General features: G+C 37.7%; 1 long non-coding RNA gene across 1 annotated transcript; it reads right to left on the bottom strand.

Moving 5' to 3' along the window:
* Nucleotides 1–45,592: 45,592 nt before the first annotated feature.
* Nucleotides 45,593–71,065, bottom strand: LOC134759012 (uncharacterized). The gene is made up of 2 exons (XR_010134853.1): nt 70,966–71,065; nt 45,593–45,719 (listed from the first exon to the last, which is right to left on the bottom strand). It is a non-coding gene; the product is annotated as an uncharacterized lncRNA (long non-coding RNA).
* Between the last annotated feature and the right edge of the window lie 1,024 nt (nt 71,066–72,089).

Here is a 72,089-nt window from a genome sequence, read left to right as displayed (position 1 = left end):
TAAACCAGAAAAGGTGGAATTTGAGGGCATTTCTCAATCCTGCCCTCAGGACTTTTTGTCTTTGTATTGCTCCTCCATTCCCCCCAGCTTCTTCAAATTCTAGCTCACAAGAGTTTAAAAAACTGACAACTTTTTCTGTGAAAGGTAGGAAACGATAGGAAATAGGACCAGACAAAGCCATAACTCTTTGAGCAGGCAGAATGAGGAGGAAGCCCGGAACTGTGTGATTATCTTAATAATTTCTGTACCTGATTTGTTGTATTCTTCTTATTTAAGCTTTGTTGGGGCTCAGAAAATAATATTCCAAAATATGACACTTTGGCATTCTTCTTGCTTTGAATTAAAGGAAGTAGAAAGGCCTCAAAAATAAGTCTCAGAACTAAGGTCTCTCTCTAACCTTCTCCTGCACTCCTGCCCCTCTGATCCTTTCTTTCATGAGCACTAAGAGGAAATTTCCTTATCTAATGAAGGAAAGTTCCAACATTAGAAATGCAATTGTCTTAATAGTCCCTTCTTAGGAACTTCATCTAATAACCAGAAAAGACTAATGACTAAAAATCGTCAGTACACCCAGACAGCCTTTCATTTATTATCCTGAGTGTAGCTCCTAGAGATGACTTGGAAGATTATCGGCATTATAAGACAACCTTGGCTCACGGTGAAGTTCCGCCCCACACCTTCTTACAATTTGCCACCGTCTCCCCCAGAGCTCAGAGGAAACTTGTCCCAAGCGAATTGTCTGTTCTTTGGGCTATTTAAGTTCCCCTAAAATTATTTACAATCCTTCAAATTGGCTATATTTCTCTCATCTTCCTCTCCCTCATGAAGAGGGCATATAAGCCTCAACCATCTAGCTTTGCTCTGAGTCTCATATTTTATATAGTTTCTATGCTTATGAATGTTAATAAATTTGTATACCCTTTCTCCTCTTAATCTGTCAATTGTCATTCATTTCAGTGAAACTTCAGAGAGGGTAGATGAGAGGCTTTCCCTCCATCTCTATAGTTCTGTGATTTCTTGTACATTTTACCAGTGTGCAAATGAAAGTAAAATGCTATAGTGTTTTACACAGCAAGCTAAGCGTTATTGGTAAATGTTACTAATCACGGGGTATAGAACTTAAATAGTTCCTAGATTTATTGCCTAGGCACTATACACAATCCCCTGCTCCATCCCTTTTTAATATAATCTATCAAGTTGAATGAAATAAATCATATTAACCAAGCAGAAGGAGTTGTACATAAAACCAATGGTTTCATCATAAAAACACACATACATAAGAAAAATTTCTTGTTGTTATTTGTGAGTGGGAGTTTATTATAAAATATAGCCTGGAGGGCCTGGGTAAACTCAATATGCTCAATGTTAGCTCTCTAAAATATACATTGACCTCCTATTTGTTGTAAAATGCTGTTTATCATTTAGGGGTCTACCAGAGAGTCTTAATTATCACTTTCTTAACCTCTACAATGGAGAGGATTTTAATAATTTTGACTATAGGCTACTGAGAGCTTTTTTAACATAATAACTCAAAAGATGATATGTGAAGAGAATTTTAGCAGCAATGTGCTTCATTACGGCTTTTTGAAACCCTGCAGCACAAAGTACTAAAAAGCATTCATACGCAGGTTGTTTTATTCAGGTACAAGATAAAGTAAGAAATGAAAGAACTAAAGAACTCCCCAAAACCATTTGCAACAGCCAGGTCAGGAATTTAAGAAACAATAGCTTTATATACAAATAACTAGTTCAACTCACTTCAATTAGCCCACCTTCTCTAGGATAGACAATCTCTTCTAACAATCTTTATGAATACGGGAAACTGGATTATTGGGCTGGATCGTGTTTCCATTCACTGATTGCTTTGTGTGATTTCACCAACCTCATTGCCTGTCAAGGAACTCTGTACCTTTATCCCTCTGTTGGATGCTTTGTCTAAGAAAATGAATTTCCCAGAAAGATGAGGACAGCTTCTCTTTTCAGCCACATAACATAGATAATTGTGTTTTTTTAGCCATAATCTTCAAACACTCCAAAGTGACCAACAAACAGTGCCTTGCTGTGCAATGAGATTTAAACATTGGAAGAGCAATTGCCAGAGCATGCACCTCAGAATTAAATAATATGAAAATAGGATGCTTTGTGTAACAAGAGGGAAAGATATGTTGAAATAGTCTGATTTAGGTTGATTTAAATTGTTCTTCAGAGGAGAAAGGAAGAGAAGAACCTGTTCAAATCCACAGCCAGGTGCCACATATGTGGACATGAACACAGTATGACAAAGGTTCTACCCTCAAGAAAACACCTTTTGCTAAGCTTTTCACAGAAACTGAAATGAGCCTGCCTATCTCTGTTCATACTCATCCAGAGCATCGTGTATCCACAGACAATATCACACTGTTTTGATTGATGCTTCCATTAAGATGGCTAGGCTATCGTTTTGTGTTCCCATTCTTACCTAGATAAACAATTTTTTTTGGATACAGAATAAGAAAGAGAATCTAGTATGTAAATGAAACAAAAATCACATATCTTTTATACTTTTGCAGATGCACTGGATACTTTTGCAAAGATCTCCGTGTTCCAGTATGCATAGGGTTGAGAGAGAGGGGAACCAGTCAAAGCCTAACAGCATTTGAGAATTGTGTAGCAGGCACTGTGCCTTACAGACATGTGAAAGAGTCTGCTGTTTGTTTCTCTGGAGAATTTGCCTCACTTATGCTCTGCCTTGAAAACACTTTTCCTAGGAATATGCATGATCTTTTCCTTCTCTTTCTTGAAGGCTTTGCTAAAACTTCACTCCTCCACACAGGTGGTCTGTGATCATCCTATTTTAATACTACGCCACTTCATGCTGTTCCCCATTCCTTCCATTGTTATTCTTCATAGCCCTTCTCATCATCGGGCTATTGTACATTTATTTGTTTTGTTTTTTATCTGTCCTTTCGAACTACCTCCTCTAACACACACACACACTACAACACAAGTTTGATGAGCTTAGAGATTTTCTTATTGCCTGCTATTTCTCCAATACCTAGTACAGAGCCTGGCACACATGTGTTGAACAAATGAATAAATTCTTTATCCTCCCTTAAGTCTTACTAAATCAAATTTCCTTACTTGGAGTATTTGCTAAACTTTCTGATTTACTGATTAAATGCTTCGTTATCCAAAACTTAAATCCCACAGTTTACTGAGCACTTACTTTGTTGTCACCACCACATCTATTTAGAAGTCAGAGGCAGGAGACTGGCGTGAACCCGGGAGGCGGAGCTTGCGGTGAGCCGAGACCGCGCCACTGCACTCCAGCCTGGGCGACAGAGCGAGACTCCGTCTCAAAAAGAAAAAAAAAAAGTCAGAGGAGAAGGGAGGAAACAAATTTGTAATAAACTGTGCAACACACAAACTGTAATATCCCACATGGACTATGACTTGGGATTCTTCATACAATACAGATGTTTGTTCATTTCTTCTTTAATAAATCCATCATTATTTTTGATGCTTTAATGGGCGTCCCAGTGGAGATATTGAGAAGGCAATAGGACTTAAAACCTTGAGTTCAAGAGAGAGGCCCAGAGTGAAGACAGAATTAGGAATCATCAGCATTTTAATGTTATTTAAAACCATAATACTGCATGAGATCACTAAGGAAGCATGTGTAGGTAGAAACAAGAAAAGGACCCAGGACTGAGACCTGGGCTTTCCAACATTTAGAGGCTAGGTGTTGAGAAAGTAGCAGCAGAGATTGAATAGGAGTTTCAGAGAAGCAAGAGAAAAACCAGGTAAGGGTGGGGTCTGAAATTCAACTGAAGATAGTCTGTCAAGTAGAGGAGAGAGGGAGGAGTGGGGACCATCTGAATTAAATGCTGCTGATAGTTAAGAAAGATAGGGATTTGAGTGAGTTTCTTAATCCTGAGTTCTAGTTTGATTGCACTGTGGTCTGAGAGACAGTTTTTTATCATTTCTGTTCTTTTACATTTGCTGAGGAGAGCTTTACTTCCAACTATGTGGTCAATTTTGGAATAGGTGTGGTGTGGTGCTGAAAAGAATGTATATTCTGTTGATTTGGGGTGGAGAGTTCTGTAGATGTCTTTTAGGTCCGCTTGGTGCAGAGCTGAGTTCAATTCCTGGATACCTTGTTAACTTTCTGTCTCGTTGATCTGTGTAATGTTGACAGTGGGGTGTTAAAGTCTCCCATTATTATTGTGTGGGAGTCTAAGTCTCTTTGTAGGTCACTAAGGACTTGCTTTATGAATCTGGGTGCTCCCGTATTGGGTGCATATATATTTAGAATAGTTAGTTCTTCTTGTTGAATTGATCCCTTTACCATTATGTAATGGCCTTCTTTGTCTCTTTTGATCTTTGTTGGTTTAAAGTCTGTTTTATCAGAGACTAGGATTGCAACCCCTACCTTTTTTGTTTTCCACTTGCTTGGTAGATCTTCCTCCATCACTTTGTTTTGTGCCTATGTGTGTCTCTGCACGTGAGATGGATTTCCTGAATACCGCACACTGATGGGTCTTGACTCTATCCAATTTGCCAGTCTGTGCCTTTTAATTGGAGCATTTAGCCCATTTACATTTAAGGTTAGTATTGTTATGTGTGAATTTGATCCTGTCATTATGATGTTAGCTGGTTATTTTGCTCATTAGTTGATGCAGTTTCTTCCTAGCCTTGATGGTCTTTACAGTTTGGCATGTTTTTGCAGCAGGTGGTACCGGTTGTTCCTTTCCATGTTTAGTGCTTCCTTCAGGAGCTCTTCTAGGGCAGGCCTGGTGCTGACAAAATCTCTCAGCATTTGCTTGTCTGTAAAGTATTTTATTTCTCCTTCACTTATGAAGCTTAGTTTGGCTGGATATGAAATTCTGGGTTGAAAATTCTTGTCTTTAAGAATGTTGAATATTGGCCCCCACTCTCTTCTGGCTTGTAGAGTTTCTGCTGAGAGATCTGCTGTTAGTCTGATGGGCTTCCCTTTGTGGGTAACCTGACCTTTCTCTCTGGCTGCCCTTAACACTTTTTCCTTCATTTCAACTTTGTTGAATCTGACAATTATGTTTCTTGGAGTTGCTCTTCTCAAGGAGTATCTTTGTGTCATTCTCTGTATTTCCTGAATTTGAATGTTGGCCTGCCTTGCCAGATTGGGGAAGTTCTCCTGGATAATATCTGCAGAGTGTTTTCCAACTTGGTTCCATTCTCCCCATCACTTTCAGGTACACCAGTTAGACGAAGATTTGGTCTGTTCGCATAGTCCCATATTTATTGGAGGCTTTGTTCATTTCTTTTTATTCTTTTTTCTCTAAATTTCTCTTCATGCTTCATTTCATTCATTTTGTCTTCCATCGCTGATACCCTTTCTTCCAGTTGATTGCATTGGTTACTGAGGCTTCTGCATTTGACACGTAGTCCTCATGCCATGGTTTTCAGCTCCATCAGGTCCTTTAAGGACTTCTCTGCATTGGTTATTCTAGTTATCCATTCATCTACTTTTTTTTCAAAGTTTTTAGTTTCTTTGCCATCAGTTCGAACTTCCTCCTTTAGCTCAGAGTAGTTTGATCTTCTGAAGCCTTCCTCTCTCAACTCGTCAAAGTCATTCTCCGTCCAGCTTTGTTCTGTTGCTGGTGAGGAGCTGTGTTCCTTTGGAGGAGGAGAGGCACTCTGATTTTTAGAGTTTCTGGTTTTTCTGCTCTGTTTATTCCCCATCTTTGTAGTTTTATCTACCTTTGGTCTTTGATGATGGTGACGTACAGATGGGTTATTGGTGTGGATGTCCTTTCTGTTTGTGAGTTTTCCTTCTAACATTCAGGACCCTCAGCTGCAGGTCTGTTGGAGTTTACTGGAGGTCCACTCCAGACCCTGTTTGCCTGGCTATCAGCAGCAGTGGCTGCAGAACAGCGGATATTGGTGAACCACAAATGCTGCTGCCTGATCATTCCTCTGGAAGTTTTGTCTCAGAGGAGTACCCGGCCGTGTGAGGTGTCAGTCCGTCTCTACTGGGGGGTGCCTCCCAGTTAGGCTACTCGGGGGTCAGGGACCCACTTGAGGAGGCAGCCTGTCCATTCTCAGATCTCAAGCTGCGTGCTGGGAGAACCACTACTCTCTTCAAAGCTGTCAGACAAGGACATTTAAGTCTGCAGAGGTTATTGCTGTCTTTTGTTTGTCTGTGCCCTGCCCACAGAGGTGGAGCCTACAGAGGCAGGCAGGGCTTCTTTCGCTGTGGTGGGCTCCACCGAGTTCGAGCTTCCCGGGGGCTTTGTTTACCTACTCAAGCCTGAGCAATGGTGGGCGCCCCACCCCCAGCCTCACTGCCGCCTTGCAGTTTGATCTCAGACTGCTGTGCTAGCAATGAGCAAGGCTCCGTGGGCGTAGGACCCTCTTAGCCATGTGTGGGATATAATCTCCTGGTGTGCCGTTTGTTAAGCCCATTGGAAAAGCACAGTATTAGGGTGGGAGTGACCTGATTTTCCAGGTGCTGTCTGTCACCCCTTTCTTTGACTAGGAAAGGGAATTCCCTGACCCCTTGCACTTCCTGGGTGAGGTGATGCCTCGCCCTGCTTTGGCTCAGGCACAGTGTGCTGCACCCACTGTCCTGCACCCACTGTCTGGCACTCCCCAGTGAGATGAACCCGGTACCTCAGTTGGAAATGCAGAAATCACCCGTCTTCTGCGTCGCTCATGCTGGGAACTGTAGACTGGAGCTGTTCCTATTCGGCCATCTTGGCTCCTGAATGACTACTGGGTGCATAACGAAATGAAGGCAGAAATAAAGATGTTCTTTGAAACCAATGAGAACAAAGACACAGCATACCAGAATCTCTGGGACACATTCAAAGCAGTGTGTAGAGGGAAATTTACAGCACTAAATGCCCACAAAAGAAAGCAGGAAAGATCTAAAATTAACACCCTAACATCACAATTAAAAGAACTAGAGAAGGAAGACCAAACACATTCAAAAGCTAGCAGAAGGCAAGAAATAGCTAAGATCAGAGCAGAACTGAAGGAAATAGAAACACAAAAAACCCTTCAAAAAATCAATGAATCCAGGAGCTGGTTTTTTGAAAAGATCAACAAAATTGATAGACCACTAGCAAGACTAATAAAGAAAAAAAGAGAGAAGAATCAAATAGACACAATACCAAATTACAAAGGGGATATCACCACCGATCCCACAGAAATACAAACTACCATCAGAGAATACTATAAACACCTCTATGCAAATCAACTAGAAAATCTAGAGAAAATGGATAAATTCCTTGACACATACACCCTCCAAGAATAAACCAGGAAGAAGTTGAATCTCTGAATAGACCAATAACAGGATCTGAAATTGAGGCAATAATTAATAGCTTACCAACCAAAAAAAGTCCAGGACCAGATGGATTCACAGCCGAATTCTACCAGAGGTACAAGGAGGAGCTGGTCCCATTCCTTCTGAAACTATTCCAATCAATAGAAAAAGAGGGAATCCTCCCTAACTCATTTTATGAGGCCAGCATCATCCTGATACCAAAGCCTGGCAGAGACACAACAAAAAAAGAGAATTTTAGACCAATATTCTTGATGAACATCGATGCAAAAATCCTCAATAAAATACTGGCAAACCAAATCCAGCAACACATCAAAAAGCTTATCCACCATGATCAAGCAGGCTTCATCCCTGGGAAGCAAGGCTGGTTCAACATACAAAAATCAATAAACGTAATCCAGCATATAAACAGAACCAAAGACAAAAACCATATGATTATCTCAATAGATGCAGCAAAGGCCTTTGACAAAATTCAACAGCCCTTCATGCTAAAAACTCTCAATAAATTAGGTATTGATGGGACATATTTCAAAATAATAAGAGCTATCTATGACAAACCCACAGCCAATATCATACTGAATGGACAAAAACTGGAAGCATTCCCATTGAAAAGTGGCACAAGACAGGGATGCCCTCTCTCACCACTCCTATTCAACGTAGTGTTGGAAGTTCTGGCCAGGGCAATCAGGCAGGAGAAGGAAATAAAGGGCATTCAATTAGGAAAAGAGGAAGTCAAATTGTCCCCGTTTGCAGATGACATTATTGTATATCTAGAAAACCCCATCTTCTCTGCCCAAAATCTCCTTAAGCTGATAAGCAACTTCAGCAAAGTCCCAGGATACAAAATCAATGTGCAAAAGTCACAAGCATTCTTATACACCAATAACAGACAAACAGAGAGCCAAATCATGAGTGAACTCCCATTCACAATTGCTTCAAAGAGAATAAAATACCTAGGAATCCAACTTACAAGGGATGTGAAGGACCTCTTCTAGAAGAACTACAAAGCACTGCTCAATGAAATAAAAGAGGATACAAACAAATGGAAGAACATTCCATGCTCATGGGGAGGAAGAATCAATTTTGTGAAAATGGCCATACTGCCCAAAGTAATTTATACATTCAATGCCATCCCCATCAAGCTACCAATGACTTTCTTCACAGAATTGGAAAAAACTACTTTAAAGATCATATGGAACCAAAAAAGAGCCTGCATTGCCAAGTCAATCCTAAGCCAAAAGAACAAAGCTGGAGGCATCACGCTACCTGACTTCAAACTATACTACAAGGCTACAGTAACCAAAACAGCATGGTACTGGTACCAAAACAGAGATATAGACCAATGGAACAGAACAGAGCCCTCAGAAATAAGGCCGCATATCTACAACTATCTGATCTTTGACAAACCTGACAAAAACAAGCCATGGGGAAAGGATTCCCTATTTAATAAATGGTGCTGGGAAAACAGGCTAGCCATATGTAGAAAGCTGAAACTGGATCCCTTCCTTACACCTTATACAAAAATTAATTCAAGATGGATTAAAGACTTACATGTTAGACCTAAAACCGTAAAAACCCTAGAAGAAAACCTAGGCAATACCATACAGGACATAGGCATGGGCAAGGACTTCATGTCCAAAACACCAAAAGCAATGGCAACAAAAGCCAAAATTGACAAATGGGATCTAATTAAACTAAAGAGCTTCTGCACAGCAAAAGATACTACCATCAGAGCGAACAGGCAACCTACAGAATGGGAGAAAATTTTTGCAACCTACTCATCTGACAAACGGCTAATATCCAGAATCTACAATGAACTCAAACAAATTTACAAGAAGAAAACAAACAACCCCATCAAAAAGTGGGCAAAGGATATGAACAGACACTTCTCAAAAGAAGACATTTATGCAGCCAAAAAACACATGAAAAAATGCTCATCATCACTGGCCATCAGAGAAATGCAAATCAAAACCACAATGAGATACCATCTCACACCAGTTAGAATGGCAATCATTAAAAAGTCAGGAAACAACAGGTGCTGGAGAGGATGTAGAGAAATAGGAACACTTTTACACTGTTGGTGGGACTGTAAATTGGTTCAACCATTGTGGAAGTCAGTGTGGCGATTCCTCAGGGATCTAGAACTGGAAATACCATTTGACCCAGCCATCCCATTACTGGGTATATATCCAAAGGATTACAAATCATGCTGCTATAAAGACACATGCACACGTATGTTTATTGCGGCACTATTCACAATAGCAAAGACTCGGAACCAACCCAAATGTCCAACAATGATAGACTGGATTAAGAAAATGTGGCACATATGCACCAGGAATACTATGCAGCCATAAAAAATGATGAGTTCATGTCCTTTGTAGGGACATGGATGAAGCTGGAAGCCATCATTCTCAGCAAACTATGGCAAGGACAAAAAACCAAACACCGCATGTTCTCAGTCATAGGTGGGAATTGAACAATGAGAACACCTGGACACAGGAAGGGGAACATCACACACCAGGGACTGTTGTGGGGTGGGGGGAGGGGGGAGAGATAGCATTGGGAGATATACCTAATGCTAAATGACGAGTTAATGGGTGCAGCACACCAACATGGCACACGTATTGATATGTAACAAACCTGCACATTGTGCACATGTACCCTAAAACTTAAAGTATAATAATAATAAAAAAAAAGAAGAAAAAAAAAGAAAGATAGGGATAGTGAACTGGTTATTTGCTTTAGCAAAAACGAAATCTATGACGTTGATAGGAGGAATTTGGTTATAGCGATGTGGGCATGAGAGTTAGAAAAGACACGAATGACAGATTTTCTTGAGTTGCTTCTGTATAAAGCAAAGGAGAAAAACAGCAGAAGGTAGAGTAGAAAGAGAAAATTGTTGTGGCTGTTTTTAAAATAAGAGAAATAATAGCCTGTTATAGTCTGCTGTAGTCCACTTCCCACAAGCCAGCTGCAGAAAAGATTTGCCTTCTTCGGCTTCAACCGATTATACTATATGTCTTAGTTACTTCAAATGACAGAATTCACACGATAAGAATTTCTTAGCAGCAAAGCATACTAACACTTCATAAGTCAATGCATTGCATTCTACCAGGCAATATTGGTTTTCCGACATATGAATGGGAAAGGAGCTTAATATCAACGAGAGAGCGATTTATTTGGCTGGCTTTATTTTATTAAAATAGAATGAAAATGAATGTATGGAGCCAGATACCTCTACAGCACTGAGAAATTTTTGGTTAAATTAATCCCCTTTAAAGCTATTATGTAACAGAAGTATATTGCTCCATGGCACTTTGACTACAGATAATATCATTTTTTAAAAAATATTGGCCAAAGTCTCCAAATATCTAAGTTGGTGAAATTTTCAGTACTAGACAGTTCTCAAAGCTCTGTTCCCACTTCTTTCATTATATAAGAACCCTAGGATTTGCCTCCTATTTTAAAACATACTGAGAAATAGGACAGGTTCTGGTTGCCAGTGTTAAGATCCCTGTTTGAATCCTTGTAGTCCAGCCAATGCCAGCAACAATACTGGAAGCTTTCTCCGGTGGGCCAAGTTTGAATACAGGAGGTGCCAGGGCAAGGCTACAGAGCTCAGTGTTCAGTATTCACAAGCCACCAAGCAGACATCCCCATCCAGAACCCAGCCCTTCGGAGGAACTGTTTGGGCAGGTACAACTCACTGTGATATTGGAAAATCCGTTATTCTCCTCCCAGTTAGGGAGGCTCCAATGCCATCCTTTCAGCATCCCTCCCCACACTAAACGTCTGCATTTAGATAAGCTTAGTTTAATCACTTATTTAAGTCTAAGCCCTTCAAAAACAAAAGCCTCTTTAGAGATTTCCTTCTGGGCACTTTATCTACCCTGAAATTTCCCTTTTCTGCCAACAAATGCACAAAAAGACTTTACTCTTGGAACACAGAGATTTTAAGGATGAAGGGCCATCCAGGGAAGAGCAAGGCATCAGGACAGAGCTTTCTCAAATGAATCACCCTGCTGAACTAGCATTCAAATTGTAATCACAGAGTAAACCATTAGTCAGAAGTTGGAAAATATTATATCCCTTTCAGTTATTCTTTATTGTTTTTCTATAGCTCTAAGATGCAGAGGCTTTGCAGATTATAAGATTTTTGTTCTTCTTACTCACTACCAGTTGAGTGTGAGTCCAACCATGCAGGGCCATGGTCAGGTACTGATTGCCAGCCGTGCTTTCTGAGAGATTGAAGCAGCTGGGTGTTAAGGTGATGCTGTGTCCCACACAGTGCTGCAAAATATGTCTTCCAATCCAACTAGAAGAAAAACTTTATTGCCAGTCTTGCTTACTGCTGTATTTCAAACACCCCATCAGGTTTTAATAAATATTTGATGAATGGGTGAAACCAAAAGAGGAGCTAAACCTATAGAATTGGTGAAGAAGTAGTCTTAAATGCAAAACAACTGGTTACGTGAAGAAATTGTATGTCGGTAAAGAGTGACATGATTAAATGCAGGCTTTTGAAAGATTAATCTGATAGCTCTATATGTGCATGTTGGAAAGTTGAAATGCAGATAGAATTAAAATTATATGGCACTGGGGGAAGCCGGGGGTGGAGTACATAGAACAACACTGTTTTACAACTTTCTTTGCATCTGCAATTATTTCAAAATAAAAAGTTAAAAAAGAAATGTTATTGCAGTGTTCCTAAGTTGAAATAATCATGATTAAAATTACAAAAGTAATGAAATAAAGTTGTTATGGTCTGAATGTCCCCCAAAATTCATGTATTCAAACTCAGTCTCTATCATGGTGGTAATAAGAGGTGGCACTTTGGGGAAAGGATTATGTCATGAGGGCTGTGCCCTCGTGAATGGATTAGTGCCTTATAAAAGTGCTGCAGGGAACTGGTTTAGTTTTCCTCTCTTGCCTTTCTGTTCCTGCCAGTGCCTTGATCTTGGAGTCTGCAATCTTCAAAACCATGTGCAGTAAATGTCTATTGCTTATAAATTACCTAGTCTGTGGTATTTTGTTATAGCAACACAAATTGACTAAGACAGGAAATTTATATGGGAAAAATATTGTGAGAAAAAAGTGAATGATGTGCCTTAGTTTAGTGTGTTTTGATTTACACATTTGCATTAATGAGAGCTTTCTCTTTAGATATTTTATTAGCGTACTCAGATTGAATACTTTGAGCTTCAATAGCCAACAATCCACAAAAACACATAATCAGCCGTTGCTGTATTGTACATCTATTAATCTGTAGCAGTCACCTATAGATATCAGTTACAGCTGATCCCTGGGTACCTGATATAGTTTGACTGTGTCCCCACCCAAATCTCATCTTGAATTTTAGCTCCCATAATTCCCACACTGGGAGGTACCCAGTGGAAGGTAATTGAATCATGGAGGTGGGTCTTTCCAATGCTGGTCTAGTGATAGTGAATAAGTCTTATGAGATCTGATGGTTTTATTAAGGGGAGTTCCCCTGCACATGCTCTCTCTTTCCTGCCTCCATGTAAGACGTGACTTTGCTCCTCATTCACCTTCCACTCTGACTGTAAGGCCTCCCCAGCCATGTGGAACAGTGAGTCAATTAAACCTCTTCCTTTTATAAATTACCTAGTCTTGGATATGTCTTTATTAGCAGCATGAGAACAGACTAATACGGTACCATGTCACACTCCCTCTGCTCTTTTCACATTTTATCTACAATTGTCACTTTGCATTGACAGTATTTGGTCTCAAGAGTGCTATGCATCTCTCTACCTTCTCTGAAGTTTCAGGAATCCTCTTGGGCCACATACAAGTACAGGATTACAGGGGCCTCACATCTGCAGGAGAAGTCCTTAAGAATGTTACACAAGTGCTGGTGGACCGTTGCCCCAAACAGCTTTCCTTTGGGAGAAAAAATCAGGGAGACATTCTGTACTGTGTTTAGGAGGTCTTAACATAATCCAATCCCCATTCCACTCAGCAGCAACCTACATAATGCCCCTTGTATTGGCTCTTTTGTCCCCTCATGCCTGCTTCCTAGAATTATGTCCAAAATAAATAACCCTTACCCAATTAACTGTCTCAGACTCTGCTGTGGGGGAAATTCATACAAATTTGGGGCCAGAAGTTATCATAGAAAGTAGAACTCTGGGACTGAATTCTGAATTTGGATCACTGACATCAGATGGCAAAGATGGCAGTGCTGAAGAGTGGGGTAGCAAGGATTCTGGCATGATGTATGTAGCCTCACAGTTACTAATTACCTGACATCAAATGGATTGGGATAAAGTACAGAGAGAAGAACAAGCGCTGGGTTATTCAGTACCTCTAAGTACATGGACAGGATGAAGGCAATAGAAATTATACAGATTGTTTATTGGCAAGTTTTTTCCTATCTGTCTTGGAATCCTTTAAGAAAAAAAGTGTTAGGCTGGGATATGTCAACCATCAACTCAGGACATGTTGTGAATGCCAGAGACCTCCTTTATAGCATTTAAAGACTCATCTTTCACAGCATTAGTTGTTTCATGCAAAATATCTGGCCCAGGGTTTAACTGAAAGAGTGGCAGAGCTGCAATGGATACTACATACAAAGCTGACAGGCCTCCTATTCTAAAGTTGGAGTATTGATAGAGAAAGAATAGGATCCTGAGAATTGGTAGGCTTCTGTGATTGTGCCTGAATACTGTGAAACCACATATCTCCTTGATGACCTGGCTAGCGGAAGCACTCCCTTCTCTCTTGCTGCAGAAAACCAGCTTAGCCATGTCGGGATGCCTTGCAAGGACCTCATTCAAGGTCCTTACAAGACAATGTATGTCCTTCTCCAGAACTGGCTCCACCTTCCGTCATTGCATACAGGCCAATAAATAGGGTCAGGTCTCAGCTTAGGCCAAAAGCAAAAACACTGTCTCTGATATGAGATGAGGTCACCCCTTCACTGAAAGAATTGAGGATCCAGCAAATATGTACTGGGAGGAACCAGGGCAACACGTGTGGGAGTGGATCTCCAGGGTGTTGGACCAGAGAAGAGGTGGAATGTAAAGTTAGCTAGGAGTTTATTGATGTAGGGCACTTTCCCAAGACTTGAGAGTTTCGGCAACATTAAGAAAAATGTTCTTAAAGGTGGGCCAGTAAACTTGCTTAGTCCATACACTCTCTACTTCTGGCCTGACTAGAGATTTATACCCCCAAATTTTCTCTATTTCTTTTTTTTTTCTTCTAGTTGTGTTCAAGTTTAAAATGTGCTTCTGGACAGCTTTAGAAGAAACCTAGGCATTTCAAATATTGTCTCATCAAGAATCTTATGGAATCATCAACCGCTTCAACCACTTGCATTTCCTTTTGCTTATTTTATTTTATTTTAGTTTAGTTTAGTTTATTTTTGAGACAGAGTCTTACTCTTCACCCATGCTGGAGTGACATGGTGCAATCTGGGCTCACTACAACCTCCGCCTCTGGGGCTTAAGCGATCCTCCCACCTCAACCTCTTGAGTAGTTGAGACCAGAGGCATGTGCCGCCATGCCCTGCTAATTTTTTTGTATTTTTGTAGAGACAGGGTACTGCCATGTTGCCCAGGCTGATCTCAAACTCCTGGGCTCAAGGGATCTGCCCACCTCGACCTCCCAAAGTGCTGGGATTACAGGCGTGAGCTACCGTGCCTGGACTGCATTTCTTTATGGTAATGTTGCTAATAAAGTAGTTCTTTGCCATAGAAAAATAAAATCATCAACCTGTACCCATTTTATGTTAATATTTTATTTTTCCTTAGATTGACAGATCTGTTTCAACCTTATTATGATTAATTTTATGTGTCAATTTGACTAGCCATGGGGTGTCCAGATTAAGCATTATTTCCAGGTGTGTCTATGAGGATGCTTCTGGATGAGACTGGCGTTTCAACTGGTGGACTCAGTAAAGTAGATTGCCCTCCCCACTGTGGCTGGGCATCATCAAATCTATTGAGGGCCTGAATAGAACAAAAGACAGAGGAAGAAGAAATTCCCCCCTTTTGCTTCTGGTCTGTCTGCTTGAGCTAGGACATTTTCTCTCATCTTTTTAGGTCCTCTCACTAGTATTTACACAATCAGCTGCACTGGTTCTCAGGCCTTTGGACTCTGATTGAATTACGCTACTCGCTTTCCTGTGTCTCCAGCTTGCAGATGGCAGACCGTGGGATTTCTCAGCCTTTATAATCATATGAGCCAACTCTTCCTAATAAATCTTATCTCTCCCCGTGCTGCCCACTGACTCTGTTTCTCTGGAGAATCCTGACTAATACAAACCCTAAAATTCTGCCATCTAATCATACCATTATAAATATAACATTATACATTGCATTTCATATATCATTATAATTTATTATAATTTACATTTGCATTTATATATGCCTTTGTCCATCTCAAACTGGCTCTAAACATAAGGAAATGCATGTCTGTCACAACAAATGTCTATAGCTGGGGTGGCTGCAGGTGAGTTACAATCAAGAACAAAGTCATGAAAGAACCAGGTTATTTCCTTTCTTTGCTTTATCTTCCTCAGTGTTTTCTCTTTGCCCTCAGATTGTTTGTCTTCCTTCATTGTTGCAAGAGGTCTGAAGAAGCTCATGAATTTAGATCTAGACTCATTATACCTGGGGAAAGTGAGAGAGAGGGGGAAAAGCACAACTCTTTAGTGTCTCCTTATCAAGAGCTAGAAAAATTATTTTTGGAATCCCATCCAAAAGACTGCTGCTCTCATATAGGTTACTCGCCCAAACCAAAACAATAAACAGCAAAGAAACTAGGGCAAGCACTACCAACACTTATTATAATTTATCCCAAGCTGTGGGTAAGATTATCTTTCCTGTGGTCTTGTGGTAACTGAACAAAGTCAGGATTTTGTTAGTGAGGAAGATGGGGAAATTAATGATTCATATCAGTTGTATCAGCCATCTGATCTTCAACAAAGCTAACAAAAATAAGCAATGGGCAAAGGACTCCCCATTCAATAAATGGTATTGGGATAGATGGCTAGCCATATGCAGAAGAATGAAACTGGACCCCTACCTTCCACCATGTACAAAAATTAACTCAAGATGGAGTAAATATCTAAATGTGAGACCTCAAACTGTAAGAATCCTAGAAGAAAACCTAGGAAACACTATTCTGGACATTGGCCTTTGGAAAGAATTTATGACTAAGTCCTCAAAAACAATTTCGATAAAAACAAAAATTGACGAATGAGACTTAATTAAATGAAAGAGTTTCCGTATAGCAAAAGAAACTATCAATAGAGTAAAGAGACAGCCTATAGATTGGGTGAAAATATTCACAAACTATGTATCCAACAAAGCCCTAATAGCCAGAAACTATATTGCTTAAGGGAATTTAAGCAATTGAACAATCAAAAAAATAACTCCATTAAAAAGCTGGCAAAATACATGAACAGACACTCCTCAAAAGAAGGCATACAAACAGCCAACAAACATAAAGAATAGTCCACATTACTAATCATCAGGGAAATGCAAGTCAAAACCACAATGCGATACCATCTCACAACATTCAGAATGGCTATTTTTTAAAAGTCAAAAAAGCAGATGCTGGAGAGGCTGCAGAGAAAGGGGAATGCTTAAACACTGTCGTTGGGAATGTAAATTAGTTCAAGACACTGTGGAAAGCAGTTTGGAGATTTCTCAAAGCACTTAAAACAGAACTACCCAGTAATCCCATTACTGGGTATATACCCAAAGAGAAATAAATCATTCTTCCAAAAAGATGCATAGACTCATACATTCATCGCAGGGCTGTTCACAATAGCAAAGATATGGAATAAACCTAGGTGCCCATCAACAGTGTATTGGATAAAGAAAATGTGGTACGTATACACCATGAAGTACTGTGCAAACAGAAAATGAAGGAAATGGTTTTCTTTGCAGCAATAAGAATGCAGCTGGTGACCATTATCCTAAGTGAATTAACACAGGAGCAGAAAAACAAATACTGCACTTTCTCACTTACAAGTGGCAGTTAAATATGGAGAACTCATGGACTTAAAAATGGGAACAACAGACACTGGGAACTCCTGTAGGGGGTGAGAGGGAGGGAGGCAATGGTTGAAAGACTAACTATTGGGTAGTATGCTCAGTATCTGAGTGATGGAAGTAATAATATCCCAAACCTCAGCATCACGCAATATACTCAGATAACAAATCTACACATGTACCTCCTGAATCCAAAATAAAAGTTGAAATCATTTTAAAAAAATCAGCTGTATCTGCTCTTCACAACTATTAGTGCAGAGGCTGAGAACAGGTCATGAAGGTATTATCTAGGCAACATTCAGCAAAACCAGCCATGTTCATGCTAGGTGCTCTGTAGCAATGTGATCTAGAAATTGTTGTCCATCATTCTGACTGTGGCTGCAGAAACAGAGAACAGTTGGTACTTCACTTCTGCTATTGCAACGTAAGGGACCAGAGTCTTGTGCCCTAAACTCAACATTGGAAGGTAACCCGAGAATACTACCAAAAAGAGGATAATAAACAACAGCAGATCAAGTAGCTTTGTTTTGTGCTGTTGGTCACAGCAAATGTGCTTGGTATATCACTCGCAGCTGCAACTCTCACCATCAGTCCTACGTAGTATTAAAGAAAGTTGTTTCTATTTATCTCTGCACAGCCAGTTTCCATAGCCTTGCATCCATGCCAAGCACTTAATATAAGCCAAGGTCTTTTAGAGTTGACAGTTCATATGTGGAGTTTGGTATACCTTGCTTTATGTTTACAAAATATGTCTGAAACATATGTTGTATCAATTAAAATATATTTTAAATTGACCGTTGGGCTACTTCTTGGAGCAAAACTATAGGGAAAACTGGTAAATTAAGAAAATCCTAGCTGAAGTAAATAATTCCTTCCTCCTTTGTGTAAATTTAGATTTATGCATACTGAGTTTTATATTCAGTTAGACTGAATTTAACTGTTCTCTGTAGTTTCAAATATCTGTCTTCATGATTGTCATATCATTTATAGGAATGTTAAAATAATTTCACATGTGAAAACATTTTTTATCTGAAAAAGGATTAAATTCTACAAGATGAAAATACACAAAAGTGTTTCACAGTTAAATTTTAAAATGTAAAATACAAAAATTTTCAAACCCATTCAGTGGATCTACATTTCCACAGTCGACCTTCATAAAAAAGTATACTTTCATCACTTATCCTATTCATGAAACAAAACTATCAAAAATTGACTTTATATAAAAGCTTTTGCACATGCATTTTGTATTCTTTCTTCTTACTGTTTTTGAGTCACTTAGTTCAGCCAGATTCAGACATGCCTGTTTAGTGTAAAGAATCACACTCTCACAGATTGCAACAACCGTAAACCACCCTTTGCTATAAGGAGAACTAGTTTTGTCATTGCTGTAGTTTTAATGTGCTGCTATAGACTCTGGGTGTTCACATTGGCCACGTGTGCATTAGGTTGAGTGGATTAACAAACTTAATTGACCTCCACAGTTCTCATTTTGTTTTGTTGTTGTTTATATGGATGCTTAGTGGTGGGGTTTTGGGTTGGTTGGTTGGTTGGTTTGAGGATGAAAACCCCCAACAAAACTAAAGTACAATATTCCATGAAATAACACAAAAGCTGTTTGTATCTTTTGGAATTTGGTGCAATCCATGTTATAGAAAAAGAAAAATAAATAGATAAACAAGGCTTAAACAAAATAGAGTTTTATTTTTCTCATGGGCAAAGTGAATCTGGAGGATGCAGTCAAGACGGTGGAAGTTCCAGGATCCTCAGACTCATGCTCTTTCCTTATCTCTGTTCTACCTCTGAGCCTGTGGCTTCTGTCATCAGGGTAAACTCATAGTCCAAGTCAGCTGCCAAAAGTTCTGTCATTTTGTTCACCATCCCGGAAGCAGTTGAGTCAGCTTCTCTTTACCATTATTCCCAGAAAGTCCACACAATGCATTTATTAACACCTTATTAATCAGAACTACTAGAAAATGAAATACTTTAGATCGGTAGTTACATCCCCAAATAAAATTTAGATTCTCCAACAAAGGATGAAAGCAAAGATGTATAGGCATTTACTAAGTAGCCTTCCTCATATACTTCTAGAGCAAAGAGGAAAAATGAAGAGGAGGAGGGGGAGGAAGAAGAGAAAGGAGAAAACAAGTTTTGAATGTATTTTTTAAAAGTATCTAGAAGTAAAGAAGTGGTTTATTTACTGCAGAGTTGGTAAATGGGTTATCATTCCTGTCAAAATTCAGCTGTCTGCTTAAACAGATCTCAGATTTTGACTGACATCTCCCAAATACTCAAATCCAAGGCATATCACAACTGTCTTCCTAACAAGCCCAAACCTTATTTTCCACATTTTGCTTAGGTTTACCAACTGCGCCCATTATTATAATAAATAAAACACAGAGGTGACAGTTCAATTATCAGATGTAACAGGGCCAAAGAGGGGTAGCTTGTAATCACATTAGGAAGTTTATTTTTGACAGTTTATAACATCCCCAACTGAAGTACTTCCCGATTGCAACTAGTTTTCTAACTTACACCAGATTTTTCTCAATAAATAGTAGAGAAAATAAAAATATTAATATCATGAGAGAATTAAACTTTGGTTATAGCAAAGGTTTCCAGTCAGTTCTCATAAACATCCAAAAAGAAAGGCAAAACTAAGCCAATCTCTAGTTTTCTAGACACTGTTCGGAAGTGCTTTAAATGAATCTCTTTGGAATAATTGCTCGTATATAATTTTTTTAAATGTATGTACATTTTTTTCTTTTCAAAACTCAGAGCAATTAACCTAGTTGGGGCAGATGTCATAGCAATAATTACCAGAATATATTTAGAAAAAGGTGACACAAGTGTGGTTCCATAGTCTTTTATCAGACATGAAGGCTTCCTTCTGTCAGCTATGTTAAAATTATTTGTACATGTTCTATTTTGAGCTCAATTCAGGTGGGCTACAGGAGGTGGAGAGGAGAGACAAGAAAATAAAAAAATTAAACATTGACAAAATACCACCATGTGCCAGGTACCATATTAATGGTTCTGCATGTATTTTCATATTTATCTGCCATAATTAATTTATGAGCATGTTTTTAGTCCCATTTTATTGTCAAGAAAAAATAATGCAGCCAGAATAAGGTCTTTCTTAACAGGTTTACCGGGAAGACAAGCAGTCTGTGTTGTCCCAGTATGCCTGGTTCCCATTTTTCCCTTTGGGACAGCATGCCTAGCATGTTTGTTCAGGTAGTTACATCCTCAGAAGTTATGCATATATTTAAAAGCTTCTTAAAGACAAACAGCGTAGGGACTGCAGGAGGGAAGAGGAAATACACTTCCAAGCAAGGATTTGGGGACCAAATTTACTCCCTTCTGGAAAGTGAGGTAAAAAACAGAACTTGGTAGCTTTGGAGCCACGACAGTATAAATGGACTCCCTTGTAGCTAAAAGGCAGGGCTATGTGAATTCCAGAGGCTTCCTGGAGCATGTTCTAAAAAGTCACATTTCTCCATTCTGAAAAATAAATAAGCAGTTGACCGGAGCAGAACAAGAGATAACTCATGCTAGATAAGCTTTTGTAGGAGAGTGGTGTTGGTACAGGGACTTTGGGAATTTGGATAGTGGCAGAAAGCAGGAAGTATAGTAACAGTAACACAAACAGCAAAAGACAACTGGGCGCTGTGGAGAAGAGCAAGGGAAAAGCATTTTGTCACAGGGGTGAGCTTACGAGAAGCCATGGTGAATAGGCAGGACAACAGGGCATATCTTCTCTGGGTGTCACTGAAGCCTTTCATCCACTGTGCTTAAGAAAATAGAACCTCAGGATCCCAAACCCACTATGCCAAAGGGAAAGTTAAGCTTGGGAAGTGAGTCCCGCAAAAATCTGCCTGCCTTTTGTTCCCAAGCAGATAGCTGCAATTTCACTACCCTATGTCATAGCCTCATACTTAAGTTAGTTTACAGCAATGATAAAAGGTCACATATTTCCCCAGATAGCCTCGCTCACAAATTGCTCACAAGTAATTCCATGTGGGCCTCCAAATCTTTCAGAATATACATCTTCTCTATAACTAGCCCTAAAACAGAGTTCTGTTGAATCTCACCCTGACATTGTAAGTTACCAGCTTATCTTCACAGGTATGGAACAAGGACATGACTAGGAATCAGCCTCTGCCTGCCCCAAGACAAATGCATAATTTACTTCTTCCTCTACTCAGTCTTTTTACGTTTACTTTATCTTTTGTAACATGTAGATTTATGAGCACAAGACAAAGGCGTAACTGACTTTTCTTCTACCCCTCTTTTCACACATAAAATGTAGATTCACTCAGCATTAATCAAAGCCTCCCAAGAATACAAACACTTGCCTCATTGCCTACCCTCCCCACCGCATTTTTCTTCCTTTTTCTAAATCGATGGAGACCTGCCTCAGACACTTTTTGGTTTACAAGTGTTAAATAGATACACTTTAGAAGTTGTGTGAGGACTATGTCAATATTTATGAACCAGGAGGCACACAGGATGTGGAAGAGAAAGAAACTCATGAACCACTCAGTGAAAGTATTTACATGCATTTCATAATAAATTCCGGCCAAGCTGAAGTAAACGGGCCTAGTTTAAGAAACACTCCTTCATTAGTGAGCACACAGGCGCACACACACACACACACGCTCGCGCATCACTTTCTATCATCTAAAACAATTTTGCTCTCTAACTCTCATTATCCTACAGGTGAAAAGAAAGAATGAGGAAGTGAACTAATCATTGCTAAAGATAAAGCATCCTTCATCTCTAGTTTGTTCTTCATGCCTGATGGGGCTTTTTATGAGGAGGTAGCAATAAAGAGCATGTGGACCAAAAATGGTCAGATCACTTTCTTTGGAATATACAGCTTATCCTCATCACATCTTTTCAATTCTAAATCTTCCAGAAGCCACTGTATTACTGAATGCACTTAGTTAGTTATTTTGCTATTTCCTTTTCCAAGCAATTTGAAGTGATCACATCATTCTTCATTATCTCTCTGAGGATTTCACATATTTCCTGTCTATCCAGTTTTTATTTGATACAGGAAGCTCATAAATAATAGCTGAAATTTTACAGAACTATTTAAGGGTAATTGTTTCTGTGACTATATATTCAAATAGTTTCCCCATCTAAAATAGAAGATTAAGGCAGCAACACTGCTTTCTGCAGTTGACTCACAATTTCACATAGGTGAATAACTAAATAAAAGGAAGCAGAAAATGTAAAATTGGTAGTAACATTTACTAAATTTTTTTTCTTCCCGTTGTATTGGACCCAGCACATGCTGTTCATAGATGTGTAATACATGTTGCAATCAAGTGCAATAGAACTTTAAAGTTGAATATTTTTAATCCATAGGAATAAGTACTTTTAATTTCCAGAGTAAGAAAACTGAACTTAATATCTAATCAGTTTTCTTCAAGATACAGTAATCAGTCTTATTGTTAATAGAAAGAATATTTACTCCCAGTAAATCATAAAACCTCAAACAGGAGCTGAGCATGGTGATACAAGCTTATAGTATAAGCTACTTGAAAGGCTGAGGCAGGAGGATTACTTAAGCCCAGGAGTTCAAGGATGCAGTGAGCTATGATCACACCAGTACACTTCAGCCTGGCCAATGGAGTAAGATCCCATCTCTAAATAGATCAATTTAAAAAATTTTTTTAAATAATAAATAACAAAAAGACTCTCAAACATGATCTGGGAAAATGAACAGCACAGCAGTACTTTATAACAGCCAGCTCCATTTTGGTACTGCAGTTCTTCAGTCACAGCAACTTGCAGATCTATTGTTTGAAACAACGTAACGCAAAAGCCAACACAAATGCTGTTTTTATTTCCTTGTGACAAAGATGAATTGAGTGGCTGGTTTGGAAAATAGAAACCTTATGGTAGACTAGAGGTTTTCTAGCCACATATGAATGACTAGAAAGTGCTATGTATAATATTTCCACCAGCCAAATAGCTTCTTTCAAAGTGTTGTGGAAAAAGTGGTCACAGAGTTCATTTACCACAGAATTAGTGACATTGAACTTCAAATAAATCATGGTAAACAAACAAACAAAAAAGCTTGCTAAAGAGCACAGGAAGAGGCAGGAGGTCCTGTGTCACTCAAAGTCTGGAGTTACATACACACAGGTCCTAAGGCTAGCGTCTGTAGCTTTAAAAAAAGGAATTTGCTAGATATCCACTAGTTTGTCCTTTCTTACTGCCCTTAACTCCAAACCCCATCCTTTGAAGTTAAGATTAGCTGAGGACTCTTGGATGAACCCTGGGGATCTTGTGTATTTTTACACAATAACCAATGGCTCTCAGATTTTTCTGCCCCTAAAGTGGATTTATGCTTCGTAGTCCTGATCCTTGTAAGTGGGACATAACCAATGGATAGACTTTAAGTAATTCAAGAAGAAAACATGCTTCAAGCATTTTAAGCAATTCAAGGAGACATTATTTGGTTACTAACAAGTTAGGAGTTGCTGCAGTATATCTGGGTCTGTGCTGATCATCAGCCTTGCTTTGGCAGGCTTCACATTCTCACATCTTCACAAGATTTTGGGCAGATGATGATCTGTTTAATGTGGCATAATGCACCAGGTGCAACAAGATGTAATTGGACTTCTAGGAAATCACAGAAAACAACTATCTCTGTATGTAAGAGGGAGCAACTACCTTTGCATGAGATTCAAGAAACACTACAAAGAAAAGGTAGCTTTTGAAATCCGAGTAGGAATTTGCCAAGTAGGGAATTGGAGGGCACAGATAGAAAGGCATTCCAGAAGGACAAGTCAGTATTTGCAAATAATTTGAAGTATGTTAGCGAAATGGTGAGTAATTCAATATGGCTACAATACAGCATTTATAAACAGGAATGGCAGAAAATGAGGCTGGAGACCTATGTAAGAGCCACAGTATGAAGGATTCAGCAACTACTGCATACAGCACAATGGCTGCCTTCAGTGGGGACAAAGTCATGTTCTTTCTCTTACTTCCCACACTTTATTTCTTCCGCCATTCCCTCTATGTCCACTCAGACACTTCATTTTCCTTGTTCAATAGAGCCAGGTTTAGAATGGAATGAGCAGGATGCCCAGCAACTCTAGAGATAGGAATCTCCATCCTTGAATTGCTAAGAGCATGAGCAGAAACAGAAGCATTCCTAGAAACCATCTGTGTTATGAATCATTGTTTATAAGCAGATGAGATTTTGCTGAAATACTGGAAACAGAGTCTAACAGATGAAGACAGACAAATGCTTAACTTTACACACAAAGTACTGCAGTTTTTACTTCCAATCACTATGTAAAAACCTGCAAAGAAAATTAATCCAATCAATGAGAAAATACAGGATAAAATACAAAATCTTAAGTGTTTACGAGCTCATCAGAGAGCTGAGATCACAAGGCAACCTAACAGTCTGAATTTCAGAGGGGACGAGACTTAAAAGAAAAATGAAGCATATGAAGTCCCTCCACTGTGGCATTTCATGAGGAAAAGAAGTAATCCCTGCAAACATGGATAAGAAAAAAAATCAGTAAAATTTTAACAAATCACTAAAGGTTCAGTGTGTACTAGTGTGTCCATCTGGAATAGCGGAAAGACCCAAACACAAGGCAATTTTATATTCATAAGCTCATTTTCACAGGTTTCCATGGGATGTTCATGAGAAAGATTTCAGGATGGACAGGAGACTGCAAACAAAGCCCCTCTCACTGGGCAGGTAAGGTGATCATTGTCTGTTACGGAATAAATTGTGCCCCACCAAAACTTTACATTTCCTGATGCAAAACTTGCATTTCCCTGGTGATTAGTGATATTGAGCAAAGCTTGAGGCATCACACTACTTGATTTTAAAAATGTACTATAAAGCTATAGTAATCAAAACAGCATAGTCCTGGCATAAACACAGACATGTAGACCAGTGGAATACAGAATAGAGAACCAAGAAATAAATTCATGCATTTATGATCCATTCCTCTCTTACAAAGAAACCAAGAACACACAATGAGAAAAGGACAGTCTTTTCAATAAATGGTGTTGGCAAAACTAGATATTCACATGCAGAGGAATAAAATTGGACCATTATCTCATACCACATACAAAAATTTATTCAAATTGATTATAGATTTAAACATAAGACCCCAAACTGTAATACTACTAAAAGAAAACGTGGGGAAAAATTTTTTGCCTTCAGTCTGGGCAATGAATATGACCCTAAAGGCAACGAAGGCAAAAATAGACAAATGGGATTGCATCAAACTAAGAGCTTCTGTGCAAAGGAAACAATCAGCTCAGTGAAGAGAAAATCTATGGGAGAAAATGTGTGTAAACCATATAACTGATAAGAGATTAATATCCAAAATATATAAGGAATGCAAACAATTCAATAGCAAGAAAACAAGTAACTCAATTTAAGAAATGGGCAAAAGACCCAAATAGGCATTTCTTGAAATAAGGCATGTAATTGTCATTTAATTGTCCTTATGCCTAATTTTTCCCAGCTTCTCTTTGTTGACCACCACCATTTCATTCAAATCAGATTAGAACAACCCCTCTTTTAGAATTCTTACATATATATTTTTTTTTAATTATTATTTTGAGATGGAGTCTCAATGTGTTGCCAGGCTGGAGTGCAGTAGCGCAATCTTGGCTCACTGCAATCTCCACCTCCCAGGTTCAAGTGATTCTCCTGCCTCAGCCTCTGGAGTATCTGGGACTACAGGCATGCACCACCACACCCAGCTAATTTTTGTATTTTTAGTAGGGATGGCGTTTCACCACGTTGGACAGGATGGTATTGATCTCTTGATCTCGTGATCTTCCTGCCTCAGCCTCCCAAAGTGCTGGCATTACAGACGTGAGCAACCGGGCCCAGCCCTAGAATTCTTAAATGGATTCCTACCACTCTAAGAATAAAACCCAAACCTTGTTCGTGGTCCACAAAGCCCTATATCATTTGGCTCTGCTTAACCTTCCAACCGTCCCTGTTGTGAGTCAAGCTATCTCTCAAATAGGGTCCTATATATTTGGTATTCCCTCTGTTTGGAATTTTCTTCCACCAGATCATCATGTAACAAGTTTGATGGAAAGCCATTATTCACATATGTGAGAAAATAAGACACTATAGCTTCAAAAGTCAATGGAAAGCTCTTGCCTCTGATCACCCGCCACCGTTTCAATTTGCTCAACATATGTATATATGATATATATATATATATATCCCATTCTAATTTTAAAATAGCTCATTTTAGTCATTAATGTTTATAGTTCAATCAGGTTGTTAAAACCTCAGCCATTGTGTCTCAGGTCATCGCTGACTCTCCTACCTAGCATGGTTGCCCACTGCCACCACCGTCCCTACCAGCAGCATTTTATCACACAATTCTGCACTGTCTTCACAGCATATAGGATTTCCAAAATGATCTAGTTTATTTAGATTTTTTTAATTGCCTAAATTTATCACATCCATATTCCCTAGAATAAGAACAGACAAGATTTCTATTATGAAAAAGTCAATTCCTTGTGTCTGTTTCCATGTCCCTACAGTGCAAATGTTTATTTTGGCTTTCAATATAGGTTCTAAATATCAAAATGTGAGTGTGGTCTAAAAGTGGTTTTCTGCTGAATGCATTAATTTGCAGTTGAAGGAACCTCCACTCACTCTGTAAGGATCCCAAAAATATGTGGATAGTGCCAAGCATAAAGTCTTTGAATATGGAAAGGTACAGCCATTGCCAACTTGATTTACTGTTGTAAATTCTAAAATGGCAGCCAACTTTGAGTTTTACCAGAAAAGGTTAAAATATCTGAGAAAATATCATGATTAAATATCTGGCTAATGATTCAGAAATCCATGAAATCGTTCTCAAATGAAAAAAGGAATTTGCATCATTTATATTCCAGCAATGATCGCCACAGCACACCTAAAATAAAGTGATGTGACATGTTTTAAAGATTTTTAAATGCTACCTAAAACAGGAGGAAAGTAAAAAAATTATTCTTACATAACATATTTTTCAACTAAGACTTACGTAAAGAGAAAATACTATATTCTTTGTTATACGTAGCTTTATCCTTTAGGTATTTCTATTATAAAAGTAAATTTTACAGTGATTTAATAAACTACTTTAATTTGAATAGTTATGCTTTCTTTTCCCTGAAGGCATCCCTCTTTTGTGATTAATGCTTAAAGAAAAGTAAAAGTAAAACAATTTCTCTACTAATCTACGGAGGGCTAGGAACCAGCAGCCAAGAAAACATGATGCAAATTTTTAAAGTAGTCCAAAGTTCAGTGCTCTCAGGAACTTTTAGGCAATCAACAGGAGATTGTTATGAAACAAAACCAAAAAAACTCATAAAACCTTATTTTTAAAGATCTATTAATGCACTGTGGTGTTAGCACAACTTTACAACACTGCATATCACATCACTGGGTGAACAAGAGCAATTCCACAGAGCCATGAAATACTGAGTTTTCATTAAATTATTATTAGCTCGTTAAAACCATCACATCTGATTCTTGAGTAATTAACATGACCGAGTTACAGCTCTGAAATGAAATGATGTGTAGGTGCCCAGCAGCAATAATCAATCCCCCAAGTAAGGTAGCAAAGAGTAACAGAATGCTAAGCAGCACTGGCATCAATAAGAAGGGATATTTTGTTTGCAAAAAATACTAACACTTTCATCTGAAACCATGACCTAAGTAACCTGGAATATTTAGTTTGCCTGCTGGGTTTTTTTTCCGAACTTGCATGATTACAATAAAGAAATGGCATGTTGAGCATATGTCTTCAGTATCTGTGAATAAACTAGCAAGTTGATTGACCTTTTCAAAGTTTTTTCTTTTCTTTCTCTTTTTTTTCTTTTTAACTGAATAAATGTGAATGTTCGTGAAAGTTCATGGACTGACAGCTCCAGAGACAGTTGCTCCTTATATTCATAAGTACTGATTCATAATTGGCAGTGTGGATGCTGCCCAGGAGATGGGTTCAATCTGCATGCTTGATGAGTTCTGTGTTTACCAATGAAGTTGTTGACAAAGATGGCAATTAGCATCAGGAAGACAGCAGCCAATACAACAACATCTAAGCGAATAGCTGAATTCCTGTTTAGTGTGTATATATATATATAACTACATGACTATCAGTCAAAATTTAGGGACCCAGGGGAGATAATGTTATTGTTCAGATCATAGTGTAATGGTAGATACTGTGTGCCACCTTGCCTTTTGAGTCTTTAAAATTCATTTGTGTACTGGTAGAGAAAAGGTAACTTTAGAAAAAATAGTAGAACAAGAAGTGTTTTGTCCTCCTCATTAAATCAACAGTTGGACTTCTACATCTCCTTTCTCCAGGTTCCTAAATACCACAGGGATATCTCTTTTTAAATACTCAAAATTTTAGGAAAAAAATTAACAGGCACCAGGCAATTAGAACTGAAGGACACCATATTGAACTGAAAAGATTCCGACTGTCAACAGTAAATATAATGTCGTACAAAGGCTTCACATTCATCTCTGATTTTTTTCGTAGATTTGTGGTTCCCTCATTCATTTTTGCCAACTCCTCCTCTACCCATACCTATTCAGTGCCTAGTATTTCTCAAAATGTCAACTTATTCACATTTTCAGTGGAGAGCCAGGAGTCAGTTGCCAGTTTAGTCAATTGAAAAGACCACAAACTGAAATCAGTAAGAACTGAGTTTACCAAACCAGAGCTACTAATTCTAAATGAATGACCTTGAACAAAGTATACCACCATCTTGAACATCTCTTTTTCTAAATGTAAAATGATAGTAAAATAATATACATATTGGGGAAAAAAAGAATAATAGCTGTAGAAAGTATTGCCGTTATATAGACTGGTTTATAAATGTTAAGAACATGATCTACAATCTAATCAAACTCTTCTGTAGATAATATATACTAATACTAATGCATTAAAATTTTTATGTCTAATCAAATAGTGATTTTAAGTTTGAGCACATCAAAACAAGTAAAAGTGAAGTAATAAGACTATTTTAAAAAAATTAGAAAACAATTGTGGCCCTTCTAACTACTGTTTACTATACCTATTCAAAGAACTTGTGTTGATTATGATACTTTGGAGAATTTTCTTTAGGAAATTTTGGGCTGTCATCAGATAATGTATGACATTAGTCAGTAGGCTAACTGTAGGGGAGGATATAATGAGTACATGTGAAATAGAAAATGATTTCAATAGGTTTAGCTTTACTATTATGATCCATGTAATCAAATGATAAATAATCCCTTGCTAGCCTCACCTCTTACCAGGAGCTGTAATTTTTCTCTGCTCAAAGAAGGACAGGTTATATTCTTCCTCTCCCTTACTCGGCCTTGTTGTTAGAGATGGCTGATTGGCTTGAACTGGGGCAGATAGCTGCCACGGGAACTAATGCTATAAAAACACTAATTGAGAAATGCTACAATAGTTAAAATTATATTTCATTGATGTAGAATTTGTATTGGGTGCTTTATCTCTAATACAAATATTTACTTTTCTGTGCTTTTATTAGAGTTTCATAAATTGAATGAAATTGATAATACAGAACAAGAAAGAACTCCTTTATGGTGACTCTAAAATAATATTATAGAACCCAGAATATTTATCAAATTATCTTGGTGAATTACATCCACTTGATAACATTGAGCCTTCATTGCAGTGAAATTAACCACGTTTTCTTTTGACTCTTAGAGCAATATGAAAGCTATTTGGCAACGTTATGAGTACAAATACTGATAATTATTGATACTATTTTTATACTTCTAATCATATATACAAAAGAAATAATTTAAAGGAAACAAAGAGTCCTTATGCCAATATATTTATTGCAGAGTTATTTATGTTTCTAAAAATATTGGAAACAACATATAGGGCCAGAGTAGGTAAACATTAATATAAATTCAGGTTGGTTCATAACATGGGAAATTACGCAGCCATTATAATGTTTACAGAACTATACCAGAACATATGCTCGTGTTGCCATATTAAGTCAAAAAGTAATAATATGTACTATTATTATATAAAATTATATATACTATGATTTCAACTGTGTAAAAAATATTCAAATACAAAAGGTTGAAAGTAATACATCAAAATATTAATGCTTATTCTTGTGTAAAGAGATTTTTTTTCTATTTCTTTGAACTCATGTACTTACTACTATAGTATAAGTTTCTTAATAATTAGAAGCAATTGATAAACAATAAACTAATACAGGCATTATTAAGCTCCAGAAGAAGAGGAAGTTCAGGGAAATTTAAAAATTGCCTGTATGTTTACAGATTAAATCTCAGAGGAAAGTAAACTTTTAAAATAATACTGAAACTAGAGTGCTGGCAAAAAAATATTTTTGATTCATTGCTCAGTTATTCCTCCTGTATACTAGCGATCTGATAAGATTCTAAAAGTCTTCAAAACTTCTATATCAAAAGCATCTTTTCACCTGCTAAATCAACCTGAAATTTGAAAAAAAAATGTTCATGATTTTTAAAAATGTGCCAGTCTATGTACCACCTTTAGAATGCTTGCCATGGTATCTGATATTCCAGTAATATATCACTGTGCTGTGTCACCTAGTGAAGACAGCCTGATGAGAGATCACTTGCAAGACATTGACTGGTTTCGCTATTGAGTATATCCTTGATACCTACCAATCACTGGTGAAGACATTTCCAAAAAAAAAAAAGACTTTCATAAGAAAAAAGCCATGGTTTAATTTAAATGCTATATTATTTTATCCTAAGAGAGAGAAACATTAGCAAAAGTATGTACAACACATAGAGGATACCTGATAATATAAAGAATGTCCACCATGAAGCACGATTCTAAAAATGGAACTGAAGTTTGGACCATCAGCTGAGTAGAAATCATTGCAAGCAGATGAGAAACAATCATGAATAGGAAGGAATTCCATAGTCTTCCTAGCTAACCCATTTTATTCTGAATATACACCATAGAAAGGAGGCTATTCTTTAAATAAAGTCAGTGAGTTTGACTTACTGATTTATATTGTCTCTCTCTCTCTCATGTGGGACAACAAAGGGACCTTAGTGTCAAGGAAATAATGTCTTCCCAGAAATGGATAGGATTTGGGAATCTATATTAACTTCCAAAGTTAATATAGATAATATTTATAAGGACACATGTAATAAATGAGAAACCAATTTTACTATATAAATTACATTGAGACAGCAAACTAGTGCCATTTGTAATATGAGACCTGAAATATAGGTAGATGGTAGATTAGATTGATAGATAGATAGATAGATAGATAGATAGATAGATAGATAGATAATCTTCACCCCCCAAATAAAAAGGATCTCATGTCCTGAGAAGTGACAACCTAGAACAATTCAAGGAACCACTAATAGCTCCACTAATAGCTTTTCATCCACAAGGATACCATGGGAAGTAGAGATAAGGTTTTCCCCCAGAGGTAGCTGGGAAAGGATCTCCATCATTGCCAGGATCCTTGCTCTGACTTTTATCTCTACTTCTTTCTGCTTTTCGGTTTCTTTTTCTCTTAAAAACTGGCTTCCTCACAGAGACAGCAGTATGGACTCCAGCAGTTCCCAAGCTCCCTTCCGACTGTCCCACCGCCACGCCAACTCCTTCTTAGTTCTTTTTTTTTTTTTTTTTTACTTTAAATTTCGTGATACATGTGCAGAACCTGCAGGTTTGTTACACAGGTAAATGTGTGCCATGGTGGTTTGCTGCACCTGTTAATCCATCACCTAGGTATTAAGCCCCAGATAGCTATTTGTCCTGACGCTCTCCCTCCCTTCGCAACCACTGATTGGCCCCAGTGTGTGTTTTTCCCCTTCAGAACCTGCAGGTTTGTTACATAGGTAAACGTGTGCCATGGTGGTTTGCTGCACCTTTTAATCCATCACCTAGGTATTAAGCCCCAAATAGCTATTTGTCCTGATGCTCTCCCTCCCCTCACAACCACCAGCTGGCCCCGGTGTGTGTTTTTCCCCTTCCTTTGACTATGTGTTCTCATTGTTCAGCTCCCACTTATGAGTGAGAAAATGCGGTGTTTGGTTTTCTGTTCCTGTGTTAGTTTGCTGAGGATGATAGCTTCCAGATTCATTCATGTCCCTGCAGAAGACATGATCTCATTTCTTTTTATGGCTGCATAGTATTCCATGGTGTATATGTACCACATTTTCTTTATCCAGTCTATCATGGATGGGCATTTGGGTTGGTTCCATGTCTTTGCTATTGTGAATAGTGCTGCAATAAACATATGTGTGCATGTATCTTTATAACAGAATAATTTATATTCCTTTGGGTATACACCCAGAAATGGGATTTCTGGGTCAAATGGTATCTCAGTGATGCAGAAAAGGACTTGATATAATTCAAAATCCATTCTCGTTAAAAACTCTCAATAAACTCGGTATTAATGGAACATATCTCAAAATAATAAGGGCTAATTTATGGCAAACCACAGCCAGTATCATACTGAATGGGCGAAAGCTGAAAGCATTCCCTTTGAAAACTGGCACAAGACAAGGATGCCCTCTCTTACCATTCCTATTCAACATAGTATTGGAAGTTCTGGCCAGGGCAATCAGGCGAGAGAAAGAAATAAAGAGTATTCAAATAGGAAGAGAGGAAGTCAAATTGTCTCTGTTTGCAAATGACGTGATCCTGTATTTAGAAAACCCCATCATCTCAGCCCAAAAGCTCCTTAAGCTGATAAGTAACTTCAGCAAAGTCTCAGGATACAAAATCAGTGTGCAAAAATCACAAACATCCCTATATTATCGAGAATAGAGAAGCAGAGAGCCAAATCATGAATGAACTCCCATTCACAATTGCTACAAAGAGAATGAAATACCTAGGAATCCAGGTAACAAGGGACATGAAGAACCTCTTCAAGAACTACAAACCAATGCACAAGGAAGTAAGAGGGGACACAAACAAATGGAAAAACTTTCCATCCTCATAGATAGGAAGAATCAATATGGTGAAAATGGCCGTACTGCCCAAAGTAATTCATAGATTCAACGATATTCCCATCAAACTACCCCTTAGTTCCAATGTGCAGATTTCTGGGCAGAATTCTAATGAGCCCAGTTTTGCCCATTATTTCTCTCTGATTTCATCATCTATGGCCAGGCTGGCAGGGTCACTTCCAGAGCCAGGTTCTCTGTGGATTGAAACACTACAAGGAAAGGTTTTCTATTTGATTGTTTTTGGTCTCTCATCTCGACTCACTGCAATTCCACCTCCTGGGTTCAAGCAATTCTCCTGCCTCAGCCTCCCGAGTAGCTGGGACTACAGGTGCCCTCCACCACACCTGGCTCATTTTTGTATTTTAGTAGAGACAGTTTTCACCGTGTTGGTGAGGCTGGTCTCGAACTCATGACCTCAAGTGATCTGCCCACCTCAGCCTCCCAAAGTGCTGGGATTACAGGCATGAGCCACCGTGCCCGGCCTCTTCTTTAGTCTTCTTGTTATCAAGAATACATTTTTGGAACAAGATGCATTTGCCTCATACACAAAATTCCTCCACCCTCTGTTATATGGTAAACATATTAACCCTATGATAAAAGCATGAAGATGCCTGTCCAAAGTTTTACCTTTATTTTTCAATAATACAAGTCCTGTTTTGTTTCCTAACACGTATCCAGAAGTCCATGGAATCAGCACTCGTCAACCTTTCCACATGATGGCACAAATAAAGTGACATTATTTATAAGGCACACGGGGGTGATCAGACTAGCACGTGAGCAACCTGACATATGAGGCCCAAGTGTTGCCGCAGCCAAAGCAGAGGAGATCACTGTCTAGCAACTCTATGGCATCTCCATCAGCTGCAACCCATCATGCATCACTTGAGATGTTGTTAGAAATGCAAATTCTTGGGCCCTACTCTAGACCTAATGAATCAGAAACTGGAAGCATGGCCCAGCAATCTGCATTTAAACAAGTTCTCCAGGTGATTCTGACATATGCTAATATTAGAGAACCAATAAACCAATATACTGTGGAATACTAACAGGGAAGCTCTGCACTAAATTGCCCTCAAGAGTCTTTCTATAAGACAAGATGATTGAAAGATGGCTAAGGAGTCAGGAGGAAAATATCTGGAATGACAGAGTTTTAGAATCAGGGGTGGTGTTCAAAATTCCTCACACCCAATAAGACATGCTCACCAATCAATGGTGACCATTCCAATGTCAGAATGGACACATGCAGGTGTGTACTGCTTGAAAAGATTCCCTTAAGACTGCAGGGCAATTGTGCTCTATTTTCCATGATTTTTGTGTGTATGCACGAGAATTGGCCCTGGCTTGTCCAGGTTCTATTGTCTAACTGCGCCAACCACTCATGAGAATTTGACAGCTAAGATATCACAGATAATCTTACAAAATCAAATCTTCCTTCATGGGATCCAAGGAGGTAACCAATGGCCCAAAACACTATGTTCTCCATGAAGTATTTCTATATACTTAATTCAAAATATTAATAATCCACAAAAAGAGATATGTTAATATTGGGAAGTCACAAAACCTCATCCTAACTTCTCTATAACAGTGTGATTTTGTTAACAACGAAAGCTCGCACCACGTAAACCCAAAGCAATTCATGGCCAATGGCTTTTGCAAATGAGTAAACAGTTGAGAGATAATACATTGGTGACACTGTGTGTACATATTGATTAATGTCTTGCCTGATTCCAAGTTTATTCACAGAACATAAGTATGTATCTAAATTTACTCTGCTTTACACCCTGCTTTCCTTCTTTTTACAACTACACACAAACTTTTGTCATGTGAGCTATATGGGCCACTTTGTAAGAAATATCTGATTGATAAATAAAACCATATAAAATATTTAAAACACCAAAAGAAATATAGCAAGCACTTCCATCTTAGTCCTTCCATCTTAGTTCACTTCTGTTCCTATAACAGAATACTTGCGACTCAGTAATTTACACTTAAAAAAATATTTCTTAGTCCTTCCATCTTAGTCCATTTCTGTTCCTATAACAGAATACTTGCGACTCAGTAATTTACACTTAAGAAAATATTTCTTACAGTTCTGAAGGTTGGAAAGTCCAAAGGTAAGGGCCCCATGTCTGGTGAAGGCCTTGTTGGTGGTGAGACTCTCTGCAGAGTCTCAAGGTGGTGCAGAGCATGATGACAAGGGGTGCACTGGCACCAAGCTGGCTTTTACTAGAGATCCACTCTCATGATAAATAAACTACTCCCATGATAACCAATTAATCCCTTAACCCAGTGAGGCATTAATTCATAAATCTATTGATGGATTAATCATTCATGACAGTAGAGCCCTCATAACCCAATCAGTTCTTAAGGGCCCCACCTATTAATACCTTGGGGATTAACTTTCAACATGAATTTCAGACAGAACAAATGTTTAAACTTTAGTGCCATCCCATTCAAGTTATAATATTTATAAACCTGAGTACCCTTCATACTAGCCTCCTCACCTCTAAGAGCCAAATCCCAAAAGTAAGTAAGCCGGCTGTGTTTTGAATGTAGTTTGTTCCCTTCAAAACTCATGTTGAAGTTTGGTTCCCAGTGCAACATTGTTGGGAGGAGGGCCCAAGTGGGAGGCATTGGGGTCCCAAGGGCAGATCTCTCATGAATAGATTAATTCTGTCTTGGTGAGTGAATGAGTTCTCACTTTCACAGGAATGGATTCGTTCCCATGAGAGTGGGTTGTTATAAAGTGATGTTCCTCTTCCTGTTTGGTCTACCTTCACATGTCCACTTCCTGTTTTATCTTCTGCTGTGTTATCACGCATCACAAAAGCCCTCACAAGAAGTTGAACAGGTGCCAGCACCAAGCTTTTGGACTTAACAGCCACCAGAATCATGAGCCAAATGAACTTCTTTTCCTTATAAATTTCTCAGCCTTAGGTATTCTATTATGGCAACACCAAAAAGACAAAGACAGAGCCCAAAGTGATGCATATTTCTCTAAAAATTAAAGACTTTCAGCTGTGTCACCATTGGGCTTTCCCCTGTATTCATCTTACATTTTTTACAATTGAGCTTTAATTTTGAGATTATTATGGATTTATATGCATTTGTAAGAAATAATACAGAAAGATCACATGTATCCTTTTCCCTGTTCCTCCAGTGAAATATTTTACAACACTAAAGTACAGTATCACAACCAGGATGTGGACATGGATACACTCAAAATACAGAACAATTCCTTCATCACAGAAATCCCCCTTGCTACTCTTTCATAGCCACATTCTCTTCCCCAACAATGACAGGCAGCAACTGACCTATTCTTCATTGCTAAAGCTTTACCATTTTGAGGAATCATATATTATGTAACTTTTGGGGATTGGCTTTTTATACTCAGCATAAATTACTTGAGATTCATTCAAGTTATTTCATATATCAATAATTTGTTCCTTTTGACTACTGAGTAACGTTCCATGGTATGCATGTATCAAAGTTTAGCAATATACTTAATGAAGGATATCTGAGTTGTTTCCACTTTGTGTATACTCCACAAAGCTGCTACAGACATTTGTGCAGAGTTTTTATGTTTGTTTGTTTTAGACAGAGTTTCGCTCTTGTTGCCCAGGCTGGAGTACAATGGTGCAATCTTGGCTCACTGCAACCTCGACCTCCCATGTTCAAGTGATTCTCCTGCCTCAGCCTCCCGAATAGCTGAGATCACAGGCACGTGCCACCACACCCAGCTAATTTTGTGTTTTGAGTAGAGACAGGGTCTTACCATGCTGCCCAGGCTGGTTTCTAACTCCTGACCTCAGGTGATCCATCTGCCTCGGCTTCTCAAAGTGCTGGGATTACAGGCTTGAGCCACTGCACCTGGCCCAGAGGTTTTTTGTTTCTGTTTTTTTTTGTTGTTGTTGTGTGTGTGTGTGTGTGTGTGTGTGTGTGTATACAGAGTTTTTATTTCTCTGGGATAAATTCCCAAGTGTACAACAACTAGGTTATATGGTACTTACATGTTTACTTGTATAAGAAACTATCAAACTGTTTTCCAAAGTGTCTGTACTATATTACATGCCTACCAGCAATGTAAAATTAATCTAATTTCTCTGCATGCCTATCAGCATTTGGTGTTACCACTATCTTTTTATATTAGTCATTCTACTAGGTACTCAATTAAGACAATGAGGGCTATCTCATTGTCATCTCAATTTGCATTTCCCTAATGGCTAATGATGTTGATTTTTTTTTAATTTGCTTATTTGCCATCTATATATTCTCTTCATTGAAATGTCTCTTGTCTTTTACCCAATTAGGTCTTTGTTTTTCTTTCTGTTTTTAACTGTTGAGTTTTGAGAGTTCTTTATATAGTTTAAATACTAGTCCTTTGTCAGATATGTGGTTTGCAAATATTTTCTTCCAGTCTATAACGTGTTTTTTCAACCTCTTAACAGTGTGTTTCTTTTGTGGAGTAAAGATTTTTAATTTTGATGAGGTCCAGTTATAAATTTTCCCCCCAAAATAGTTATGCTTTTGGTGTCAGTCTAAGAACTCTTTGACTAGATCTGAAATCTTTCTCCTATTCTTCTTCTAAGTTATATAGCCTTATGCTTAACATTTAAAACCATAATATATCTTGAGTTATTTTCTTATATAGTGTGAGGCTTAATTTTTCCCCTTGCATGTCCAATTGTTCTAGCAGCATTTGTTATAAAGGCTATCCTTTCTCTGTTTAATTGCTTTTCCACATTTGTAAAAATAATCAACTGAGCATATTTGTGTAGATTTATCTCTTCTGTTCCATTGATCTATATCTACCTCTCTGCCACTACCACAGTGTCTTGATTACTATAGTTATATTGTAGGCCTTAGTATCCGGTAGAGTGGTCCCTCTCTTTTTTTTCTTCCTTTTCAATATATAGTTTTTCTTTTTCAATAATAGTTTTAGTTACCTTGCGCCTCTATCCATATAAATTTTAGAATAAGTTGCCTATGTCTTCAAACAGCATTGCTGAGATTTTGAACTTGAAAAAATTTTCAACAACATTTAGAAAATAAAACACGGAATCCTTCCAAAAGAAACAAAAATAGAACATAATTTTTGAAAAAAAAAGAGTGAACTTTTTAACATTCTGTTCAGTCTGGGTGTCCGGTATTTTAATTGATTGTGTGGATATAGCATTTTTTGCCTTAAGTCTCCAAATGTATGTTTTATAGCAGAGTCTTCATATTTTTTACAGGTTGTAGAAACAGAAAGTATATGTGACACAGGCCGTATGTAAGGCCACAAAGCCTGAAACATATGTATCTCTTTACAGAAAAAATCTCACTGACCTGTGTCCTACAGTGTCACACATTTGCATTAGCGAGAATAAAAGGAAATAAATTGTTACAAACTTAACAATATAAGTCCTTTAATAATAACTAAATTCACCAATATATAAACTTCTCTTTCGTCAAGTGAACATCACCAAGTAGATAAATCTGTAAGCTGCTGAATGTAATACATTAAAATTATGTTAACAGAAAATGTAAATTTCTAATTTAATGTAGTTTTGTAGACTGAAAAGCTCTACCCTACTTATATACAAGGTATTATTATCCTTCACTTTATTAAAGCAAGAGAGTGTTACGAAGGCAGAATAGAGTACTTCTAACAACATGGATTCTTGAGCCAAGTGATTTGAGTTTGAATCCCAGCTTTGCCCCTAACTATCTGTGTTCTAAAGCAAGTATCTTAACTTCTCTGAGCTTCAATTTCTTCAGCTGTAAAATGAAGATAAAGACAGTATCTATATTAGAGTGTCATAGCAAAGATTAAACTCATGAAGAGTATTACAGTGGTTAAAACAGTTTCCTATGTAATAGGTCTTTCCTAGCAATAATGTCGTTATTTATATGCCACACTATTTATTCCTTTTAACATGGTCCAGAAATCAACAACTTATTCATGTCAACAAAATCTTAGGAGCTGATTTTTTTCATGGTACTTTTTATTTATAATATTTAAATTAAAGGCTGTGACATCATTATTCATTGAACAGATATTGGTTAATAAACTAGCACAGCAGGCCGAGCACGGTGGCTCGTGCCTGTAATCCCAGCACTTTGGGAGGCCGAGGCGGATAAATCACCTGATGTCAGTAGTTCTAGAGCAGCCTGGCCAACGTGGTGAAACACTGTCTCTACTGAGAATACAAAAAATTAGCCGGGCGTGGTGGCGGGCGCCTATAGTCCCAGCTACGTGGGAGGCTGAGGCAGGAGAATCACTTGAGTCCGGGAGGCGGAGGTTGCAGTGAGGCGAGATGACGCCACTGCACTCTAGCCTGGGTGACAAAAGTGAGACTCTGCCTCAAAAATAAATAAATAATAAAGAAAAAATAAAAATAAACTAGCACAGCAGTAGGCACTGTGAGGGGAAGCTATGGTAAAACATACAGGTCTTGCCTTCATTAGAACTTCACAAAGGGTATCCTTGAAATTAGTACAGGGTTAAACCTGAATATGTTACTCAATATAAAGGCTTGTAAATAACACTTCTGTAACATCTACTTGCCAACATATATGTTACAATACAGTTAAGTATATTCATATCAACAAAATGGATTTTTATTACCCATAAACCAGAAATCATAAAAATATAAGCAGAAAACTAAAAGGAAATTGCTCTGTGAATATGGAAATACAAAAAGGTTAGACTTTTTCTTTGCAACGTGAAACATTACCACAAGCTCCGTGCTACAGAGATAAATCATAAGCCTTCTAATTGTGGCACAAAGTTATTATATAGAATTTTTATATGAAAATGGTGAAGTAGACATGAAAAAGAATGGCTGATTTGTCATCACGTTTATAAATTGCACCCATATAGGAAAACAAATTTATGACTATCAAAAGTTACACCGAGCTGATAAATCAGAGTAGGGAGGCAAACTAAATATTTTCAGAGCAGGTTGAATCCCCCAGGGTTACCCAACTGCAGGCTAAAATGCAGTTAAACACAAGAATAAGGATTTTTTTCTATATGCATTTTTAGTATATTTGGTTGCCTCTCAAACTCACATCTAATAACCCTTTTAAGCTTGGTTCACTATTTTTAAGAGCTCAAATGTTATGTGTGCTTTATGTAAGAGAAAAGGAGACCTTTCTCTCTTCCTCCTTAACCTGTGCCCATTATCCAGTCATCCATTCTGATCAATGTCTTTATATGAAAGAGCTAAAAAACTTTTCCCGAAAAACATCTTTGAATTATGAAAATGTAGGAAATATATATTTGTAAAAAGACAATTTCAAGTGAATATCTCTAACATTTCCTATAAGATATTAACGTTTTTGTAAACCAATGAATGAAAAGATACATGACATTACATTTCTATAAAATTCCTTCCATTCCAGATAAGCTACTCCACATAAGAAGTACTAGAAAGATTTAAATAAAGTTTCCAAAGTGTTATTTCCTATTAATTACATATCTTTTGTCACTAAAATCTTTAACTTTTCTGGCCAGAAGGCACGAGGCTGCTGACACTAGCATACAGTCAGAGCTAAACCAGATGGAGAGGGTTTTTAGATTTCCGCATATATTAAACAATAATATTCCACTTGAGATATCCTTTGCCTTTGTGCTTCATAAATACTTCATTGGGCTATAACAGGAATCCTAACTTCTCTGTAGTAGAAAATACCTCCCAACCCGCTACATCTCTAGACAAAAGTCCCTCAATCCGGCTTTTGCTTAAACATAATATATTTAATCCTATACCAGAGTCATACCATGTTCACTTTGACGACCTCAAGGAGAATTAATGCATGGAGGAGTACTAATAAAAAGTTTAATGATTTAATAAGCACCAAATTTCACTTTGCTTTAAAAATACAATTTTAAGTTTTTAAATATGTGAAATGTTTTTTATAATAAAGTAATTAAATGTCTTCATTAGGCATAGAATTGTTATTGAACTGAATTTCCATGGTTTGTCAGACATTTAATGATCAAAGTTCATTTGACCTGAATTACTTAATGATATCTAAGCACATTAGAAGATTTCTTTTTATTTGTAGAAGCATCCTCTTAAGCCTCAAATCTTTAAAAGATATTTTTCTGTCACTAAATTGGAGGTAGAGTAACTACGCAGTAATTCGTTGAAGTATCTGTATACACTTAACACCATAAATGCAGAGAAGCATAACAGAAAGTAATTACAAGCCTGTATTTACATCTGATTGTATTAAGACAAAGCATATTGTAGAAGCAAGTGGTAACTACATAGTTTGCATTTAACAAGTTATCAGTCAGGCAGCTCTCATTCTGGTTACGATAAGGCAGACACATGTCAAATGTAAATTACTTTTCACCTCATTGATCAGAGTCAAAAAATGTGCTTAAAAGTAAGCAAAACCACCATGATGCTTCACTCTCCATATGAAAAAAGTCAACAGTTGGCATAACCGCAGAAGAGAAGTGAAGAATTAAAAACATAGGCAACTCACTCTTCATTCCTAGGCAAATAATTTTCAGAAAGTCAATTCAATTAACCAAATATTTACTAAGTGCCTGCTACGGGGAAGGCAGAGCGAGCCCCTCTTCATTTAAAAGTTTATACTCGGCCGGGCGTGGTGGCTCACGTCTCTAATCCCAGCACTTTAGGAGGCTGAGGCAGGCGGATCAGGAGGTCAGGAGATCAAGACCATCCTGGCTGATACGGTAAAACCCCGTCTCTACTAAAAATACAAAAAATTAGCCGGGCATGGTGGCGGGCGCCTGTAGTCCCAGCTACTCGGGAGGCTGAGGCAGGAAAATGGCGTGAACCCAGGAGACGGAGCTTGCAGTGAGCTGAGATTGCGCCACTGCACTCCCGCCTGGGCGACAGAGTGAGACTCTGTCTTAAAAAAAAAAACAAAAAAAAACAAAAAAAAAAACAAAAAAAAAACGTATACTCTAATAAGTAGGGAGTAGAGAAAAAGGAAGGAGGGAGAGAGCTGATATGAGATTACAAATAAGTACATAACACATGCACAGTGCCATGAAAATTCCAAGGACGAAGTGATCTTTAATACTGAAAAACAGTGGGTAAGTGTAAATAGCTAAATCAGATCCTCAGTCTAAGTTTTAAGAAAATAAAGGCAGTGTGGTATAGAAGACTTGCCCTTTTATGAGTAGGTCTGGTTAGGCTATAGGTAAATCTTGAATCACATATCAACCAGGAGTCCACAGTGGGTCTATTGACTACTGAGTTAACAACCCTGAATTAACAAATCTGATTTTTTCATCTCCTGAAGTCCCTGCCAGATAACACACTAACGTCACTTTAAGCTTTACGGTTCTATGAAAATTATGGACTAAAATAAAAAAAAAAATCTACCCAACAATTCCTGTATCTATGGGTCTGATCATCCACATTTTCAAACAAAAATATAACTAAAGTAAGTTTTTATGGAGATGGACGCAAATCCCTCAACCACATATGTTTAATGATTATTAACTTCGGAATCACCTGGCACAATCTCCCTTTTACTGATACTGGTTCTGGGTTTTTTAACTCAATTTAGTGTATAAGTTGAAGTGGCTCTTTTCAGCATGCCATCCATCTGGCCAAAAATGATTGTCTAAAGATTTCAATAAGTTGACTGCATCAGAGAGTTAGGTTTAGCTACATGTAAAGAGTCGAAATATCAAATAACAGAGGTATAGATAACAGAGATGTGGCTTCTGCTTTCGTGTAAAAGCCTAGAGGCAGCCAATCCAGACCTGGAAATGCAGTCCTGAGACACAGGGTTCACAAGTACCCAGAATCCTTCCAGTTCATCACTCTAGGACACCATCCATGACTTAGGATGAAAGTACCTTTATATAAGAAAAAAGGGAACCTTTTCTTACCATCACATCCAAATTCCAGAAAGCTACAAGGGGAAAGAAATAAAGAGGATGAGGCAAAGAGCATCCATAAGTTATCATCCAGAAAGTTTCTTGAAGACTGTCACACAGCACATGTGCATCCTATTTCATCTTATTAAGCCGATCTGAGTCACCTGACCACCCATAGCTAAAAGGAAGCCTAAGATGTGTCGTCTTTCTTCCAACTAGCCCTGTGTCAGCAAAACATCAAGGCTTGCACTAGAATGAAGGGGAGAATGGATATGGCCTCTTCCACGCTGGCTGAAAAAGTTACCATAAAGCGACAAATATCTTTGTCCGATGGCCTTTTCATAATCAGTAAAGTGCACTTTGCTAAGTTAACAAATTATTTGAAAACTTCATCCAGCAATTTCACTCCTGGGAATATGTTCAGAGCAAAAACAAAGTATAAAAAATGCTGAATGCACAAAGATGCCTAGGCACAGTGTTATAACAGGGAAAAATAGGAAAGTTAAATGACCAAAAGTAGGCAAATAGTTATGTAATATTTATGCAAGGAAGAACAAACAGCTTTTCTGTATACTCAGGGTCAATACAGAACACTTCTGTGATCAAGTGTGTGGGGGCGGTTTCTCTTACCAACCATTTCCCCAGCTCTCCAGAAACCATCTGGATTTCCTAAAATTCAGTTGAATCTGACACCATCTGCTTGGGGTTAGTGCAGATTCCATAGCTTAGGAGGGCAGTCCCATAAGTCTGCCGCCTCTTCAGATGCCAGTCTAAAGCTTAGGTTGTGACCTGTGCCTCTGGCCAACCAGCTAAAAATTGGAGGCTCCCACAGTCCTCTTTTGTAATTGATTATTTGCTAGAACAAGTTCACAGGAAACCAGTTACATACTGGATCATTCATTTATTATAAAAGGTTACAACTCAGGAATAGCCAGGTAGAATAGGTGCCTAAGACAAGGCGTGGAGGAGGGACACAGAGCTTTTATGCCCTCACCAGGTATGCCATCCTCTGGGTGCTCTACTGTGTTCTGTAATCCGTAAGTTCTCCAAACCCCGTCCTTCTGAATTTTTATAGAGGTTCCATTACGTTGGCATCATTAACTAAATCGCTGGCTATTAGTGCTTAACTCAGCCTTCAACCTCTCTCCTTCCTGGAGGTCGTGGGGTAGGGCAAAAAAATCTCAACCCTCTAATTACATAGTTGGTTTCCAAGGCAACCAGCTCCTCATCCTTAGAGACTTACCAAAAGCCACCTAATTAACATAAACTCACGTGTGGTTGAAAGGGATTGCTTATGAATAACAATAGGTGCTCTTTTCACTTTTTGTTTTGTTCTGTTTTGTTTTGTTTTTGAGACGGAGTCTCACTCTGTCGCCCAGGCTGGAGTGCAGTGGCGCGATCTTGGCTCACTGCAAACTCCGCCTCCTGGGTTCATGCCATTCTCCTGCCTCAGCCTCCCGAGTAGCTGGGATTACAGGCACCCACCACCACGCCCAGCTAATTTTTGTATTTTTAGTAGAGATGAGGTTTCACCATGTTAGCCAGGATGGTCTCGATCTCCTGACCTCGTGATCTGCCCGCCTCTTTTCACTTTTATCAATGTTTTAAGAGCTTTGGCCAGGAGCTGGGAATGAAGACAAAAATGTAGTCATATGCTGTATAATGTTTAGTCAATGATGAATCAGATATATGTATGCCTGTGGAGCCATAAAATTATAATGGAGCTGAAAAGTTCCTGTCGCTTAGTGATGTCAAAGCTGTCATAACATTATAGCACAATTACTTTACTTTTAATAAATTTATTGTAGTGTAGCGTAAGTCTACAGTTGTGCCAGGCCTCCACATTCACTCACTACTCACTCACTGAATCACCCAGAGCAACTTCCAGTCCTGCAAGCTCCATTCATGACAAGTGCCCCATACAGGTGGACCCTTTTTTTACTTTATGGTGTATTTTTAATGTGCCTTTTCTACAGTTAGATATTTTTAGATACACAAGTATTTACCATTGAATCCCAGTTGCCTAGAGTATTCGGTATGGTAATATGCTTTACAGATTTGTAGCCTAGGAGCAGTAGGCCATACCATATAACCAATGTGTATAGTAGGCTCTACCATCTGGGTTTGTGTAAGTACACTCTGTAATGTTCACACAATTATAAAATACCTAAAGACACATTTCTCACAAAGTATCCTTGTCATTAAGCAATGTAAAACTGTATATATTTCTTCTTATATCACAATATCACAATGGATAGTTGTGCTTAATAAAATAGCATGCAGCAATAAAATAAAAGTAAAATTATGAATTTTATGTAGATTCAAGGACTATATTAAGTGAAGGAGTATATAAAAAGCCTGTCTTAATTAGGGCTGCCATGACAAAATGCCATACACAAGGAGGCTTGAACAACAAATATTTATTTCTCACAGTTCTGGTAGCTGGAAGTCTGAGATGAAGGTGCCAGCATGGTCGGGTTCTTGGTAAAGGCCCTCTTCCTGGTTTTCAGATGGCCATCTTCGCATTGTATCCTCACATAGTGGGGAAAGAAGAGAGAGTGAGAAGAAGCAAATTGGCCCATTTCTAGGGCTCCATCCCCATGACCTAACTACTTCCAAAGGACCTCATCTCCTTGGGGATTAGGGTTTCAACATATAAATTTTGGGGGGACACAACCATTTAGTCCATAGCAATACTTACACACTACTGTAGTAATTCAATAAGAATATATATGCATGGGAAAAATTTGAAAGGATATTCACCAAAGTAATACCAGTGTCTATTTTGGAGAGGCAGGAATGAGAGTAAGTTTTTTTCTTTTCTCTTGTGTTTCATTTATAATGCAATTTAATATTAAAATATAGTACTAATCAAAGGATTATTTGTGTTTTTCCATTTTTCAATCCATGATATGCAAATTGTATTCAATTTTCACGATTCTGTGTAGTCATAGCTTTTAAGTGTAATACCCCATTATAAGTGAAGTTTCAGTTATATCAAATATGAATAACATCATTAGTTAGGTAAATAGAATTCATAAAGAAATAGAACTTTGACTTCTGCATATTGTATTTACCATACTATTTAACTGTTTTTTAAAGAATACTGTTATTTGGAAACTAACTGCTCCTGTTAAAACTTTTGAATCACTATGATAAACAGTTTTCAGTTTATCACATTTTTTTCTGTTTTATTAATATAAGGGCTTGACTAAATATGAACTGCTCCTGCCAGTGCCGTGTACATCGTTAGGGGCCTGGGGATTAACCAGCCCTGCCCAATACAGCCTGCACTCATGTGCATCCTTAGGGATCTGAAAACAGGCCTGCCCCACCCACTGCCACCATCACAGTAACTCAAGTGCACCATCCAGGGGCCTGGGGATTGATGTTCTCTGTTTATTGTGAACGCACCATCAAGAGGCTTCGCAAAAGGCCTAGTTCAGCCAACACAGTGCCCAAGTATGTCACCCAGGGACTGACCTGCTCCACCCATCACAGCCTACATCCATGTGCACATGGATGTAGGGGTCCAAGGACAGGTCCTTCCCACGATGCACTGTCCCCACCAGTGACCACGCACATCATTTGGAGGCCTGGGAATTAACCAGTCCCTTCTGCCACAGCCTGTACCCATGCATGCAATCAGAGGCCTGAGGATAGGCCGGCCCTGCTTCACACCACCCTGAGCTAGTGCCCATGTGTCATCAAGGACCTGAGGATTGGCATGCAATGCACACCACCCAAAGGACACACCCACTCACCTGGCCCACTGCTGCCACACCTGAGTAAGTCCCTGAAGTCCTCAAAGTTGGCCATCTTGGACCCGCTACCACTGGTGTCCATCTATGTGTGCTGCCAGGAGGCTAGAGTACTGGCACCCTCTACCCACCACCACCACGACCACTGGAGTCCACGGACTAGACCGCCTGACATCCTTGTTCCCAGAAAATCCTCACTGTAGCCTCCATTAACAACCACTACCCAAGCCACTAAAGAACTCACAGACACCACTGATGCTGATTACAGCAAAAGAAATCAAATGGAGGCTACACTGCTGCATGCACTCAGAATCAAAGCCAAAGCACCTCGCCCAACAAACACCATAGATACACCTATAGGAAAAATTCTATCCTTACAAAAGCCAATTCATAAAATTGGAAGAATCTAGAGTGCTACCACGTGTGCAGATATCAATGTAACAATACAAGGAATGTAAGAAAGCAAGGAAATACGATACCTCCAAAAAAGAACACAATAATTCTCCAGCAACAGATTACAACAAAAAAGAAATCTGTGAAATATCTCAAAAGGGACACAGATAAACAATACCTAAATCAGGAAAACAATCTGTAATCTCAGTAAGAAATTCACAAGAGGTAAATATCATTGAAAATAAACTAGAAATCCTGGAACTGAAGTATTCAATAAAAGACATAAGATATATAATTGAGACTTTCAACAATAGACAAAAACAAGCATAAGAAAAAATTTCTGAACATGAAGATAAGCCTTTTGAAATTATCCAGTCAGACAAAAATGAAAGAGAAAAATATTTTAAAAAGGAAGAAGAAAGCCTACATCAAATATAGGCCATCATAATGTGACCAGTGTTTCAATCTTAAGTTTTCCAGAAGGTGAAGACATGAGCAAAGGCGTAGAACACCTTTTTAATAAAATTATAGCTGAAAACTTCCCTCAAGTCATGCAAGAGATATAGATATCCAGATTCAGGAAACTCAAAAATCCACAAATAGAATTAACCCAACAGGGTAAACAAGAAATGTTTAAGGAAGCCCTACATCTGGAAGCAAAGGTCACTATCTACCATCAATACACAAAAGGAAAAAACTCCCTGGTAGAGCAGACACACAAATAAGAAAGAGAAAGCACTCAAATGTTACCACCACAGAAAACCACCAAACCGCAATGATAAACAATGAGAGGAAAAAAGGAACAATGGATATACAAAACATACAAAAAAGTTTTTTTAAATGGCAAGAATAAGTCCTCCTCTAACAATAATAACATTGAATATAAACAGGTTAATTTACCCACTTAAAAGATACAAACTGGATGAATGGATTTTTTAAAAGACCAACAACGGGCTGCCTACAAGAAACTCACTTCATCTGCAAAGTCACATATAGACTGAAAGTGAAGGAAAAAGATATTCCACACAAACAGAAACCGAAAATGAGCAGGAAGAGCTATACTTATATAAGATAAAATAGACCTTAATTCAAAAACAGTAGAAATGGAAAAAGAAAGTCATTATATAATGATAAAGGGAACAATTTCACAAGAGGATACAATAAATATACATGTTCCCAGAGCACTGGAGCACCCAGATAGATAAATCAAATATTATTAAATCTAAAGGAAGTGATAGACTCCAATACAATAATAGTTGGTGACTTCAACACCCCACTCAGCATTGAACAAATCATCTAGACTGAAAATCAGAAAAGAAACATCGGATTCAATTTGTGCTTTAGACCAGATAGACCTAATAGACATTTACAAAGCATTCCATCTAACTGCTGCAGAACACACAATCTTCTGATCAGCACATGAAACATTCTGCAGAATAGACTAAATGTTAGAACACAAAAGAAGTCTCAACAAATTTTAAACGATCAAAATCACATCAGGCATCACAAGGGAATAAAACTAGAAATGAATAACAACAAGAACTTTAAAAACTGTTCAAATACATAGAAATTAAACAACATGTTCTTGAATGACTGTTGGGTCAATAAAGAAATTAAGAAAGAAATAAAAAATTTCTTAAATAAAAATGGAAACACACTGATATGGATTGGCTCTGTGTCCCTACCCAAATCTCATCTTAAATTATAATACCCATAATCCCCACATGTCAGGGGAGGGACCGGGGGGGAAGTGATTAGATCATAGGGGCAGTTTTCCCCATGCTTTTCTCATAAGCCCTGATGATTTTACAAGTGTTTGGCAGTTCCTCTTCCTCTCTCTCTTGTCACCTTGGAAGAAGGTGCTTGCTTCCCCTTCACCTTCCACCATGATTGTAAGTTTCCTGAGGCCTCCCCAGCCATATGGAACTGTGAGTCAATTAAATATCTTACTTTTATAAATTACCCAGTCTCATGGAAGTTCTTTATAGCAGTTTGAAAATGGACAAATAAAACAACATAACAAAACCTATGGGATACAGCAAAAACAATGCTAAGAGGAAATTTTATAGCAATAAACACATACATCAAAGAATACAAAGATGTCAAATAAACAACCTAATAATGCACCCCCAAGGAACAAGAAAAGCAAGAACAAAGCAACACCGACATTAGTAGAAGGAAAGAAACAATAAAGATCAAAGCAGAACTAAATAAAATAGAGGCTTAAAAAAAAAACAAAAACAAAGGACAAATCAAACCAAAATTTTATTTTTTGAAAAGATAAAATTGATAAACTGCTAGCTATATTAACCAAGAAAAAAAAAACAGAAAAGACCCAAATAAACAGAATCAGAAACAAAAAAGAAGACATTACAATTGATACCACAGAAATACGAAGGATCATCAGAGACTGTTAGAAACAACTATGTGAAAACAGATTGGAAAATTTAGGAGAAATGATTAAATTCGTGAACGTATACAAGCTACCAAGATCAAACCAAGAAGAAAAAAGAAACATAAACAGACAAATAGCAGGTAATAAGTTAGAATCCATAAAAAAAACCAAGAAAAAAAAAATTCTCCCGACAAAGAAAATCTCATGACCAGATTACTTTACTGCTTAATTCTACCAAACTTGTAAGGAAATCCTAATACAATTCTTCTCAAACTATTCCAAAAATTTTAAAGTACAGAATTCTATAGGGCTAGCATTACTATGATACCAAAACCAGAAAAGGAAACACACACACACACACACACACACACACACACACACACAAACTATAGGCCAGTAGCTCTGGTGAACATAGACAGAAAAATCCTTACCAAAACACTGGTAAACTGAATCTAATAGCACATCAAACATAATACACCACCATCAAGTTGGACTTATCCTAGAGAGCCAACAATGTTCAATATACAAAGTTCAATAAAAGTAATACATCATATAGAATGAATGGTGAAAAATGTATGACCATCTCTACAGATGCAGCAGAAGCATTTGGTAAAATTCAACATCTTTCTCAACATATTAGGCAATATCATTACTTAACATAATAAGGCCGTATATGACAAACCCACAGCTAACATCGTACTGAATGAAGAAAGGATGAAAGCCTTTCCTCTAAGAACTGGAACAAGACAAGGATGCCCACCTTCACCAGTTTTATTCAACGTAGTATTGTACATCTTAACCAGAGCAATCAGGAAAGAGAGAAATAAAAGGCATTCAAATTCGAAAAGAGAAAATTAAATTGTCCCTCTTTGCAGACATGACCTTATGTATAGAAAAAGCTATATAGCTTTTTCTATGTATAAAGGCTCTACCAAAACACTGTTTGAACTGATAAAATAATTTGGTAAGGCTGCAGGATACAAAATCAATATACAAAACTCAGTAGCGTTTCCATATACCAATAACAAAAACTACCTAAAAAAGAAATCAAGGAAGCAACTCTGTTTACTATAGCTACAAAAATGTAAAATACCTAGGAAGGAATTTAACCAAGGAGGCTAAAGACCTCTACAAGAAACGCTACAAAACACTGATGAAATAAATGGAAAAGAATGCAAACAATTGGAAAAACATTATCCTTGTGGAACAGAAGAATTAAAATTGTTAAAATGACCATACTAACCCCCAAAAATCTACAGATTCAATGCAATCTTTATCAAAGTCCCAGTGACATTCTTCACAGAAATAGAAAAAGCAGTCTGCAAATTTGTATGGAACCACTAAAGATCACAAATAGGCAAGGTAATACCAAGCAAAAAGAACAAAGCTGAAACTATCACACTATCAGACTGCAAAATATAATACAAAGCTATAGTAACCAAAACAGCATGGGTATTGGTATAAAAACAGACACACAGACCATGGAACAAGATAGAAAACCCAGAAATAAATGCATGTGTTTACAGTCAACTGATTTTTGACAAAGACATCAAGAACACACACTGGCGACAGGATACCTTCTTCAATAAATGGTGCTGGTAAAACTTCATGTCCATCTGCAGAAGAATAAAACTAGATCCCTATATATCACCAAATAGAAAAATCAACTCAATGTGGATTAAAAACTTAAACATAAGATTCAAATCTATGCAACTAGTAGAAGAAAACATAGGGTAAGTGTTTCAGGACATTGATCTAGGCAAAGATTTTATGGTACACTGGAATACTATTCAGCCACAAAAAATAATAAAATATTGTCATCTGCAGCAACATGGATGGAACTGGAGGTCATTGTGTTACATGAAGTAAGCCACACACGGAAAGACAAATATCCCATTTTCTCACTCATAATTTGGATGTAAAATTTGATCTCATGGAAGTAGTGAGTAGAATGACAGTTGCCAGAGGTTGGGAAGGTTATGGGGGTGGGATGAAGAGAGGTTAGTTAATGAGTACAAACATTTGGTTAGATAGAAAGAACAAGTTCTATTGTTCGATAACACTCGACTGTAACTATGATTAACAACAATTTGTTGTATATTGTCATACAAGTAGAGAAGATTTGGAATGGTCCCAACAGAAAGAACTGATAAATATTCGAGGTGATGGATATCTTAAATACCATCATTTGATCATTATGCATTGTACTGCATGTTTCAAAAATCACATGCACCCTATACATATTTACAAATCTTATATATCATTAGAATTTTTTTAAATTTTATTATTATTTTACTTTAAGTTTTAGGGTACATGTGCACAATGTGCAGGTTTGTTACATATGTATACATGTGACGTGTTGGTGTGCTGCAACCATTAACTCATCATTTAGCATTAGGTATGTCTCCTAATGCTATCCCTCCCCCCTCTCCCCCCACCCCAAAACAGTCCCCGGAGTGTGATGTTCCCCTAAAACCATAAAAACCCTAGAAGAAAACCTAGGCAATACCATTCAGGACATAGGCATGGGCAAGGACTTCATGTCTAAAACACCAAAAGCAATGGCAACAAAAGCCAAAACTGACAAATGGGATCTAATTAAACTAAAGAGCTTCTGCACAACCATCAGAGTGAACAGGCAACCTACAAAATGGGAGAAAATTTTCACAACCTACTCATCTGACAAAGGGCTAATATCCAGAATCTACAATGAACTCAAACAAATTTACAAGAAAAAAACAACCCCATCAAAAAGTGGGCAAAGGATATGAACAGACACTTCTCAATAGAATTTTTTAATAAAAAATAAAAAGATAGAATGTGATAAATGTACTTTGTAAACATGCTAAATAATAAATTTTCTAAGTGATGTCTACTAGCTATTTAACATTCATGCAAACCACTCATGGGTATATTATTGCTTTTTAGTCACTTACCATGTATTATTCAGTATCAGTGGCCATAATTTATTGGGTTTATGTGGAGAAGATGTCTGTAGCCAAATTAAATCCAGGAAATGAAGGGAATTATTTAAATAATTTAGGCCAAATGATTACTTTCATAGTTTCCTAGACTCTGGACAGCCCTCCTGTGAGCTATATGGATATCTAAATGTGTCCTCCAAAAACAAGGGAAACAAAATGAATTGTCTTTTCCAAATGACCACTCAACAAAGGATACGAAAGTTACATGATACAAGCTGTCAACTGATATTTAACTTTACTAATAATGTTTTTGTACTTTTGCACATGGGAATAATAGCACACAAAGTGCAAACGTTGTATAAATTAGAAGAACGGTAAAAGAAAAACAAAACTGACTCAGCTCCAGGTTGAATTTCCTCTTTGTAAAACAGGCTACGAAAATTTTCATAATTCAAAAGAATTCACATATGGGAGCTTTGCTTCTGTGAAAGAATTCAGACACCCTGTAGATACCCTATAATGTTCATAACTACCTACAGAATTTGAGCACTAATCCTTACATTGAGAGAGACAGGTTTGAAAGAGAATCAGAGGGTAAGGAGGAAAAGAGAGCCTGTATTGAAAGAAGGACATAGGCCAGGCGCAGTGGCTCACACCTGTAATCCCAGCACTTTGGGGGGCTGAGGCAGGCAGATCACGACGTCAGGAGTTCCAGACCAGCCTGGCCAACATTGGGAAACCCCGTCTCTACTGAAAATACAAAAATTAGCCAGGCGTGGTGGCAGGAGCCTGTAGTTCCAGCTACTCGGGAGGCTGAGGCAGGAGAATCGCTTGAACCTGGGAGGTGGAGGTTGTGGTGAACCAAGATGGCTCCACTACACTCCAGCCTGGGCAACAGACTGAGACTCTGTCTCAAAAAAAAAAAAAAAAAAAGAAGAAAGAAAAAGAAAGGAGGACATGGGCTCATACACAATACTATATGCTTCAGTCACAGACTCAAATATAAATCATGTATTTCTATTTAATGTAACTTCGAAAACACCAAGAATTTAAGAAAAACATTCTAAATAGGAAGAGCCCCTTAATTGATGGGCAGTCCACTCTCAACTGTGCATATAAGTAATCTCTGCAAGAGAATTTTTATATCCTATTGTTAAGACCCGAGAGAGAATGTTTTCTAGCATTGGCGCAGGCATCATTACAGTCACTCGTGTAAACAGAATGCTCCCTGCCAACTCACAGGGGCTTTCCTGTCTGACTAGTTAGCCAGCCTTCTCCCACCATGAAGAGTATCCTATGTGGACACATCCCGACATTATTAATACACCTCATCATTGTGCCAATTTACAATGTCGTGTCTTTTATATTCACTCACATTTTCAACCACATGCATTATTACCGGGCTGCTTAAAAGATTCAACCAGGTTCATAAATGAAAAGTTAGATTATTTTGGATTGACAGTTTTGCCAAAGGAAGAAAATGTGTAACTGCAAGGGAAATATGTTCAAAAGTGATACAGTAGGGAAATTAAAAAGACAAGCTGCTATAAGCAGAGGGGTGATTATTAGGATTATAGTTAATGGGCAGGGCAGAAATGTAGGGAACATAATGATATCAGGGAAGTATGAGAACTGGCTTGTTAGTACTTAATGAGGAAAATGGTTATATTCCCCCGAAGTCCTATCATGCTCCTTTCAGTCACTCTAATTCATTGGCTGGGTTAGTTAATGAGATACTGTGCACTAGTAATTCTAAGCAAAGAGCTGTATTCTTATTTTATGATAGCACAGATTGATTGCAGAGTATTCACTGGAGACTGGCAGACGTTTCTGAATGTTTCATATATTTTATTTTGTATCTGTGGTGCTGGGATACTGTTCTGTGCTAGGAAAATTGACCCTGAATACTAACTTTAACAGAGAATGTAGCAATTTCTTAAAAATTTTAACTTCATGGTAGTAAAACTTTACATTCAGTCTGAAGAGAAAAAAACTTTTAGTAAACATACGTTTAATACAAATCAAAAACATGTATTCAGTGTGAATTAAAAATATTGCATGTAGTAACTAAGAAAACTTAGCACAAGTGATTTCCCCCTCAAAAATTATTTATTACGTCCAAGTATTTTCACACCCAGACACACTGTGTTTATGGTTACATGATGTAAATATATGTACATTTCCATTAAAAATAGAAACATCCATAAAAACCCCAGAAATGATATATTTCTTAGGCAAACAATAAATAAAACAGAAATATAGTTCTAAGCCTTGTCAAGAATTAACAGCTTGTTCAAAAGCAAAAGCTAGTTACTTATTATTGACTGGAATAACCCCGCAAAAAATTTCCTATTGGAAATGAACCTACTCAACCCTTGCTGAATATTTTTTTACTTTTTATTTATGTGAGATTCCAATAAAATCTATATATTTTCATAGAGGTAATTTTGAGGTAATTTAAGAGTCAGAAAATATACTTGACTGAATTCTAGCCCCGTGGTTTGTGCTTGGTACAGTGCCTGGCATAAATAAGGTATTCAAAATATGTTTGCTATTTTAAAACTATTATTAATATCAACTATAAATTTTATGAAAAAGGAAACTGTAAAATCATATGTGCTGGACATAGGATGATAAAGACCATACCTACCAAAAAGATTTGGTATGAACTTTATTCAGCCTCAATAAAAAAGCTTCAGTACAGACAAGAAATATGAAGGATGACCAATTATATATTCAGATATATTTTAAATACTCAAATAGAACGGCTAACTTTCTAGCAATTCATCATGCCTAAGTATAATACATGTTTGTATATAATATCATCAAACACTGCAAATAGAAATAATAATAAATTTGTTGCCCTTCTGAATCGCTTCAAAATTATCTGAATGTAAACATACGTTCAGTAGAAATTCACTTTTAATACAATTCATAATTAATGCATTTAAGAATTCACTTCTTTCTTGATTTTTTGAAGTCATATGCTGAGTCAGTTCTTAGTTTTGTAAATCTGTATCTTCAAAATGAATCTTAAAATGTTGCATTACCTAAGCACCTCATGGAGCAGAGCCCTCACAGATAGGTAAGCAGGTGTGGAAGCCACAGGACAGCCTCATTGCTCCCAAGCTTAGGCCCTACTGTTATTAGGTGAACCCTATCTCAGGACTGGCATAAAAGTGCTGCTTGCCTTGATGGGAGCAGGGCAAGTGTGTGAGTTTACTCAGATCAGTGCTTTTGGGTGAGGATGCTACTCATTGGTTTGTCATCAATCAAACAAGACTCTAATATCCTCCTCTTACCTAAAACACTGTTATAGGTAGAATTTTCTGCCAAATTATAAAATTCTATTCCCTCCAAGTCCAGCAGATTAGTGACTGTCTCAAATTTTGGTTTCTCTTGGAAACAGACTCCGAGAGATTTTAAGTTTCCATTTATTGGCTAGTGATCTTAGAATGATTTAGGAAGTGTGAGGGCATCACGATTCAGCAGATAGAGAAGTTGACTGTGGTGCCGTTGCAATAAAGGCCACAGCCAATCCTTTGGGGATGCTCTCACAATGTTCTAAATTGAAGCAAGGGGATTCCTGAAGAGCAGTGGGTGGATATAAGCTGTTCCCAGGGAAAAGCACAACCTCAAAAGCAAGTGCTCCCTTCAGCTTAAGGCAATGCCTGGGGAGGAACACCGTTGGGAGCTGTCGGCGAGTTACATTCCCAAGTGCTGGGAGAACGTGGATGTGTTGAGTAGATGGAGAAATACAGTTCTTGTGTTTCAATATTAAGCAAGTGGGTTGGATGCCACTAAGCAGGATAGGAATTACAGGAAGTGAAATAGGGTTAGAAGTCAGGGGTAGGGATGATTTCAAGGTAGTTGTAAGACGTCAAAGTGGAAATTGCCAGAAGGCACTTATAAATATGGGTCTAGAGTTCCAGGGAAATTAAGACCCAAAGATCTTAATTTGAGAGAAGGTGAAGGGATTATTTAGGAAGAAATTAAGGAAGAAGAGTCAAGTGATGACTTGGGAGGGTTAATGGCCACCTGAAAAGAATGAATAAGAGCCATCAGAAATGTACGAATAGACACAGGAGGGAATGAAGCTAGAAACATCTAGAGAGGTTTCATAACAGGAGGGGTAAATGGAGCAAAGCATTGCATTCGGGAAAACAGAACTGTGTTTGAAACGTGTTCATTTGAACTGGAAATTAAAAAGAAATTGTGATCTCATTGCAGACATTTTAATATAGTCTTGGTGAGTAGAAACAAATTGTTCAAGATAGAAAATGAAACCATGGTTTGGAAAATGCTTAATTTTGTGTGGCACAGAAAAATATCTACACCTAGCAAAGAGACAATGAGTATTTGTTGAAAAACAATAGTACGTAGCCATAAAAACAAAACATAAAGTAAAAGAAGAAAGAACTTTCTGAAGCTGGAAAAAAAGAATATTCTCTCTAATTTTATGGGATCAATATTTTCTTTTTTTCTCATACTCAGGAGGCTTCCAAACTAGATGGCATTTGGCCATTCCATTTTTGGCTACCTGGGTTACTCAGTTACCATTCAAGAGACAAAGGTAGAAAACACCTTGGCTGGAACAAACTGGCATCATTTTTTTATAACATGATGTGCTGAGAAGGACACATAACCTTCTGTGGTATTCTTCCACAAAATGCATCATCTGAATCTCATCATGAGGAATCGTCAGACAAACCAAATTGAGGGACATTCTACAAAATAACTGGCCTGTACTCTCCAAAAATGTCAAGGTAAAGAAAATAAAGGCTGAGGATGAAAGAAAATTAAAGCAATATGGCAAATATACACATACATGATGTCAAATTGATTCTTCATGGGAAAACAGCTACAAAAGACATTTATGAAGCAATTGGTGATTATCTGTATATGAACTGTGAATTAGATAATATTGTTGTACCAATGCTCAAATTTCTGATTTTGAGAACTGTCGTGTGGTTATGTAAAAGAAAGTTCTTGTTCTTAAGAAAAATAATTATTTCATGGTAAATAGGCACATCTCCAATTTACTCTCAGTTAAGAAAAAAATTACAGATAGAGTGAAAGAATGATGAAGTAAATTGGGCAAAATGTAAATCAGTGAATCTGGGTAAAGGATATATGGAGCTTCTTATACTATTCTTGCTACTCTTCTATAGGTTAAAAATTATATCAAAACAAAAACTTACAGAAAATAATCCTAGAAAATATAACACAGCATTTTATTTTGAAAGGTAAATCCCTATGCTGGGAATTTTCATTAAATCCAAAAGATGCCAATGTACTACAATAAGGGTACTGCATGGCGAATGCAAAAGTTATTCTGGGGAGAATAGAAAAGAGCTATTTAAAGTTGTAATAGGCAAAGGGAGTATAGGAATGAGCACATTTCAGGTGAACAATGTTTGTGCAGCCTATTGAAACTGTCAGAAAGTAAGTTCATGAAACATGTCAGAAAATTCATCCACATAAAAACTACTCAAACTAAAAAGAGATGAAATGGAATAAGCTCACTGAGCTTTATGAGCTCTAAAATTTATATTGATGCCATTTTCAAAGAAGGGACAGTCACGCATGTTTTTGTTTTCCTTGACTTTGTGAGGTTTGGAAATTGATGTATTCAACAGTACATTGATGTATCCTAATGGTTTGAAAAGAGCTAACATAAGAAAAGACATTCAGGGAGTTACTTAAAAATGGTTGTTGAATAGGACAAGAATCACTGTCTGAAAATGAGAAACTGACAACTTTTCCAAAGAACACTCTGAAAGGTGACACTGACGGATGCAGTGCTTTTAACAGGCATTGCTACACTTCACTGGTGTTCATGGAAGTCTCTTCTTTCATGTCTATAACGTATTTTTATCCTCAAAGAATATATTACAACGAGGCTGAGTTCACTTGTGAACTAGCAGCCACAAGAAGTAAGTTTATTGTATTTTAAATATCCAGGTTCCTTTTTAAACATCCAAGGACTGCATGGCTATTTCACAAAAAGATGAAGCTTTTGGGAATACATGACTAAGTCAAATTCAACATAGACCTTGGCACATGGCTGCTCAATTTACCACCTTACCTTTTTTGAAACATGCACATAAACACACACACAAACACACACACACACACACACACAACTTTGTAGTTATAATCTAATATCCTGTAGTGTAGACATCACTCCCATGAAATCAAGTGCTATTTAAATATCTCTGTCAAGATCCTAAAAGGAACTAAGGAAAAACAGGAATTTTGTTGAACAGAATGCATGCAAATGTATAACCAAAGATGTCCTCGTATTTTTCTTGTGATTCTTCAGATTTACAACTCAAAGACATTTTTATTAAAATAGTCTAACAGATCAAACATTATCTGACTTAACAGTATAATATTAACCATATTAAGCCAAAACGAGTGTGAGTGACAATATTTCTCTGGGAACTAGTGTGAGTGTGAGTGTCATGAAAAGCAGGCTCAGTGACAAGTAAACTTTTAAAATATGTCAACTTTGATTCCATTTTTTGAGAAGATAGAATCAACACTATTGACAATAGTAGGTAGTATATCAAAAGACACTCAATTAGAAAAGAAACCTTCGTAGACTGTTGGTGGGAATGTGAATAGTTCAGCCACTATGGAAAACAATATGGAGACTCTTCAAAAAGCAAAAAACAGAACTACCATATGATCCAACAATTCCACTACCGAGTACATATCTAAAGGAGAGTTAGTCAATATATCAAAGAGATATCTACACTCTCATGTATGTTGCAGCACCATTCACAATAGCTAAAATATGGAATCAACACAAATGCCCATCAATGGATGACGGATAAAGAAACTGTGGTATATGTGTATACACACACACACAATGGAACATTATTCAGTCTTTAAAAAACTAAATCCTGTCATTTTCAGCCACGTGGATGGAACTGGAGGTCATTATGTTAAGTAAAATAAGCCAATCACAGAAGGACAAAAGTCACATTGTTCTCACGCATATATGGGACCTAAAAAGGTGAATCTTATGAAGATTGAGAGCAGATTGGCAGTTGCCAGAGGCCACGAAGTGTAGAGTGGAGGAGAGGATAAAGAGATTAATGGTTACAAATTAAATTAAAAAAATAAGACCTAGTGTTCAATAGGATGGCTATAGTTAACAATAACGTAATATATATTTCAAAATAGCTAGAAGAAAATAATTCAAATGTTCATAGCATAAAAGAAAGATAAATATTTAAGATGATAGATAGCCCAATTACCCTGATTTGATCTTTACACATTTTATGAATATATCAAGTGATCATATGTTCCGTGAAAATATGTACATTTATTACTCATCAATAAAAAAGTAAAGGACTCAATTCGGTACATGAAAAAAATATTGAAGATATTGGTCTTCTTTGCTTGATTTCATGCTTTAATAAAATATAAAGTCAATGTTAAAATGATTTGATAGGTTAATATTAGGATTTTCAATTTTTTATTTAAAACATATGTATAGTCATTTAGCTGAAGAAAATTGAAGGATTGCATTTAAACACTTCTAAATCTTCTCCCTCCTCAGAATTCTGTGATTATCTGATTCATTTAATATTCTTGCTGTTTAAACCAATGGGAATTTTTTTTATATTCCCAATTGTGGGAAAGTTTGCTTTATGCCTCATAAGATTATGTTTATTCTCTCGCTCTACATTCTCCAGCCATGTCCTCAAAAGAGATGTTATGGATATAAGTAATAATTATCATCAGGTTGAGAATATTTCAAGTCTTCTTTTACTTATATAAAATAAAAAGATTGTAACGAGAATATTAATTTTACATGTTATTTACTTGAACTCATCTCAGCAATTATTTTTATTTTTATTTTATTTTTTTTACCTAGAAGTGTTGGCTCCGAGGTCATTCAGGCTGCACTGTGATTTTGTGACAAAGGAAAAGAAATGGATTTAAAGGTGCCTTAGACTTGTTCCTTACTTGTGCTTTCTATTACTTTCTCTAGGGAAGGCTGGCAGAATGAAATAAATTTTTTTTCTGCTAAATTTATGCTGGTGAATCACCCTTGCTTTTCAAAAGTTCTCTCTACTTTCAGTTTTTGGAGAAAGAAGTATCTGTGAACTATCTTGTTATAAAAAAAGAATTTCAATTTTCTTAACATTTAAAAATGAGACCACTCAATCGTTTTTCATGTCCCAATTTACATTTTGCATTGTACATTGTCTATATATTTTGCATCCAAATTTCAATATATTATTACTGATTTTACTAGCGATTTATAGGGAAAAAGGCCAAAAGAAAGTGTCAGCTATTAATGAAGAAATAAATATAATTTGGGGGGGCATGACCAAAAACTTTTTATTTTTAAATGGCTGGCCTAGCAGAATAATATTGGAGTAAAAAAGGATGTTACTTTTTAATACTATCACAACATATATCTACTATTTCCAGATATTTACTAACCCTGGGAATTAGTGGCAAGCAATGCATACCTATTATTACATTAAGTTTTTTAATGAAATTGCAGGATTTTTGACTGTGTATTCATGCTCTTTTACTCATAGAGCATGTAGACAATAAAATATGTTTTGTGGTGGAAAAAAACATCATTCATTTTGGAAGATGTCTTGAAGAAATAAGAACATAGATAACTTGTTGTGAACTGTGGGAACTTGGATTTGTTTTGTTTGTTTATTTCTGAGGCTGTCACCAGCTAAGTTGCCATGAACTTGAGTCCAAGGTATTGGATGGTATTCTGAAGTGTGTTTTTCAGAGGTGATTGAAAAAGAATTATTAACACTACCTTTACCATCTTGGGTTCTCTGATTTTTATGCCAGTTTTCTTGCAATGATATTTCATTCCTGACCAGCATTGACAGGCTACATCATAGCCTTCTATGGGAAAAAGAGGATATTTTATGAATATATTGGAAGAGGATCGAAAATTCAGAAATAATGATAAGGGCCCAGGGCAAAATTCTAATGTAGCTGGAGTTCAGTTTTAGAATCCACCCCCTCCTCTTTTTAGCGTACTTTTCATACTTTTTAATTTTTCCTGCCCCAGATTAGATCATATCATACTTTCCTTCTGTAGCTGAGTCACATCTTATGCACACACACCTCTAAAGTACCCTATTCTCAGATATTCCCCTTCACTCACATCTTAACTTTTCTATGGTATATACCCCTACTTCTTAGCTAGCTGCCATTTAGAAAGCAATGTGATAAAATCATCTTACCAAATGTATTACTGGCTAATAATACCTTAGTTTTCCAATGGCATTTGCGTTTAACAGATTTCTCTTGGGAAAAGTAAATTGAAATCTAAAGAAATGAATCACTAGTGATAAAATCTCATGCAGAACTAACAGCAGCTGCATCTGGATGTTTTTTTTTCATGTCTCAAGTTATATAACTCTTAGGTTTGACTAAATGCGCCTGAGCAGTGTCTAAATTACTTTTTCCAATAGCTTTTTATTTGTTTAACCTACAGTTAGTTTGAGCTTTGTCTGACTTTGGAAGAGCTGAAATATTATATACACATGTATACATAAACCTGCAGTATATTAAATTAATCATAAATATTTTACTGAGCACAATTCTATACCAAAACACAGTGCTAGAATCTTTTTTATATAAAGATTTGCTTTAAAGAAAGCAAATACCAAACTAAAAAAGGTTTCTGTCTTAGGAGATTTGCAGTCTGGAAATTCAGCAAGTGTAGCACATTGTGATAAGGGGTATAAAAGGGGGAAAGAAACGTAGATGCTGCTTGGAGAGAACTGGTATTTGAAGTCTTGGAAGAGACCTCTAGACAGAGTAGTGTTCCATTATCTGTATTACATAGACACTAGTAGAAAGTGTAAATGTGAACAATTTGAAAGAGTTAGTAACTGCCTATAATGGATGCTGTCATGTGCTGCCCAAATCCCCTTTCAGAAATAAAAGACTTAGTTCTCAGGTACTCGGAGTACCAACAGACAGCCTTCAGCCACAGAGCGTCCATGGTACTACCCTTCTTGGGGCAGCCTCCAATTCATAACCAGTTAATTCAGGGTTCACCCCAGCTTCAGAGCTTCACATGGGATTTTCTGCATTGAAACCAACTTCCTAATATGACTTCCTCTCCTTCACTTCCATGAGTGTTGACAGAGGGAGGACTCCCTAGTAAACTTTAGGAAACTGATCTTCAAGTCATAATTTGCTTCCCAATGACCTCAACCTGTGAGAGCTGGTATCAGAATTGGTCTGAAGAAGAAGACAGTAGATAGAATTTGAGAGTTGGATCACCCCGCCCAGATGGCAATGCCAGACTAAACCCCCTCACTAATGTCAAATGGAACACAGATAGTCCCTGCCATGAGTACAGGGTAATTATCAAACCTTTCACAGGGAATGAGATAGGATTGAATTCCAGTGGAAGAAAATGCACTAGCAGACAAGATATATCAAGCGTTTGAGATAATGAGGAATATAGTAACTATAAGTACAGTGAAATAGGGTGGCTGCTGCAAACTGGTCAAGGAATTTTGTGTACTTGCCTAGTTGTTGTTTAGTGCCTCTTCCATAATGAATGCTTTGAGGTCGTTGTCAACATGAGATATGAAGATTTTGCACCTCCATAGGTCCATTCTCATTTCTTTGTTCTAAACTTTTTTTGTACTCAATCCTCTTTCTTTGCAGCACCCATTGATTACCACCATTCTCCAGAATGCAATATATGCTTTAAATCGACAGCCTTAGTTGGTGCTGTCCCCCTTAAGTAGAATACTTGGGTCCATAAACCAAGAAGAGGAAGCAGGTTGACTTTGCTTACTATCACTCTTGGCAGTGCCCTTGAGAAATCTGTGCTTCTCCTCCCCACAAATCTAAATTCTGTAGTATTAGGCCTCTCATTCCCAAAGGAAGAATATGTCCACAGGGAACACAGCAAGGGATTCAATGAACAATAATCTGTGATTGCTTATAGTTCATGACACTTTTATTTTTATTATTATTATTATTTGCTTGTTTGAGACAGCATCTTACTCAGTCCCCCAGGCTGGAGTGCAGTGGCATGATCGTAGCTCACTGTAGCCTCAAACTCCTAGGCTCAAGTGATCCTCCTGACTCAGCCACCTAAGTAGTTAGAACTACATGCAGTCATGTCACATGCCATCATGCCTAGCTAACTATTTTATTTTTGCTTTTTTAATTGTGTGTGGAGACAGGGTCTTTCTATGTTGCCTAGGCTGGTCTCAAATGCCTGGCCTCAAGTGATCCTCCCACCTTGGCCTCCCAAAGTGTTCGGATTACAGGCATAAGCCACAACTTTAGCCTTCTCATTCCAAGAAACTAGCTGGCAAGACAAGGAGTCACCATTCTGGTAGGCCTATTTAAACTGATCATCGAAAGGTTTAGGGATGCTATATCAGTCCGTTCTCATGCTGCTGATAAAGACATACCCAAGACTGGGTAATTTATAAAGGAAGGAGATGTAATTGACTCACCATTCAGCATGGCTGGGGAGGACTCCGAAAACTTACAATCATGACAAAAGGGGAAGAAAACATGCCCTTCTTCACATAGTGGCAGCAAGGAGAAGTGCCAAGCAAAGTGAGGGAAGCCCTTTATAAAACTAACAGATCTTGTGAGAACTCACTCCTTACCATGAGAACAGCGTAAGGGTAACGGCACCCATGATTCAATTACTTTGCACCGGGTCCCTCCCATGACACAAGGGGATTATGGGAACTACAATTCAAGATGAAACTTGAGTGGGAACAGAGCCAAACTATATCAGATGCTGTTAGAAATAGGGATGGGGAGGAACATATTTCACATCCAGATGCTTCCCATGACTGCCTATTCATACGACCTTGCATGGTTTTAACAAAAAATGGACAAGCGCAGAAACTATTGCCTAAGAAGGGCTTAGTACCAGGGGCTCAGACTTCTCAGGAATGAGGGCATAGGTCATGCTACCAGGTAAGCCACTGAAATACGGAGAGGTGGTGGGCAAGGGTGAAGGGAATTGAGAATGGTGGGTAGAGGAAAATGATGGTGAGTATCGGCTGCTTCTCTAAGACCATCTGAAGCATTGTAGCAGTATTTTGTCCTGCTAGCCTTCTCTTCTAACTTTCTCACAAAAAGGATCTCCAAATTCTTAGAGGAGCTGCTCTGAGAACTTATATGAAGAAGTGGATCTGAGTGATAAAAGCTAGCAGTGGACTCTGGTATACACTGATGTAATACAGATTCACCTTCATGACTGGAAGACTTATTCCCTCAGTCACTGACAATGTTGTTGGTAGAAGGCCTGACCTACGATCCCCGTCAGAAAATGTCTCAGCTAAAGAGAGTCACAACCCTTCCTGGGAAGCCTATATTTAATAACTTGTTGATGTAGGGGCCACCCAACTTTAGAGCTCCCCATGGGTTTGGCTGAAACCTTTATTGAAACTGCATCTTTTATCATTTTTTAATGAAGTTGCTTCCTCAGTGTCCATCTTTAGGCATCACATAAGTTGTTTAAAACCCAGTTGTATCCCATCACCTTTGGCCTAGTTAAAACTTTTCCTCCTTGTGTGGTTGTTTGCATTATATCCTGCTTGTTCCTCATCTTACTGATCCACAGCCCAACACACCTCACAGCTGCTGACCACAGTAAAATCTAACGGCTGTTAGCCAGAGCCATGGAAATGAGTTCTCACCCGCTGCCTGAGTCTTCTTGACACTAACCAATACACAACCTTCAGGAAAACCCTAAGGAACAATGTTCATGGACCTTAATAAAGGCATAGTCTCATGGGCTTGTTCTCATTCTCTCTCTCTCTCTCTCTCCCTGCTGCCCTTGCCTTCCTCCTCCCTCTCCTCCCCTTACTCACTGGTTGTACTCTCCACCAACTCTGGGCTTTCCATTGGCCTCCCTTTGGCATCCCTTAGTTCCTGACCTCTCTGAGACCATTGAGTAACAAATTTCTTCTACTTCATGCATTTTGGTTTCCCTTCCTTGTTGTGTCCCACCTGACACACACACACACACCTGCTTCTCACCTTATTTCTATTCACAGCTCTCTTAGAGAGTGGTTATAATGACAGGAATAAAGTGGACATAGACCAGATAAGAGCCGCAAGGGCATCTGCTGGTACAAACAAGATTCCTGTGAGAGGAACACAAGGTCACGGGTCAACATTTAGGACTCAGGCTATCTTCTAGGATAAAGAAGCACTCTGTGAATGCACATTGTAAACATCCATGGCCAAATTCCTTGAATTTCCAATCAGGCAAGGGGAAAGCTTATGGATAGTCTCAAGAGAAGACGTCAAGATCAAATTAGAAAGAAAGCATAACAATGAAAACCAAAACAGCGTCACAGCCCAACTATTCCCTCTATCCAATCCTGCTTCTTTCCTTTCCCTTCCAAGGGCAGCTCCTAAGAAAATTTCCACACATGATCCCTTATAGTCCATTTCTCAGGGAATATAATATGTGACTCTACATTTTATCACCAATATCTTATTCTACCAGCTCTATAAACTCTTCCTCCGTGAATCCTCTCCAGGCAACCTTGTCAAGAATACTCAGAAATCCAGACTTCAGGTTGACAGAAATGTATACACAGGTCACATTCTCATTCCTTACCATCACCATTACTGCCCACTTCCTTCCAAAACTTTGGCCGTCTGCTTGGGTTTGTATGCTAAATATTCTAAATTGCTTTTATCTTTATTCCTCTATTTAGGCTTTGATTACTGTTAGTATTATGAGACCAAAAGGAAGTCATAGAGACACCATTATTAAATCTTTTCATGCATATTGGCAGGAGAGTCAAATGTTTCCCCAACTTCTCCAAAGATGGTCTTTGACAAATCTTCAGGACAAAACCTCAAGGTAAACATATGGTCTCGCCATGTCTTCTTCCATACAAGTCTGCCATTCTTTAGTGGGTGATACTGATCAGATCTGTTAATTTTTCCAGGTCTGCTTATGCAGAGCTCTGCAAATGGTTGGGAACTCTTTACCAAGTCTGTTAAAGATGATGCTGGCAGAGTGTTTGATAGCATGCTTGCCTTTTGTTCTCTTTTTATTACTATTCTCTTTGTGCTTATAAAATAAAGGTAAATTACCTACTGAAATTATAGAAATCTAAGGCTTTTAAAAAAAGCAATATTCAGGGCAAAAAGAAATATTTAGAGATGGTATTAGAAAAAAGAGAACAATAAGGTGCAATTAAAAGGTTAGCAAAAAATATAACTACATAAAATTGTCACTTTTTGAAAGATAGTGTTTTTAGGTGACAATGTTGCAAGGAAACAAACTTTTGAGATGAATATGAGTGCCTTAGGTATAAGTTGAACAGGAAAATAAAAGAGGGTATTTAATAAATATAACAGCATAGTGTTTGCTTATAAATAATGTAAATAATGTAACATAGGTAAAAATAAACAGTAGAGCGTTGACACCCCAGCTTTTATGAATGTCTCTTTTAAACCGTTTCTGCTGGTGCTGGCAAGGACCAGGGAAAATGCGTGCTTAGAAACAAAAGAGTTGCGGAGTATCTGACCCATCTCATTACCTCTGTCATCTGAATAACCCAACAGAGGCCGGGCGCGGTGGCTCACGCCTGTAATCCCAGCAGTTTGGGGGGCCGAGACGGGCAGATCACGAGGTCAGGCGATCGAGACCATCCTGGCTAACATGGTAAAACCGCGTCTCTACTAAAAATACAAAAAAATAAGCAGAGTGTGGTGGCGGGCTCCTGTAGTCCCAACTACTCTGAGAGACTGAGGCAGGAGAATGGCTTGAGTCCGGGAGGCGGAGCTTGCAGTGAGTGGAGATCGCGCCACTGCACTCCAGCCTGGGTGACAGAGCGAGTCTCCGTCTCAAAAATAAAATAAAATAAAATAAAAATAAAAATAAAAATAAATAACCCAATAGATATGTAGGCTTGTGACTGCAATTTTCAGCAATAGTATTTTGGGACAACTTTATAAAATTGCTGAAGTGCAACCTGAAATACTGGAGTAGAAACATCACAATAGATGAGAGACCCACATTTTATGCCATAATTTTTTAAATCAAGAATTCCATTTTTAAAAGAAAAAAAGGACTGCGAATTCCTGGGGATCTGCTGTGTAAATACAGACTGTATTAATCTGTTGATGTTGTTTGCGACTGCACAACAGTGGTGAAAGTGCCATGTGGTTTGCGAGGCTGTATCTCGCATGACCCTTTCCCGACTCTCCTCTTCCTTTTCCAGTAACTTATTTTGAGCTTCTTTCTGAGCGCTTTACCTACTCACCCCTAAAATAGTTGAGGTCATCTCTTGATGCGTGTGCTCTCCCTGGGTAATCGCTTCCCATTCTCGTAGGTTCAGTTGCTGCATACATAAATCTGTATCTCTATTCTGACCACTCTACTGAGCACAAGATTTAGATATTCAGGTGCCTACTGAATACATTTAATGGGAATGCCCATAGGCAATTCAAATTCAGCTAGAACAACATCAAGCTGAGGGCTTCTGATCTCTTTTCCAACTTGCCTGCAAACTTGCTGTTATTCTCATAAGGCCTATTTTAGTGAGCAATGTGAAATATCCCAATTCCATCTCCACCCTTTTTCTTCAGCCTTTCTCTTTTTACTGTGTCAGCTAAGCCTCCTCTCCATCTATCCCTCCTGCCCTCTCATTTAGACCATTGCAGAGCCATTACCACCGGCCACCCTCTCTGCAAACCTCTTTGCATCTAATCAATCCTAAACCAGCTGATGGTCAAATCCATCCTGATCAATCTGATGCCCAAATTCCCTACAAAAACATCCTTGATGTTTCTGCGTTACAACGAATAAAGTTCAAAGGACAAACTATGACTTTTCAAGCCCTTTATAACTGGCTCCAGCTGTCCATCTGAGTGTCCATCACTATCATCTGCCAGGCTACTGCATGCACCTATGAGCTTCTGGGCTTATACTTGGGGTTTTCTCTCTGCCTATAGTATTTTTGTTCTTATTATACACTTGATAAACTCCTTATATTACAGTTTGAACATTCAGTTACCATCTCTATGAGGCCATGCTTTGATGCATGCTTAGTTATTGCACATACCATACCATCATGCTGTGCCATTTGGTGTTCATGTGTCTTACAGCACTTGGCAGGTTGTAATAGAATCAAGTTTATGTCTCCCTTTCTCAGAAACTTATTGGAAGGACAAAGATCAAGTCTTGCCCATATTTTCACCTGCTGTGTTGAGTATACTGCCTAAGTTGTATTGTCTGCTCTTTTTGTGTGTTGAATTTTTAAATGTATAAACATCTAAACAATAGAGCCATTTTGAGTCTATTTTTCAGTTGACATCATACTGCTCCACCACTCTAAAAAATGGTTTTTTCCCATTTTTTAATTTCAAATTATTTTTAGTTATTTCAAATTTTTTAAATTAAAATACGTTTTTGTTGTTAATTTGATCCTGGCTTTGTAAACTCTTGGGAGACCCTATATTAAGTTTATCAACCAATGTCATTTACCCCTCAGTCGATGCTGTCACCAGTGTCCTTGCTCTCTCACCTGCTTTCACACAACATATTCCGTTTCCAGACCCTGTCACCTGCTACTTCCAAATGTGCTCCAAAGACAGTTTACTATTTGTGGTGCTTAACACCAGATAAAAAGAAATGTTAATTCCTTCATAACTGTATTTATTATATAAAAACACGTTCCTTGGTTAACATGTATTTTGGGTTAAATGTGTTTATTGAAACTTTTGAAACCTAAAAAACCACATAAATACTGATTTGTGTGCCCATAACAGAAAACGGTAATATAACTCAGTGCATATTTTCTAACCTCTGTAAAGTAAAAGTTGTTTTGACTTAGTGTTCGTCTTTTGATTACAGGACTATGTATTCTGAAAGCATATTCCTGAGTGTCAGTCACATCATTTTCAGTGTTGATCTATACAGTTATATTTATTGCATTTATTTCTACATCCTTAAAGGAACAACTTTTCTTTGTTATCCACTATATTTTTCTTCTAATAAAATTAGTTTATTTCATATTTCTGTTTAAAGTTTAACATTACTGATTTTCATGTAAATCATGTCAGTCACAATTAAGGAAATGAAAACCTAAATCTCTAACAGAAATAATGTGGTATTTAAAATAGTTATTCAAAATAAAGTCAGAATTGTTTTATTAAATTATAAATATCTTACACTTAAAGCACTTTGATATAATGTTTAGTTTTCTGCTCAATGACGAGTATGAAAGTACATTACACTTATTCAACTATTTTACATATACCACTTAACAATGAAAATTTCTAAATACATTTAGCTAGAAACATCAAAATTTAGTATAAATATTGTAAGAGCTTATGAAAAAATATTATTTCAAATTATGTATAAAATACCATATGACAAGAATATTAAGTAGCAATACGTAACTCAGAATCACAGCAATTCTTGTATAAATTAGACTATGATAAATTAAAAACATTAAGCTTACCAAGCCAAAAAGTCTCATCTTACAGTATAATAATTCAAATATAAATAAACATAAAACATTAACTCTTATAAAATATGCGAGCATTTCTAACTAGGTCCAATGAATGTCTCAAAGTAATTGCTTCATTTTAAATCATTATACAATCATGTATGAATACATACATAATTTGAGTCTTATTATTACCTTTTATTGGGAATAGTAACTATAACATCTCCATATTTTATTTCTTTTTAAATGTGTATATGCCTAAGGATAGTGGAATGCATTTGAAGAAATTTCACCTGTGGGAATAGAGCGTCAACTTTATACCAACATAGGAAAAGGTTAATGTGGTACTCTGTGGTTAATTAAAGAGTCCCCAGTAGACTTCTTTTTAATTAAGGGGATGCTCTAAATAGGATGCTCATTTTATGTTGTTTTCAGTAATGCCCAGTGGTCCTGGCTTGCCAGCCTTGGTTAGAGAAGAGATTCTGGCCATCCTGGACTCCATGTGACTTCACAGTCAAGGAAAATCTATTCTTCCTCTGCAATCAATGCCCATCCCCTAAAATCAAACGCTTGTCCATCTCCACTGCCTCATATGAACCCTAAGCACATTTAGAAGTCAAGGTGGACATTCATTAACACATCTGTTGAAAATTAGCTGGAAGCTTCTTAAAGGCACATTTGTGTTCTTAATCATCTCTTTAGCACCCGATTCCCCAATCCCCCACACATAGAAGTTACTATTAAACTATTTAACAGCACTTATTAGATAAAACCCTAGTAACATAGCACAACTCATTTATTCTAGCACACAATCCCTTCCTTCTATACCTCCTCACAGCCTTTGTGTTAGATCTTTCTCCTCTTCGTTTTCTCCGATGGTTGTAAGTTTCCTGAGGGCTCCCCAGCCATGGGGAACTGTGAGTCCATGTGGAACTGTTTATGACACTCTCAGTGTCATAATCAGGTGACCGTGTGTCCTGGTTCATTTCTGTTGTCATGACATGCTTATTAGTAGTGCTTCCTTTTCTCAAAAGTGACCTCGCTTGGAGATTGTGATAGGCAAAGTCCCCCAAGGATGCCTGTGCTCTAATGCCCAGAACCTGTGAGTATATTAGCTTACTTGGCAAAAGGACTTTGCAGATGTGATTAAGAGTAAGGACCTCGATTTGTGAAATTATCCTGGATTAACTGGGTAGACCCAATCTACCCAGTCACATGGGTTCTTAAAAGCAGAGACTCTTTCCTGGGTGGGTCACAAAGATGTGGCAGAAAGGGAAGGAGGAAAGCTTTCAGACATGACAGGGATTCGACCTATCATGGCCAGCCCCAAAGATGGAGAACAAGAACAAGAGTCATAGAATGTGGGTGGCCCCAAGAGGCTGGGAACAGTCCTCTAATCAGCAAGAAAATGGGGCCCTCAGTCTTACAGCCACATGGAACTGAAGTCTGCCAATGACTCAAATGAGGAAGAACATGAATTTTCCCTCACAGTCTCTGATACGGGTTGGATGTTGGTCCCCGCCAAATATCATGTTGAAATGTGATTCCCAATTGTATTAGTCAGAGTTCTCTAGAGGGACAGAACTAATAGGATAGATGTATATATAAAGGGGAATTTATCAAGGAGTATTCATTCACATGATCACAAGGTGAGATCTCACTATAGCTCATCCACAAGCTGAAGAACAAGGAAGCCAATCTGAGTCCCAAAATCTCAAAAGGAGAGAAGATGACAGTGCAGCCTTCAGTCTGTGGTCGAATGTCCAAGAGTCCCAAAGCTGAAAAACGTAAGAGTCCAATGTTCCAGGGCAGGAAGCATCCAGTATGGGAGAAAGATGGAGGCCAGAAGACTCAGCCAGTCTATTATTTCCATATTCTTCTGCCTGATTTTGTTCCAGCCACACTGGCAGCTGATTAGGTGGTGCCCACCCAGACTGAGTGTGGATCTGCCT

This window comes from Gorilla gorilla, chromosome 7 (genome assembly GCF_029281585.2).
Source record: "Gorilla gorilla gorilla isolate KB3781 chromosome 7, NHGRI_mGorGor1-v2.1_pri, whole genome shotgun sequence".
Classification (NCBI taxonomy): Eukaryota; Metazoa; Chordata; class Mammalia; order Primates; family Hominidae; genus Gorilla; species Gorilla gorilla.
This window is presented reverse-complemented; position numbering and strand designations above follow the sequence as displayed.